Source organism: Microtus pennsylvanicus, chromosome 14, assembly GCF_037038515.1.
Source record: "Microtus pennsylvanicus isolate mMicPen1 chromosome 14, mMicPen1.hap1, whole genome shotgun sequence".
Lineage (NCBI taxonomy): Eukaryota > Metazoa > Chordata > Mammalia > Rodentia > Cricetidae > Microtus > Microtus pennsylvanicus.
In genome coordinates, this window is record NC_134592.1 from 73,602,262 (window position 1) to 73,674,350 (window position 72,089).

The following is a 72,089-nucleotide window of genomic DNA, read 5'->3' on the forward strand; positions in this document are numbered from 1 at the left end:
AAGTACTAACTGTTGAATTAGTACCCTCGACAGAAGGACCACGGGGCAGGAAAAGGCTCAACACAGACTGTCCTTTCCCGAGTAGCATTTGTGGGGCTCAGCGTCCTTTTGAGAAATAGATCAAATCATTTGTAGAGCTTGGGCATTCTCATGCGGGAACTGAAATGAAAGGCTCAAGAGCGCGGGAAACACACAAACGAGGGTAGTCTGGGTAAAACCTTCCACGGAGGGGAGACTTGCTCTAATTAGCTTCCTTCCCGTGAAGCTGGTACCCTGCTTTCTGCCTGCCCTGCCAGGGAGAGAGCGAGCCTGGGGCTGTGCTTGGCAAATTGTCTTCCCAAGTCCGTGCGTTACACACTTGGTCTTCATGATGGCGCTGTTGAGGAAGAGTGGGACCTTTGGGGGGGGGGTCCTTAAAAGAAAACTAATAGGGGAAAGGAAGGAATGGAGGGGGATCGAGTCGTTTGCAGCAGGATGTAATTTGAATTTCACGGGAATCCTGCAGAGAGAATTAGGTCTGCACCCAGTTTTCCGTTACCATCGTGACTGTCTCCACCAGGTGACTCATCTGTCGGATGGCTGACACCCGCGAGGGAGGAGGGAACCCAACCGGACTGAAAGCCCTAGCTTCCGTGAGCCCCAACTACTGCGTCTCCATAGGCGCGCAGAGCTGAGATGACCCTTCCTGTGGTCATCGATTGCAGGCTGCCCTGGAAGAGGAGGGCAGCTTAGGGGAGGCCGTCATCTTAAAGGATCACAGCCGCGTGCAGGCAAGGGCAGTGTCGGAGAAGCTGCAGCGGACAGGGTTAGGATTGGAAGCCGCTGGAGCGTGCTTAACGAAGTCTGCTGGGGGGACAACATCCATCACAGGCGCCCCGTCTTCACGGGTCCTTTTCCCAGCACTTCCTCTAGCGATGTCGGGGACTAACTGCAGCACAAGGCTACACTGGATTTCAAACAGCATCAAGAGGGAACTGGAGGGTGAGTCTCGCCGGTAGGAACCAAAACAGCGCTGCACAGGAGCAGGGAGCAGATCTGGTCTTTGCTTCCTACCTGGGGACCAAGTTCCTGACCTTAACCTATGAACCTAAGAATGGGGTTGGACCTGGCACTGTCGTTCTTCCTTCCAGCCCTAGTGCTCCCTCAGGGGCCTTCCAAAGCTCAGATTGATGTTGTTCCAAAATGGAACAAATTTATGTCGCGAGCTCACCGCTGGGAGGACTAAAAGGCTTCAAGGCCGTTTAGATTTCCATTTGGCATCTGAGAGTTGCGCACATCGCTGTCTCCTGGGTGTTACTGGAGTCCAGGAGCAGAGCCACACTGGGCATTGTCTATACACGTGTGTGTGTGCCTGCTTCTCTTTTCCCAGCACCCAGATGGCCAGGCGGGGACCAGCACGCTCCATTTCACCACTGTCCTGCATGCACTGGAGCAGAGAAGGAAGAAAGAAAAGGGCCAGAGGAACCAGGAACTAGACAAACATGAGGGTCCAGAGCTCCCTTTGTAGCACAGTGCACAATGCTGGAGTTAGGACTGGCGTGGCTCTGTACAAGGTGGGCAGACAGACTCCAGATATCAGCCACAGTTTTCTCAGGGCTACGGAGAAGTTCCGGAGATGGATACAGATGCCAGTTGCACAGCAATGATTATATTTAGTGTCCTGCAGAGTGCCTTGAAAAGTGGGTCACATGGGTAAATTTGATGTCACGTAGGGGCAGAATGACAATGAAGATTAGGAAGGTGTGCTCATTTCTCTCCAAGGCATAACCAGAAGGGACACACCCCATTTCCACCATAGTCCATTGGCTATATCCGTGCAGTGAAGGAGACTTGGAGAAGTAAACCCCAGCGGGGAAGGTACCACAAGGGTTGGCATATTAAAGGCGGGGGATGGACACTGTTGGAAGACCAGCCATTCACACACCAGTCACATTTGCTTTTCTGTACTCTACAACTTGAGGCTGATAGAAAGAGTGGGATTAACGCAACGCCCTCCCCCACCACGGAAGCTCATTTTCTCATCGGTTTAGTCAAGAAATATACTTACTCGCTCTGCATTATGAACCGCTGAAATCATTGTAAATCCAACAGGCTACAAAGCAGATGAGGTCCCCCCACACTGTGAAACTGCACTTTTTAAGGCTAAAACTTCATATTGTATAATTAAACAAGCTGTATAGGTAACACCTTAAGCAAAATTAGAAAAAGATGTGCACTATAAGGACAATAACCTTAAATTTGTATCAATATACAAAACCCTTTCAACAAGAATGGAAGCATATTTACAGTGTAACAAAATTAACTTTACATTTGTATCATTATACCAAAATCCATACCAATGCAAAGTATCTGAGATTAGTAGTTGTCTTTTCTCCTATATTCCTGTATTCTTCTAAACATAACAAACATCCAGAACCCACCAAATAACCACAGATCATGCATACCTTCCCCCTAACTCATGGGAATGCAGACATTGTTTTCTCCAAACTTCTTCCTGCTCTCTGTGGATGAAGTATCTTTAGGGTACCTGATAAAATTTTGAGATGATGACCAAGTCTTGGGAAGACCAGTGGTAACCTTTGCTGATAGATATTACCTGTCAAGTTTCAGGAGGTCTCCCTTGATCAAAGCTGGTCCATCGTAACCTGGAACAAATCCATAGCCTCTTGCTTCCTGTGGAAACAAAAGCAAAACCACTTCTCCAAAGCAATGCATCTTCTTAGTTCCATCTTATAAATATATCTTTGGCGATGTTTTAAAGCTAAAGCTTCTATAAACATTTAGGTTGTTACATTGTATCAGTCTCTCTTTCAGTCCCAGCTGTCTCTTGGTCATCAGCCATCGAACAATTCAAAATCAACATAATACTCTACAGGATCCAGATTCTCTGTGTATTTTCCATCTTTATATGGCTTTTTCATTTTATACTATTTTTACTGTCTCTTTAAAGATTTTGTTTTATTTTTTAAAACTATTTTATTCTTTCTTTAACAGCCTATACTCATTTTCTTAAGCCCTGCTTGGCTTTTCAACAAGGCGGAGGTAGCTACAAACATCACACTTAACTGCCCTGCAGCCAGCCCACAAACTTTTCATGTCTGTACAAACAAAACAGAAACCTGCCACACAGTGCGTGGCTGATTAGCCTGTACTGAGGGCTCTGTGAGACTATGGAAAACTGCCGTTCTACTTAGCTCAGGGCAGCTGGTGGCAGCTCCATCTTGTAGGCAGCAGTTGGGGTATGCATCTCTGCGCTGCTGCCGGCATGAGGCTGTAAGACTAGGAAACCCAGTGCATGTCCATTTTTGTGCATTTAGAACCTTTTTTAAGTTTAAAGGGTGCTCTTATCTCCCAGTTCTGGAGGCTGGGAATTCCAGAGGAAAGCCTCTCCTGGAGTCTCGGGGGAGTCTTGTCCCTGCACATCCTCTCTGCCTTCCGTGTTTGCTGGTAGTCATTGACACTCTCCCCAGGTTTATAAATACATTACACCATTCACGTAAAAACTAACAAGCAAGGGCACTAGTCATGTTGGCGCAGGGCGGACCTAATGAGGCTCCCCTTTATTACCTTTCTGAGGCTCTTTCTCTAAATGAGGTCACACTCCGAAGCTTCTTAGGAGATAGAACCTCCTCCTGTTTTTCCAGGGAACATAACTTCAACCCGCACTGCCAGGACATTGCTTGACAGAGTCTATTTATGCATGGGAAATGTGGAAGGAAGGGACTAAGTAGGTCTGTGACTTTTTTCAATTACTTGGTAACATTCTCTTTATTTCTTTTTTTTTTTTTTAAAAAACTCTGTTGGGACCATTTGGAGTCCTGGCCTCCAGCTGCTCTTCCCTGCTAGAGATCTTTACTTTCCTTCTGATTTGAGTTACTGAAAGCTGTGTCAAAGTTGTTTACCGGCTCTGCTTCATGAGCAGTGTTGCCTTGCCTTAAGGATTGGAGGATAAGGTTTTCACCTGTTGGCCCACCTGACTGTTGGGTATATAAGCCTCTGTGGTGCTATGAATAAAGGGCTTTTTACCAATGACTTAGAGGTCCGTGTCTCTGTCTCTCTGTCTGTGTGTGTCTTTGTGTGTTTCAACGTCCAGCCCCTTGCCTGAAGCTGGCAAACTGTATGGTAGTGCATAGTGCACAGACAGGCATTGTTTTTCTGTCTTGTTTTTAAAGATTTATTTGCTTATTTTACGTGTATGAGTGCTCTATTGCATGTATGCCTTTATGCCAGAAGAGGACATCAGGTCTCATTACAGATGGCTGTGAGCCACCATGTGGTTGCTGGACATTGAACTCAGGATCTCTGGAAAAGCAACCAGTGCTCTTAACCACTGAGCCATCTCCTCAGCCCCGACATTCTCTTATTTATTGTAGTTCTTGGTTGGCTCTATCAGGTGTCTAAGGTTTGAGACATGGTGTCCGTGACGATGACCTTTCTAAGGAAATGTGACAGGTCCTTCGTTTCCTTGCTGGCTTTTTCTGTGTCTTCTTTTGTGTCTGCACGGGTTCGTATGTACCATTACTCCACTCCTGTCAGCCTCCCTGCTTGGTCTTGGAAACCAGACATTTTGGGTTGGTACTCTCTGGCTCATCTGCACGATGTCACACTGAGGTTTTCAAGGCTTTACTCATTTATTTATTTATTTTCTATTTCCATTTTCCAAGGATTTAGAGACTTTGGCTCTGGAAGAGGACCAGGGTGTTTTCTAACTCCCAGTGGCTTGCTGCCTTTCAGGATGACCATCTATCTCTTCCTGCCATTCACATTTTTGTTCCATTTTCCTGTCTTGCCACTGTCTGCTCTTTGAATCCATTCCATTGAAGCCCAGATGTGTGGTAACACTGGAAACGGATTTCTCTGGCTCCACTAGCTAACTAGCCCATCAGCTTCCAGGTCTGTAAGTAACTGGTTAAGGCAACATGTGTGTGTGCGTGTGTGCTGGATAGTTTTGTGTCAACTTGACACAGGCTAAAGTCATCTGAGAGGAAGGAACCTCAAGTAAGAAAGTGCTTCATTAAGACTGGACTATAGACAAGCCTGCAGGTCCTTTTCTTAGTGATTGATGCTCCTGGCGGGGGTGGAGGGCTGGGGGTTAGGGCCCAGCCTATTGGGGTGGTCCCACCCTTGCCTGGTGGTCCTGGGGTATATAACAAAGAAAGCTGAGGAAGCCAGAGGAAGCAAGCCAGTAAGCAGCACCCTCCGTGGCCTCTGCATCAGCTCCTGCCTCCAGGTTCCTGCCCTGCTTGAGTTCCTGTCCCAACTTCCCTCAGTGATGGACTACAACATGAAACCCTTTCCTCACCCACTTCTTTTTAGTCATGGTGTTTCATCCCAGCAACAGAAAACGAAACCAAGACAGGACTACAAGGTAGCCTTTTAATATCAGGGCCCACTTCCTTGGATTGAGTTAAACTGTGTCTCAAGCACCCATCTCTCGGTTACTAGCTTGTTTTGAGTTTCAGTTAGTGATGCACAGAACAAGGACTGCATTTCTTGCCCTCTGTTCCTCATAGGACAGCTAGCACAAATGGGATGGTAGCTCGTCCCCTGTTCTGCTGCTCATAGTGAGGGCCCTGGAAGGAGGCCTTCTTTCTAGACCCAGTTAAGTCAGAAAATGAACAAGCCAAGACAGAACTTTTACAAGTCACCCCGGGAGTTCAGCAAGAGATGGGCATCAGACTGCGTGGGGAACCTGGAAGGGCCACTCAAACAGTTCTGGTCCTAATCTGTGGTCCGTGTCCTGATTTTCGCTAGTGTTTAGGGCTGCTTGGAACTCAGCCAAGCTCAGCCCTTGGGCGATCAGAGGGAGGCAGAATACGGACTGTCTCGGAATAAATGGTGCAGAACACATAGCTACCTTGTGATCGTGTCCCTCGGCCAAATGAAGAGCTTGCTTCATTCTGACTTAAAGTTTAAGGGAAAAATAGGAAAGATTCCATTTGTAAATCAGTGTGAGCAAAGAAAATGTGCGGGTCTGTTCCCTCCTGGCTGAGTGCACGTCTGTCTCCAGTGTCCACAGAGAAACCCCAGGTGGAGTCGGGTAGGAACTGGGACGGCTGTGAGGCCGGAGGCTCCTCAGCAGCACCCCGCTGAGTGTGTCCCTTCTGTCCCTAGCGTGTGTAAGGTGAGTTTCTGGCCTTCCTGGACCTCTCATCTGCTCTGATCTAAGATGAGTTTGGTGGCCTCTTCAGCAGCTTTAGAGCAAGGACAGGAGGCTGTTTCAAGGACGCGGGACGCACATGTGTGAGTGTTTTGAGGAGCCTGTGCAGGCACGCGGGACGCACATGTGTGAGTGTTTTGAGGAGCCTGTGCAGGCACGTGGGACGCACATGTGTGAGTGTTTTGAGGAGCCTGTGCAGGCATGTGGGACGCACATGTGAGCAGAGTTGGCATTGTTCCATAATGGTTTGCCCTGTGTTTTATCTGACTCAGATTTTCGTTCACACTCCTATTAAGATAAAGGTACAGTGTCTCTGATAGTATCTGAGACACTTACATGAAGGGCATGGCAGTCCTTGCTACTTTTTGATTTTTCTCTGACTTGGGTAGAAAAGGTCAACAAGATTTCCCCAGGTCTTTGCTACCACCAGATGTAAGCATCAAAAAATAATGCGTAGATTTGGTCAGGCCATCCGGTGATGGCTGGAATGTGTTTAGAGATCAGAGCAAAGGGATTCTGAAGCTTTGCTCAGAATAAGCAAACATATATGTATGCCTCTTGAGACAGTCTTATTCTGTAGCCCGGGCTGATCTCACTCTTGGTCTGTTTGCTTCTCTCCCGAGGGCTGGGAGTACAGGAGAGCATCACAGACACGTTACGGTTAAAAGGCCAAGCTTCCAGCTCAGAAGCCCTTTCTGAGGATTGTCCTGCAGCTGCTCAAACTCCAGTTTTGTAACAGATGCACTGGTGATTGTGACAGGTTCCTTCTACAGTAGTGACAGCAGCCCTTGTGACTCAGCCATTACCAGTGCCAGCCGGTTAAACATGTGGTAAGCTTTGTTAGCGTTAACCCCAACATCTCTAGGTTTCACCTATATGCCAAATGTTGAATTTACTTAGTGTAATGTCTTCTTACTGAGCAGGCTGGCCTCTGCCTCCCAAATGCTGGGATTAAACGTATGTGCCACCACAGCCCGGCTACTTAGTGTAACTTTCAATTAGTCTAAATTTGTATTTAAACATTGTAACTAAAATAGTCTCTTGCTTATAGGCCAAGACATTTCTCTTACACACCTTGCTCAGTTTTTGTTTCTTTTCTTAGTCTTTAATCCTCTAGAAATCCTTTTGTTAACCACAGATCTGTACTAATATTTACAGCAGTTTTAATAGGGGACTGGGGAGGGGTCGGAATATCAGACACAAGTCCAAGCAAAAAAATGGATTTATTGCCTCCTGTAGTGACAAAGTCCAAGGACACAGATGAACCAGCTGAACTCAGATGTCATTGATCGTCAATTTCCTTCATTGTCTGAGGCTCCCTTTCTCCTGGTGTAAAGAGATTTACTCATATGGCTGAGAGAAATGGGCACCTGATGGGTCCGGATTCACAAACTCACAGCTATGTAACTCCCACAGAAGGGCCTCACCCTGAGTCCGAGCGCCAGCTTCAGACCCAGCCCCACTCTCCCCTGCTCACCCTGCACCAGCTTCAGACCTGGGCCCACTCTCCCCTGCTCACCCTGCACCAGCTTCAGACCCAGCCCCACTCTCCCCTGCTCACCCTGAGTCCGAGCGCCAGCTTCAGGCCCAGCCCCACTCTCCCCTGCTCACCCTGCACCAGCTTCAGACCTGGCCCCACTCTCCCCTGCTCACCCTGCACCAGCTTCAGACCTGGCCCCACTCTCCCCTGCTCACCCTGCACCAGGTTCAGACCCGGTCCCACTCTCCCCTGCTCACCCTGCACCAGCTTCAGACCTGGGCCCACTCTCCCCTGCTCACCCTGCACCAGGTTCAGACCCGGTCCCACTCTCCCCTGCTCACCCTGCACCAGGTTCAGACCCGGGCCCACTCTCCCCTGCTCACCCTGCACCAGCTTCAGACCTGGGCCCACTCTCCCCTGGTCACCCTGCACCAGCTTCAGACCTGGGCCCACTCTCCCCTGCTCACCCTGCACCAGCTTCAGACCTGGGCCCACTCTCCCCTGCTCACCCTGCACCAGGTTCAGACCCGGTCCCACTCTCCCCTGCTCACCCTGCACCAGCTTCAGACCCAGCCCCACTCTCCCCTGCTCACCCTGAGTCCGAGCGCCAGCTTCAGGCCCAGCCCCACTCTCCCCTGCTCACCCTGCACCAGCTTCAGGCCTGGCCCCACTCTCCCCTGCTCACCCTGCACCAGCTTCAGGCCTGTCCCCACTCTCCCCTGCTCACCCTGCACCAGCTTCAGGCCTGGCCCCACTCTCCCCTGCTCACCCTGCACCAGGTTCAGACCTGGGCCCACTCTCCCCTGCTCACCCTGCACCAGCTTCAGGCCTGGGCCCACTCTCCCCTGCTCACCCTGCACCAGGTTCAGACCCGGTCCCACTCTCCCCTGCTCACCCTGCACCAGCTTCAGGCCTGGGCCCACTCTCCCCTGCTCACCCTGCACCAGCTTCAGGCCTGGCCCCACTCTCCCCTGCTCACCCTGCACCAGCTTCAGACCTGGCCCCACTCTCCCCTGCTCACCCTGCACCAGGTTCAGACCTGGGCCCACTCTCCCCTGCTCACCCTGCACCAGCTTCAGACCTGGGCCCACTCTCCCCTGCTCACCCTGCACCAGGTTCAGACCCGGTCCCACTCTCCCCTGCTCACCCTGCACCAGCTTCAGGCCTGGCCCCACTCTCCCCTGCTCACCCTGCACCAGCTTCAGACCCAGCCCCACTCTCCCCTGCTCACCCTGAGTCCGAGCGCCAGCTTCAGGCCCAGCCCCACTCTCCCCTGCTCACCGTCAGCTTCAGACCCGGCCTCACTCTCCCCTGCTCACCGCCAGCTTCAGGCCTGGGCCCACTCACCCCTGCTCACCGCCAGCTTCAGGCCCGGCCCCACTCTCCCCTGCTCACCGCCAGCTTCAGACCTGGGCCCACTCTCCCCTGCTCACCGCCAGCTTCAGACCTGGGCCCATTCTCCCCTGCTCACCCTGCACCAGCTTCAGACCCGGCCCCACTCTCCCCTGCTCACCCCGCACCAGCTTCAGGCCCGGCCCCATTCACCCCTGCTCACCAGGACTTTCAGCTTTGCATTTGCTTAGGAAATCATTTCCGCTCTTTCACTTTAAGTGAATTTTGTAGGCAGCATTTTTTTTTTTAATAGGAGGTTCTTACTATATAGTCCAAGCTTTACTGGCTCCTGACATCCTCCTCTATCAGCCTGAGTGCTGGGACCATGGTCAGGTGCAACCACGCCCAGCTTTAGTCTAACTTTTTAACCAATTCAGCGAGCCTCTGTCTTTTAGAATAAAGACCAGTTACGTTCCAAGTTATCAATGAAAGATATGGACTTGTATCAATCATGGTCATCTTGTTGATTTCCTTTAGCTGCTTTTGTTAGCCTTGTCATTCATCTTGGTAGCTGATGGTTTATTATATTGAGATTTGATGATTTTTCTGTTTTTTTTGTTTTTGTTTTTCGAGACTGGGTTTCTCTGTGTATCTCTGGCTGTCCTGGAACTCATTCTGTAGACCAGGCTGGCCTTGAACTCACAGAGATCGCTTGTCTCTGCCTCCTCGGTGCTGGGATTAAAGGCCTGTGCCGCCACCACCTGGCTGATCTTCCTGTTTTTCATTTGTCTAACTTCAAGTGGGCTCTAACTCTTGCATGCTATCAGGATGGTCACTCTTTTGTTCCCGAAGGACTGTTATCCCCTTTTATAAGGAGGATCCAGTGGCCACTGATCATCTTTGCTATTCCCAGAAGCCTCTGGTTCTCCTTAAATACTGGAATCATTGTGATGTGTCTCGTCTTTTAGGACTGGACACAGCCTTTCACGCTCTCTGGCCTGAGGGTTCATGCTGGGAAGTCTCCTGCTGCTCCAGTGAGTTTACTCATAAAGTGTGAATTGGCACTTTCACAGATTTAAAAACTGTGTTGGACAATTTGGCTATACTATGCTGTGTCTGGGTCTTTCTTGGTCACATCTGTTTGGGGTTTTATAGGGATCCTGGATGCCCATGGTCTTCTCCAAGCTTAGGAAAGCTTTCTTCTGCTGTTCCTTTGAGTGGATTTTCCTTCTCCTGTCCTTTATCCTCACCGCTCTTTAGGGTATTGTGCTGGGTAGAGTCTTTTGCTGTGGTTTTGTTTTTGTTTCTCAACTTGATAGACACTGGAGTCTTCTGGCAAGAAAACACCTTAACTGAAAGCTTGCCTCCATCAGATGAACCTGTAGGCAATTCTGTAGGGCATCCTCCATGAGATGAACCTGTAGAAAATTCCGTAGGGCATGTTCTTGATTAATGGTGGTGTGGGGGGCCCAGCTCATTGTGGGTGTTGCCACCTTGGGTGGATGATCCTTGGCTGTGGAAATGCTCAGGCCGAGCAAGCCTGTAAGGAGCATTCCTCACAACCTCAGCTTCAGTTCCTGCCTCCTGGCTGTAGCCTGATGGTCCTTCCCTGACTTCCTCGGGTGATGGAGAACAAGCTATGAGATGCAATGATCCCTTCCTCCCCGAGTTGTCTTTGGTCCTGGTGTTTATCACAGCAGCAGGAAGCAAACAGAGAGAGGTAAGCTGGTGATGACCTAGATTTAAATGTGTCCTTGCTTGCTTTGGAGACAGGGTCTCACTGTGTAGTCCTGACTAGCCCGGAACTCATAGGCACCCACTTACTTCTGTCTCTGGGGTGCTGGTATTAAAGGAATGTGCCACCATGCCTGGCCTTGACACTTGATCTTTTAAAGGTGTCTCAGGGTCTTGTATGCTTTCTTCAATCTTTTTCTTTCTTTATGCTGTAATGTGGTGTTTCTAAAGACCTTCATTGGGCTGGAGAGATGGATCAGTGCCTAAGAGGTCAGGGATGGAGGGGGCGTAGGTTAAGCCAGGTGAACATCCTCTCAGGAGAGAGCAGGGAGCACGCACAGCTGGTGCTAGCAGCTGCTCTACAGCCGTCTGCATCAGCGAATTTTCTGTGGCTGTGAGAAGACAGCACGGCTAAGGCGTCTAAGAGAAGATTCTAGAGGAGTAAGACCCCAGCACGGCTGCAGGCACAGGCACGGCAGCTGGAGTAGGGTGCCACTGGCTCACACCTTGAGCTGTGAGAGCCAAGAGGAAAGAGTGAGCTGAAAATGACACACAGTCTTAAAACTCTCAACACCGGTCTCCAGAGGCAGACATCCTCTGAAAGGCCACCCCTTCTAAAGCTCCCCCAGACAGGTGCCCAGTTAGGGACCAGATGTTCAAGCATCTTCGCCTATAGGACAAAAGAATCCTGCCATCTGAGTCTTTACAGTATTCTCAGAATGTGTGCCTGGAGGGTTTTTTCTCTCTGTAATTTGTAATCCACTACAGATGGGAAAACTCTTCTTAGCTGCAGTATCTCCCAGAGCAAGGGAGAGTAGCAAACAGCAGTCTCTGGACAAAACTTATTCTGTACCTGGAAGTTGTGCACCCTCAGAGGTCAATAATAGGGACCATAGAGGCGCACCGCTCAGTTTACTCTCTGCTTTGTTAGTGGCCATTGCCTGTGTGGCACCGGGAGAGTCGTGGAAGGAAACATGCACACTACCCAGGAAAACCACGCATGGCTTAGCCATTCCACCAGACCAGAGACAGCTGCCTGATTCCTGGTTCTTACGGATGGCATTCTACTGCCCTCTGCACCGTAACACCTGCCCTGGCCTGTGTAGTCACTCTGTTCAGCCAACCCTGGCCAGTGTATTCTGTGGGGACCCAGAAAGAGCAACGTGTTGTCTGAATTCTCAAGATCACCCTTTAGGATGACACGTGGCTACAGCAACCAGAGGGTGGCTGGGAGATGCGTGGATTCCTTCTCTAAAGCTAGATGCCTGGTCAGATTCAGGCATCTGAGGAGCTTAAGGCCATGAACCTCTCTCATAGCTAGGGTTGCCTGTATTGGTGCTGACAGCTCTGGTACTTTTACCTACACCCTTCACCCTCAATATGGAGCAAGAATTTTGTTTCTCTTGCTGTGCTGATTGATGTCTCCGGTCTCTACATTTTCACAGTTTCTGTTTCTGTCCTGTGGAAGTCTAGGGTTCTCCTGTACTCACTGACTAGACTATAGCCATATTCTTGTTTCTCTGGTTCTTTTTGTAGAGGAGCAGAGGAGGGCCAAGTCCCTCTTTGCAGACATATTACCTTATCCAACAAGGTAAATTAGATGGTGTCAAATATCTTGTTTGAAACGATACAAGATAAAGGATGTTAAATAAACTCAATGACGTTGATTTCTCCAAGGTAAGTAAAAATAAAATATTTTAAAATATTAGTATAAAGTCATGGTACATTTTAAGAATTAAAACTTCCAGGGCCTCAACTTCTGGAATGGCAAAGAACAGTGACACTGGTCTCAAGTCAAAATTATTGTGTGAAGCTATGTATAGAATCTTACCTTCACATAATGATCACTTGATCTCTTTTCTTGTTTGGATCATCCTGATTCCCTTCACTTGCCTTACTGCTCCAGCTAAGGCTTCAGACTATGTCGCAGAGGCAAGGAAGGCGTGGGTATCCACAACTGGTCCCCGGTTCTAGTGGGGATGCTTTGTCTTCCTAGTTTAGCGGGACGCTAACAGTGAGCTTGCGGTATACTGCCTTTACTATGTTGAGATGTCTCTCCTGTATCGCTAGGTTTTCCAGGCGTTTGTTTATGTGGTGGATGACATTTATTGGTTCATGGACAATGAGTCATCATTGCACTACTGGCGTGAAGCTGATTTGATCACGTGAATGAGCTTTTCTGATGAATTTGGGGATTCAATTTGCAAGAAACTTTTGAGAATATCTGTCTATTTTATCAGAGATACCAGCCTATATTTTTCTATCTTGTTTGTTGGGTCTTTGTCTGGTTTTGGTATCAGGGAAATATTGGCTTTATAAAGAAATCTGGAAATGTTTCAAGACAGTAACAGACTTGCTGTAAGGTTAGAAGATTCTCACAGCCTCAGGAGTCAGGAGAGGTACGCAGGATTTTACAGGCAGCGATTGCTGGTTGAGTTGGCAGTGGGAGTCTAGGATCCCAACCTATAGAGGGGTGGCCAGAGGATGGGCGCAGGGACAGGTGAAGTTGGTGATGTTTGAGTCTCTGTTTGAAGAAGTGGAACTGGAGAGAGATGCTGATGGGAGGGTGGGACCTCAGACAGGTTTTGAGGGGTTGAGGTGGTGGTGTGAACCTAGTGTCCCTGCCTAAAGAACAGCAGTTAAAGGGGTTCCAGAAGGCAGGTGAGAGATGTGTGATCCACAGACATGTTCAGTGGAGTGCCTAAACATTAATTTTTAATCAAGCTCTTGAGTTATCACTTTATACAGAGAACACTTAAGGCCATGGTCATTTAAACAACCATGGTGAGATGATCAACATGCTCAAGATTGTGAGAATGTTCCCAAGATAAGAGAGACCGTTCATTTGCCAGAGTGAATGCAGCAGCAGAGGAACAAAAGAGACCCCATGTGCTAAAACAGACTCAAGAGACATGTAAGCCCATTGCAATTTATGATCTCATTTGAATGCTGATTTGAGGAGTTTCTCTTCTCTCCCCAAGAAAAGCAAAAAACAAAAGGAAATGTTTAGTTGTCTACTGCTGTAATAAAACACAACAACCAAGCCAACTTATAAAGGAAAATATTTACTTGAGCTTATGGTTCCAGAGGTTAGTGTTCATGATGGCAGAACAAAGGCCTAGAGGCAGGAACAGCTGAGAGCTCATGTCCTGATCCACAAGCAGGAGGCAGAAACAGCGAACTTGTAATGGCACACATCTTTGGAGACTTCAAAACGTACCTCTGTGACATACTTCCTCCAACAAGGCCACACCCCCTAAATCCTCTCCAAAGAGCCATCAACTAGGTATCAAATATGCAAATGCCAGACACTCCTGGGAGACGTCTCATTCCAACCTCCACAGAAAATAAGGGAAATCTGTGCACAAATCAGATATTTGACATTAAATTACGGCCTCTGATATGACAATGACACTGAGGTTTCATGTAGAATAGGGTTATATCTTACTGCAGGAATCAGTGTTGCAAAATAGAAACCTTGTCTGGCACAGTGGCACTCGCCTTTAATCCCAGCACTTGGGAGGCAGAGACAGGTGGATCTCTGAGTTAGAGGCCAGCCTGGTCTACAGAATGAGTTTCAGGTCAGCCAGGGCTACGTGAAGAAACCCTGTCTCAGAAAGCAAAACAAAATAACAATAACAACAAAAACCTTGAGATCGTTCTCACCAATCTTCCTGAAGAAATGTGCTAACAGACAGTGGGTGACTGAAATGTCAAAGACTTTTGAAAAGATCTCCAGATCTGTGAAAAAGCCAGGGGAGTAAAATACAACACAAGAACACAACAACAAAAAATACTATACAACACAAGAACACAACAACAAAAAGTACTATTCAGGAGACACTTCGATATCTACCTTCTTCATATTCTAATTATTTTTTTAAATTATTTAATTTACTTATTATGTATACAATATTCTGTGTATATGCCTGCAGGCCAGAAGAGGGCACCAGACCCCACTACAGATGGTTGTGAGCTACCATGTGGTTGCTGGGAATTGAACTCAGGACCTTTTTAAGAGCAGGCAATGCTCTTAACCTCTGAGCCCATCTCTCCAGCCCCTGGTTCTAATTCTTTTAGTTTTCTTACACCGAGACAAAAGTACTTGTTCAAATGCTGAGATAAGACATTTGTTCCTCCTGGCTAGCATGCCTTTGAGCAAATGTATGAACTCATACAAGGGAGACTAAAAGGCAGCTCTTTTTGAAAGAAACTCTCAAGCATAACCTCTCCATCTTTCCCAGACATGCTCATCTCTCTCTATTCTTCTACAGATCTTTAGATCAGTCCGTATAAAACACTCTCCAAAGGGAAACTGGATCAGATGCGGGGCTGACCTGATAGCTGAGAAACGGTTACGTGCAGCCTCAGAGGGCACAGTCCAATGAGGAGTGAGCCTGTGAGGGAGTGAGCATGGTAGCTTCCCCAGGTTCATGTCTGAGTGGGTCCTGTTTTCTGCAATGCTCAACCACCAGAGAAAGCTCCCGAGGGAGGGAAGCGTGACTGGCTCTTCTCAGCAGATGGCTTTGCTTCAGAGTCGGGGGGCAGACTGGCTGAGAGGCCCTTTCCTCCCATGCGAGGTCCTTTGCTGCCTTCTTCCTATAAGCTCAAAGGGCCAAGGGACAGTCTGGTCCATGGTGTATTCTTTGTCCATTTGACTAGTTCATCCTATAGACGTGTTTTCTGCCCTTGCTCCAAAGCTGTGGCCATCAACTGTCTGAGATGTGGTTTTAGCGAGACCAATCAAGCTTTCCTATTGCCTCCTCCCAGAACAGTCCAAGTTAGCAATCCAGGAAACTAAAAATAGCTGGAAATGCTTTGCTGGTCTGTCTCCAGGGAGTGGGTCAGCTGAGGCTCCAGAAAAAGGAAACTCGGAGCCTGACAAACAAGAAATGTAATTGCCTGTTTCCTGCAAGCTGTGTGTGACGTCAGCAGAAGAGCAATAGGCACGCGCCCATCTGCACGTCTGTGTCTGTGTGAAAATATGCAGACACTGTGCATAGTGGCCAGGTGTTGCACACTAGGGCAGAGCCAAAGTGATGTGTGCCGACAGGTTCACAAAGATGTGACAAGAAAACCAGTGAGATTCTCTAAGTGGACAGACACAGTGAGGAGGAAGCGGTTTGGACATGATTGGTGAATAGAGTCAGGACCACGAGAAGCAGGCTAGGGGCCAAACAACGCCCCCTGCACAGGCTCTTCTAGAAACAAAAGGAGAAATGGTTGGTCTAAAATTTCCCACAAGATGCAGAGGACTCTGAAGGGCTGACCAGTTGCTACTGATTAATACTTTTCATCTTAAAAAGCACCAGTTTTGGCTTGATGAAATGAGGACTTGGGGTGCACTGAGCGGGAGTGGACAGAGAAAGAATCATGGCTTGAAGGCGCGCTGTGAGTCAGAGTTCTAGATGTGAGCCTTCCTGGGTTCGGGGTGCAGCGGCTGAGTGTGCTCTGGAGCCCAGCCTCACTGAGACCCTAGGGCAATGCTCTAATCTAATGGGCAGAACCAGCAAGGGCTTACCAAAGAAACCGTTCCAGCCAATGGGTTAAAAGTCTCAGCAAGTTATTGTCACTTGGGTTAATGGCCCCGAAATCTTCAAATATTCACGGTGTCTCAGTGTATATATAGTTTCCCACAATTTTGTGTGTTTTTTTTCCTGTCCTTAATTTCAAAACTACTGAAGAGGAGAGGGATTAGCCTACACTCTCTTTCCCTCCCTGCTCCTGCATTCTCATACATACAAATGCTACGTTCAGTGGCTGTTTAGCTCGCTGCCCCCTCTCTGCCCCGGGGAATAGAAAGCTCTGCAGCAGCAGCAATCAGAGACACCTCATCCCAAGATGCCTCAGTCTGGCACAACCAGCACTTGCAATGGTGTAATATTGTTTTCCTTGCCTGGCAATAAAAGCAGCTCTTTTATATATGATATAAAATAAAAGGAACTCAGAGAAACTTGGAATTTCTTATGCATGTAAATTTTATATGACCTCCTTAGGGCTACTGTGTGCAAAAGGCAGGAACAGATGTGTTTGGACAGGTCAGGAGATTTGCAATCTGGATGAGGTATGAGGTGTCTTTGTCAGCTAGGTTATCTGCTCTTTACTTCCTGTAGGAAAAACACGGTGACCTTCTCATCCCCGGCAGGTTAGGGTGCCGAGCCTTGATCCCTAAGTAGGAGTAAGAACACTACTAATGCAGGGTAGATGGCGGTAACGCATGGTCCCAGGGGTAAGGTCTCGCACCAGTGCTTGGGAAGTGGTTTATGCAGAACAGTGGTTCTCAAGCAGAGATAATGGGAGGGTATCTACACAAGCCTCTCCCACGATCAGATTCTGGCATTTATCATATTTTAGGGGAGTACATGTGTGTGCTTTAGAAAAACCCACAGGTAGTCTGATCATTATCCACCCCCCCACAATCAATGAAAGGATAACTCACCAGAACAAGTGGAGAAAGGGATGTGTCAGAGACATCAGAAGCCCTAGACTCGGGGGGGGGGGGGCGACCAGGAGCGGCAGTTTCTCAGAACGCATCTTCCCCTGCACTGACTACCCAATGTTTCCAAACACGGCTCATCTGAGAAGAGTTTCATCCGAAGCTCTGCTTTCCCCAGGGCTCGGTAAGTAAGCCACAGCCTGGTGCTGGAATGCTCCGTTCTTTCTTGGTGCCACACTTTGCTCACACACTGTTCTGGGGACCGGTGACGTCAGAAGCCCTGAACACACGACTCATCTTGTTACAAGGAAAACTGCAGCTACGACGCCCCATCAATTGTTCCTTTAGACACCTCCAACCTTGCTTTAGAGGTGACTTTTTGTAAAAGTGGCAGGTAGATCAAGTTTCTATCTCTTGAATTTGTGTTAGGATATGTATGGCTCACTGTATGTACATACAGCTCAAGATTAATTTTGCTTATTTTGCTAAATGTTCCACCTGCTTTTTTCATTTATTTCAAAAACCATATACATATTGGACCTTTTCCTGTTAGTCTGAAAGCAATATGCTTACTTCCATGTTGATTTGTTCATGTCTATCTTTGGTCTTAAATTGACCAGTAGCGCTAGCCACTCTCCCGATTCAGAATCTTTCCAATTCTGCTCCTGTATGTGCTTTTGTGGTGTGAATCCTGCTTACTTTAAATCCTGGACACATAACTCTCCACTACTGTTTCATGGAGTCTGCATCTGCTGAGTTTAGTGTCTGCCCCTCCCTTATCCCTTAGATAAACTTTCTGAAATGGTGGCATGCAAGTTTCAGTTTTTGGTATCATACAGAACTGTTTATCCTTTCTCTCAAACTTGTTTTAGCGGGAACACGTTGTCTCGGCGCTGACTTTCCTTTTGGACACTGGAGTCCCCTGGTGCTGTTGAGGCAATGCTCATCCTTCCTTGGGACATCACGGCTTGTTCTGGCTTTCCTCCATATTTCTATTAGTGCGTGTATGAAACAGTGGGCTTACACATTTTTACGTATGCTAATAATTGCTTTGCTCAGATCTGTACTTGCTCAGCCTGTGTCCTCTGCTATCTCAGGCTCGCGGCTTCACCCACCTGTCTGGATGTGGATTTATTTTGTTAAGGATTCACTGAGATTTGACTGATAGAGGTTGCTTTCCCCAGTCCGGGTGAATCCCAAGGCCATATGGAAAACGAGCATTTATTAGTTGTACAAAATAAGGACTTTCAAGACAGGGCCTCACTTCGTATCCCACGGTGGTGCAATCTGTGTCCTTCTACCTTGGCCTTCGTTAAGACATTTCCACAGATGTATGCATGTACTCTGATCCTGTGCAACCGTTATTATCCACCTCCTGCTGGCCCCTCCTCTGCACTCACACCTTAAGAAAGATTCTGTAAGCGATAACTTTCACTGTCTGTCCTAGCCTGAGTAAGTACCTTACTTTACATGATGGTCTTCAGTCACTTCCATTTCCCTCAGAGGATGTTTGTTGTTCTTTATGGCTGAATCAAAGTTACTGTGGAAATATACCCCATTTGCTGTTGAGGGACACCCACGATAGTTCCATAACTGGGCTATTGTAAACAAAGCAATAGACTTGAGTGTGCCCTTCTGTAGACAACTTGGTATTTTCCAGTAACTATCCACTCTCACGTAAACATCGCCAAGTCCCATGAACCTGGCGCCCCGCCCCTCACTCTTAATAAATGATCCTGCCACCCAGAGCTGCTGAAGGTAGAAAACAGAAGCATCCTCCACACCCTCCTTTCATCCTCTCTCTGGAGCAATACCTAGAAGAGGCAGGTCTGGAAATGGCATTTATCTGACACACACAGCCAAATTTAACATTTCACTAACAGAACTAAACTTTATTTCCATGTTTATTACATGTTATCTTTGATGTTGAGTACATATTAGAATTGACTTAACATACAACTTGGGAGGAAGTTTGATATTCTCCACCAAATGGGTTAAAAAGGAATGTAAAGCTACAAAATACTAGTTTACGTGACTTCTAAGTTCCGGTAAACACAACAAAGAATGCCTTGCTATTCTAATTTTCTAAGATGGATTTAACTATAAAAGCTCTCTTCATAACAGTTTATTCAAAGGAAGGGCTACCCATAAAAACGGTTTACTTTAAATATCGTGTACAAATAACACTTAACACAAAATCCTCAAGTTATGAATTGGGGCGGGGCTACTATCAACTGCAAATCTAGTGTCTTAAATCTGCATATGTTATCTGCTTTGTCAGGAAGGGTTAGGCCAATCCAAGGGTGACACACAGCACAATCCTATTTGACATTTCTGTCAGCCATTTGGTACTTAGAAGGGCGATGGCCAAATGCTGCTTAGTGGCAGAAATTCAAATTTCATCAGTTTCAAGGGGACCGGAGCCAAGAGAAACTGCTCATTCCACTCCTGGGCCCATGAGCACAAATGCAGACTTCTAGTTTTTACTAAACATTTTAAGATAAAACTGGTGTGTGGAGCTGCTTGGTTTCATAGAACACGAGGCGCCGCTCAGTACCACACCAACGACAGGTTCGTGCAGTTCTCTGAAAGCCTTGCAGCATTCTGTGTCGTCTTGGGCAAAGACAAGGGTCTACACGGCTCAGGCTGGCTCTTCTGTGTATGCCTCTCAGGTACTGGGATTACCACTGCCTACACAAAGCCTACCTAGGACAAGTCTTTTTAGTACTACTAACCTTAAGTACACTTTAATTTTCTTAGGGATGAAGAGGCTAGCCTGGAATCTGCTATGTAGTGGAAGCAGGCAGACCAGGCTAGCCTGGAATCTGTTATGTAGTGGAAGCAGGCAGCCGAGGCTAGCCTGGAATCTGCTATGTAGTGGAAGCAAGCAGCCAAGGCTAGCCTGAAGTTTGCTATGTAGTAGACACAGGCAGCCCAGGCTAGCCTGGAATCTGTTATGTAGTAGATGCAGGTAGCCGAGGATAGGCCTGGAATCTGCTATGTAGTGGACACAGGTAGCCGAGGCTAGCCTGGAATCTGCTATGTAGTGGACACAGGTAGCCGAGGCTAGCCTGGAATCTGCTATGTAGTGAACACAGGTAGCCGAGGCTAGCCTGGAATCTGCTGTGTAGCCAAGGATGATGTTGATTTCTGATCCTTCCGTCTCCACTTCGGTTCAGGGATTTCAGGTACACACATGCCCAGGCTGATTAAATTACATTTTATTTCTTTTAAAGTCAGTTTAAGATTTTTTTTTTAAACCATGTATTGTAGGATAAGGATTACTAAAAGTAAGTAATGCTTTCTATTCTGTTAAGTTTTAGGATCACCTGCAAAAACCCAAACTTACTTCATTAGATCATAGGTATGCTCTCAGGTAACATTCATGACTTATGGCTTTTAAAACTTCATATTAAGGGCAAGCTAAATCGGGCTTCTAGTATCAGATAGTTAAATGAGAAAGAACAAGAGAAACTCCATAAAATCCAGCTTCTTCCTTCCCAGAAAAACCAACATCTCTCAAAATGCAAAGGCATGCTCCTTTTCTCAGAACACAGGCTAGTGAGCTTTCTGGGTCTGTGTTTAGTGAACAAAGCGTGAATTCCAGACTTGTGGACTGTGTGGTCTCTATTGTGGCTACTCCATTTCTGCCACGGAAGTGGGAGGCAGTCCTAGTACGTAATCAAAGAGGAGCCAAGGTGGCCTGCAGGGCCCTAGCGCTGACCCAGTGTCAGGCGTCACCCCGAAGAAGCCAGTTTCCTGTTTGTAGGGGCCGAATCAGGGTCTAGCAGTAAATCACGATCAATATTTTGACCTGGATATTTTAAATTTAGCTACATCTCTGGTTAAGGAAGATTTCCATTGGGGATAACATCAAGAACTTGCTTAAGTATTAGTTACTGAGGATTTAATTTAAAATTAATAAATGATGTCCATACAGTTTAATATCCAATTTAATTTTTTAAAAACTTAATGAAAATATAACAGAATCAAAACATTTAAAATAAGTACACTCACTACTACCCACTCCAGCAATTTATTTAAGTCATACCAACTATAGAATATGAAAAATAAATTCAGAAGTGTAATTACTTTAAAATACACTACTTCCACTTTCAATATTTTACATTTATGTATATATTCTATAGTGGAAGCAGAAATTCTCTCTAAAAACATTATCTTCTTAAAATCTTGAGGTGCATATTAGAGCCACAGGCAATATCTGACATATAAAATTGCAGAACAGGCCTTTCGAATTTGGCATTTCATTGGTACAATACAATGACCAAGGCATAGGACTGTACAATGCCTAGACATTCGAGTAAGAACCATAATTCTCTTTGATGTAGAATGACTGATGCATAATCTACAAGGGCAGTGAGTTAGTAATTCTGTTGGGTATATGTCCTGACATAATTTCCAAATGTACAACAACACAAACAACTTTGTTAAGGCCATGTTTTATTTGCTGATTAATGGACAAAAGGCAATGTAATTTATTTTCAAGTATTTTCTTGAAAGTCTGTGCTCATAAAAATCATGAAAAGTTGGAAACAGACTGTTAAATCACTGAAACTTTAAATATATCTTACACAATCTCGTTTGTACAAAAATACAAGTTAAATATAAACATAAAGCAGTCATGGTAATTTATGCAAATCTGTTTGATGTGATCTGCAGTTATATATAAAAGTTTCTTGGTTCTGTGACTTGTGAAAAGGTCAACACAGACCGAGTTACTATCTCTAAGCAAAGGGCCCTAAAAAGCTCGCTTTAGCATTCATCTTGTACATGGTTACACGTGTTTCCTAATTTGAGATCTTCTAAACATTGTGGGAAAAATAAAAGGGCAGTATGTCCATAAACCAACAAATAATCTGGCTGTAGTATATCATAAACACAAACGCACGCATCTGTACACTGGACATGTCCTCACATACACACAGGCACACACACAGTGCACGTATGTGTACACATACCCGCACAAACACCCAGGCCTAGTGAGGGGCCACGTCCTGCTCGATATTCAGCTGCGCGTTTTTTCTGACTTCATCAAATGAATAGCTTTTTGTCACCTTTCCATTCTTGAAAACTGTATGGAGAAGATCCTGCAGAATGTAAATTAGGATCATCATTAAAAAGACCATTAAATATCTGAATTGTGCTTTGACCCATTTACCTAAGAGGTCAAACACAGAGCTGCTGAGAGCGGCCACTAGCACAGTGAGATTATGATAAACATTCTCAGGCCAGTTTCCTCGAAGGGAGCAAAACACCAGATGCCCCGCATACCTTTGTACCTCGGAAGAGACGTTTGCTTGGAAAACCTACCACTGTCCCTGCTAAATTCTTCCTCAATGCTGCTTAGATCAGTCAATCTAGACATTCAATAAATTTGTTAGCCATTAAATTTTGGCCTTAAAAAAAGGATAAAATCCAAAAACCAAAGCCAAGACAGAAACATAGAAAAATAGAAACTTTTTGTTCTTATTTATGGTGACAGAGACACAAAGATTGTAACTGCAAAGTCATGGATAAACATCAACAGAAGATGAGGACTGAGTTAGTTTCTATATAAAAATCCACTGAAACTCATCTTTCTTCCTTACAGTACATGTGACATTCACTGGCATCTAATGTGCTCTAAATTGTACCTATATGCAGCACTTTCTTTTGTGAGTTTCAATATAAACCACCAGGGAGTGCTGGTGTTTAAAAGCCTCCACGACCACAGAGGTCACCACCATCATACTGACTGGACAGATGCTCAGGTACTTCTCAAATCCGTGTTGCCTCTGACTTAGTCTCAACTGGCTTTGCTTCACTTGAGATGACCCAATTCAGCAGAACCCTGGTAGCTTCAGTTGTTATGTGAAATCTACTCAAAGAATTGCTGGTGGGCTACATAAAAAGATTTAATTCTAAAAACCTGATCTACAAGTTCACATCATTTTCACATAAAGATGGATTATTTTATTAATTCCAGCCTCAAACCTTAAAAGACAAGGAAATAAACTGTTGTAGGCCGTCATATTTGCACAGTGTCCTCACAGCACCAGCTGGGCGCTCACGTTGAAGAACATAAACACGCAAACTGCAGCCCCCTCCATCAGTGGCTCGGAGATCGGCAATCTTTCCACACTGAGTACACTAATGTGTACTTACGCTGAAGACCACAGATCACGTGCTATACGTTCCTTCCAGTCTGGTTACTAGATCAGAAAACTCAGTGATGGCTCTTCCTTGCTAGTTAGATAATATGAATCAGCCCACTCTCGTTCTATGTTACTAAGACAATTTGCTTTTCTTTTTTGTTTTAAGCTCATAATTCTATGAGAATTGAAAAAGACCAGAGAAAACCATCGAAATGGTTATTAAGTTCTAAAGAAACAATTCCTTTCAAAGGGGTTTGGAAATAGTCCATTTCAAAGTTCTATTTTACTTTAACACAGTCACATGAAGTCAAAGAACAACATTTAAAAAGTCCTATTTGCTATGCTGCTTTAAAAACCATTCACTGATAGCTGACAGTAGGGTTACGACCAAATATAAAAGTCTGTAAAAGCTATCAACGTCTATCACGTTTGCCACTATGTGAAAAAAATTATTTCAATGTCACAAAACTGTGAAAGAATAATAGAAAAACCCCTCTTTCCCTTTGAAAAGGCAGTTCACTGCCATGTTAACAGGTACTCACATGGCCATATTCCTCAAGGTCTCCTTTTCCTTCTTCAAGTGTGACGAAGTTCCCTGCTGGTGTCCTGTGTAAAGATAATCGGCCCTTTTTTGACCTTTTGTTGGGGTCAGCAACTGGGTCCTTAAAGACATTAACCTGAAATCGAAATCGAGAGAAATGATGAACCATCATCTAAACGTCTCTAAAAACACGTATCCCTTTGGCTGCCAGAGCTCTCACCTGCAGGCTGGCGGGATCCCTGGCTAGAACTGGTTTTTATTTTATTTACTTATCTATAGTGTCACAAGTATAACATCATTCCACAACTGACCCATTAACTAGCCTGTTTTCCTTCAAGATAGTCATGGTATAGAAACCCAAATCATAACTATCTTTTACAGAAGGATTTGGAGAAATTTACCATGTGGCCCTTATATTATAGATGATAAACACATATCTTTATACACTTTATAACAGAGAACTAGAGTATTTAAGACACGCTGTACCACCTTTCCCTTTCGTTACTTCCTTTACTGCAGTTAAAAGGTAGGAGATACAATCAAGGCGGGGAGGGGATGCTGGCCTGATGCTCGCACTAAGAGGCAGCAGCTGGAGAACCTACTGAGCTTGGTGGCATATCCCTGTAGGCCCAGCCCTGGGGAGCACAGACAGGGCCACACCGCAAGACCCTGACTCAGAACAGTGACAACAAGGAAGGACTTCTAGACTGAGGACAGTGCACTGTAACAGACACACACATACAGATCCAGAGAGGGGGGAGGCAAAGCACTAACAGATGGCAGAGGCACGGGAGAGCAACAGAGAAGACAGCTCTGGGTTCTCCAAAGAAAGGTGGAAGACGGTACACAGGCTTTCTACCTATTTATATTTTCTTTTAAAAATTTATTTTAAATTTTAATTCATACCACATACCAACAACAGCCCCCCCCCACACTCCTTGCTACCTACCCACCGCACCCACTCCTCAGAGAAGGTGAGGCCTCTCATGGGGAGTCAATAAAGCCTGGCATATCAAGTTGAGGCAGGACGAAGCCACCCCCCGCATTCTCATATCAGGTTGAGCAAGGTCTCCCACCACACCAAGCTACAGAGCTGTCACCCACAACCAAGGGCCTAGTTCTGTTCTATGCAGGCTCCCCGGCCATCGGTCCAGAGTTCATGAGCTCCCACTAGCTCGGGTCAGCTGTCTCTATGGGTATCCCAGCTATACTATGGTTACTGAACGATTCCGGTATTAAAATCAGAAGCTCAAACCCCACCCTGATAACAGAATCTTGACAGTGATTACTGCGGACTTGATTGACAGGAGAAGAAAAGCAGAAGGACGTACCCCAAGGCCGTTGGTTACAACATAGCTGCACTTGAAGGAGCAGTTCAAGAGGTCTCTTGTTAACTTCTGTAGCAAAGCTCCGCCAGAACCAAAGGAGACGTTTTCAATACTCCACTTTTTTTGTTTCATTCCCTCTACGATCTAGAAGATAAAAAACAAGCAAATGAATGATCTGGAAGACAATGGAAGTTACCTTCCAAGGGCGACACTGTGAGACCCCTACAGCTGTCTGTACCAGTCAGTACTTAGAGAAGCCTCGGCAGGTAACAGCACACACTAGCTTCTTAAAGACCCACGCGGGTTGCAGTGGATGTGTGGAAGGAGGGTTCACTTGTAGATTTTCAGTGTGGTCAATGCAGTCAGGCCGAGAGTGAAGGAGCAAGAATACTGGCTATATGTATACCTAAGGCTTCCTGAGCCCTCCCAGTCACCCCAAAGCTACTGCCCAATGCCGGCAACAAAAGCTGCAACACTTGCCCCAGATGGCTAGACTCTAGGGTTTCCACCCATCACAATACATCAGGGTGCACGGCGTTAGTACATGTAACAGTTACTGTATGTAAGGCACAGGTCAGTGGTTATGCATAGGAGCCCATAATATCCGCTTGTACCTAACAACGACACTGATGACTCACTTCAAATGCCTCGTGCGCCAGTGCATACACAAAATTATGCATGATACTTTCGATGTTATGATTTATGACTGGGTCACTGCAAAGGAATGATTATCTACAAGCCGGCTGGAGAGACAGCATGGCACACAGTTCTTCCGAGGGATTCAAGATTTAAAACTCCAGTGAAGCCGTGGTATCAGCGCATCTGTGTTTCTCTGCGTGGGGCTTATTTACCAACCATGTACCTCTAACTTACAAGCAAATCCCATCACTTTCATAATGAAACGGGAAGTGAAATTTATTAACCATTTTCTGAATTTCATGAAAAGCCATGTTCTGTTTAAAAGTCCAATTTAAAAAGAATTTTCAAAGTGATTAAGGCAGAGGCCAGTTATGGCTTTAAAACGAATCATTTACATGTTCTCCCTGTACACTAAGTCTCAAATCGATCTTTGGATTTTCAACACTAAAAAGAAACAAACCCCAAACACCATCATGTGTTAATAATCCAACCTTGAGAAATGCAATCATTTTAAAACTTAAAATTCTATCCATCTCTTTGTGTGTCTATGTGTATTTATTCTTTTCTTTTTAAACCAAAGTATGTTTTTCAATGGGAAGAATTGAGGTAAAGACCACAGCTTACTTCAAAGCGATTCCTTTAGGTTTTATACAAATCTTGGTTTGTGCCTGAGAAAGGCATGGAGATTCTTGTGATCACACATGAGGACCAGGGGAACCAGGAATTAAACATACAGGATTGTCTCTTCAAACAGAGATACAGAACCTGGCCGGGACCAAAGCTTGCCAACCTACAGAACCTGTTTTTATGGAAGATGTCACATGTAGTTAATCTATAGACCCCAACTTTCTGGAAGATGTCACAGGTTCTTTATAAAGAGTATCTTATTAAGCTTTATTGTACACACAGGATTGAGTTTTTATCATCAGAAAAAAATTTCTCCAAATTGTGATGTTGCTTAAATACACCTAAAATAAAGTGCTTGGGGCCAGAGTGTTGAAGTCTGAGTCAGCACTGGCTACTTAGTTGTGTTGAACCAGCTACCTTTCTGCCCCCGTGGTGGTCACTTCCCAGGACAGTTTCACACCATGGCTGCCAGCTCAGTGTTCTCCACTCTGCAACATGCCAAAGTCGTTCACAAACAACCCAAAGGGAAAAATCAAGGTGGAAGTAAACGGACAAACTATCACTCTTACTACATAATCTGTTTTCGTATTTCATGCAGAAGTATTTAAGTTAGCTGAGGAGCCCTTAGGATTTAATTATCTGTTACTATCACCAACATGAATTGTGCTCCAGTGAGCAAGTGCTTTTCATGTATTATGTATTTATGTGGGTCAAAGAGCAATTTGTTCTTAACATTTACATCAATCAGTGTCTTCTAGCAAGCTTCTGATCAAAGTTGTAATTCATGGAAGAAACATGAGAGATGCAGACAAAAGGGCTTCAAGACAAGGGTGTAGGGCAGCTGACAGGAAGGAAAAGCTACCCTGGCCTGTTCGTAAGATTTTAAGAAAGGACAACTTGAGAATAAAAACTCTGGAAATCTGTTAGACTGCAAGGAAATCCTCTTTTTGTTAGATGAAGTAGTCCCCCACTGCCAAAGTTAGGAACACTAATTAACACATACAGAGGAAACTATTAAGAATAATTCCTTTTCCTATTTCTAAAACTACATATGACTAACTTCCAACATGAAAAATCAAGTACTGTCCTCTGGGTATGATGGGTTTCATATATGTCCCCAAACTGCTTTGCTTTGAGAACCAGTGTAAGATATTCTCCCTGTACCCGAGTGTCCAAAGAACGACTTGTCACATATGGTCAGCTTCAGCTGCCAGTCTGACACAGGTCTAGAGACACAGGGAGAGAAAGGCAGCAGAGTGTGGGGTCTGGAACCATTAGCCCCCCCACCCTGATCTAGATAATCCTTCACTGAGACTTTGTTCCCAAGTGACCCCAGATTGTGTCATGGTGACAACTCTTATACATATTCTGGGCTCATCAAATAAAAAGGCTTTATTCTGTTTCTCTTCAGAATCACAACAAAAGGTGGCTACTGAGGCCTGGAGAAGTATGCGTTGGCTGCCATTTCTGTATTTTAAGCTACTATTATTTCTAAACACCAAAGGTTTTTACCATCTTAAATATTAAAAATAAGTTCACAATTGCATTTAAATTTGAATGGGCTACTTATGAATCAAAATAGCTGTGTCAAGATCATTCAAGTGGATCACACTACCTCTTGCAAGGTGTTGATATCCACGCCATCTCCCTGAATGACTCTCAGGTACGGGGGCAGCAGCTTGTAGCCCTTTGAGTTCTCAGTGACAGGAAACTTCTTACCTAAAATATCTAAGACCTGCATGAAAAAACAGAACACAAGTAACTAAGAGAGGGAGGGAGGCTTCCCAAGCTAGGAATTATTTTTCTTTATTACACAATTTTGAGAATATAAAAGTTCAATGACTTAAACAATCTTAAACCACATATAAACCTTTATAAAATTTGGTTGCAATGACTTTTAACCACATTAGAAAAAGGTGTGAGCTTTCCTATTTCGTCAATTTGTATCATTAAATTAGCGCAACACAGGTTTTTCTTCACATCTTTCAAATTATACAGATTCAAGCAAGAAAATCTGTAATATTGAAACAATATTACAATGTATATATATAAAGGAAGCATGGAAGGTATAGCACAACAAACCCCTAGTTATGCCTCTGATTTGGACTCGCTCTGCTTGTGGCCAACGGTTGCTTGGTTTACATTTGTCTGACGCTGAGCCACAGAGCTGAGAATCAGACGGACAAAGCGTATACAATGTGCAGTTTGTCCATAGCTCTTCGCTCTAGGAAAACTGGCCTGCGTGATATGTGAGCTACTCCAAGCCATTCAGCATTTTATCACAGCGCAAACCCTTAAACACAGATTTGAAATTGATCAGGAAAACTTGGTCAGGGCCGGAGAAGACCTATCGGCTACACCCCTTCCACACAGCCCCTGCCTTTCTTGACATAAACTGCTAATAAGAGATCCTAAGTAATGGCTTTCTTATCATAACCGCCACGATGGAAATAAAAAAGCTGTTTAGTTGTCCAAAGTGAAACACTTCAGGCTAAGACACTGAGACTAGCTGTTTACAGAATTAAAAAAGGTTTCATTAATCTATGCTCCCACTTCCTATGAGAGAGAGAGAGAGAAGCCATCTGCTCACTAGTCGAGAACAGTTGTACAGGAAGGCTCCAGACAGAAGGCCTACACTGTTTCCACGTTTCTCAACCTTGGTGGGTCATTTTCTCCTTACAACAGAGATGGTCAGAGCCAGCAGTGGGTTGTTTTTTTTTTGATGAGATTAAAGGAAACTAACTTTCTGGAGTCAAGCACCCACAGGAGTTCTCTGTAGAAGGTATCAGTCAACTCCTGCTGGGATGGACACTTTGTAAGACAGGTGAATCAAGCCCGACACTAACAGGCAGGTCTGCTCAGAGACAGTCCTAGTTCTAGTCGAGCAGCTCTGAATTATTTGTGTTCTTCATTACCACGAACAGCCGCCTTCTGTACTAACAACAGGTTGTAACAACAATTTCTAATATAATAAACCACAAATGATCCACAAAGACATTGATTAAAGCACAACCAGATTAAGATTAATCCTGAGGCACATAAGGAAGTATTCACTGGCCCTCAATCATCTACTTGACGATATGTAAATAAACTAACTTGTAGGTGAAGACTGTCGTTTCCCGGACGCCCAGAGCCGAATAATCACACAGAAACTATATTAATCACAACACTGGTTTGTCAATGGCTTATGCGTATTCCTAGCTAGTGCTTATATCTTAAATCAACCCATTTCTTTATTCTATGTATCACCACAAGGTTGGGGCTTACCAGGTAAAGTTCTGGCATCAGTCTCCTTCAGCAGCTACACAGCATCTCAACACCACCTACCCTTTCCACATCTCTGTTCGGATTTCCTGCCTGGCTTTACTCTGTTAAGCCAGTGGCCAAAACAGCTTTATTCATCAACCAATAAAAGCAACACATCTAAAGAAGGGCATCCCACCTCCTTTCACTGCAATAACGTGACCTCGGGCAAATCTACTGCTGTCTGTCTGAATTACAACTCAGTGAAGGAGCCGGTGCACAGGCTTCTCAACAACGCACATCACGACTTACCTTCAGTACAGTGTCCAGTGGGTTCCCGGAATCAGGTCTGATGATGAGTGGCGCCTCTGTACTTCTCGATACTATCAAATGTCTGAGGTCTTCACCCCATATTTTCTCACAAGCATTATAAATGTCATAGCTGTCGCTGACCACTGACACGGGCACTGATGAGAACTGTGTTACTATGTGTTCAAAAGCATCTTTCTCATGGTCTTTCCCCCACGCTGTTATGGTACTGGAAAACAAGTGAAAAATGCAGGTTAACTCAGGCAGACATGGGACGGATTTCTGAGGCATCATTAACCACCGTCTCCACTGTACCAGCCCTTCAGTGTCACAGAGAAGGGTTCAGTTAGTAAGTGATTGTCGGAAGGCAAATGCAGGATCTGCGCTAAACCACCCCTGTCCAGTTTGCTTCCAGCACTACAAGTTAACAATACTCATCTTAGTAGTTACTGTCACTTAGCTCTAGGATCAACAATTAACCAATTATAAACCGGTTTGTTTCAGCCTCCTTCAACCTAATCAAAGTCAGCGAGCATACACAGCCTCCCACCTTCATGGCAGAATACTGGAAAGGGTGAATACATACTCCCATTTTCCCAGCAGTGTAAGCACTTGGTTCTTTTTGAAAATGCCTAATTAATAGTAAGTTACAGCTGAATAAATAATCACAGCACTTGGGAAATGGAGGCAGTGTAAGTTCAAAGCCAGCTTGCACTGCATGAGGCGCTGTTAAAAATCAAACAAGCCAGCATGGTGTGCAACCTTCATCCACCTTTTCAATCCACTTTTCATACATATCTATTTTAGTCTTTACTCCCCTAAAGCATGTATACATGTTATCATAATGTTTGGCAGATAGTAAAATATGAAAAAGTACTAGTCAAAAATGCTCAATCAAATTTGATTATTTCCTTAAGAAGTCAAGATCTCACATACTGTCTCTATAAAAGCTTTTCCAACCCTGTCAATGGATATGAACCTTCCTCGTTTGAGACTACTGTGAACACCTTAATTGTGCCTCTTTAAATAAAAGTTCTTAGCAGAGTAGACAGTTCCTCGTGACTATTTTTTCTTGAGGGGTCAGCTATGCACTGTTCTGTCCTTGCTGATCCGACGGTGATGAGTTAATGTGCACCAGATGACAAAGTTCAGCTTACTCTACACTGAAACACACAGGACTTTAGGCATTTTCCAATGACTGTATTAAATGAGGTTAAGAACCAGAAGCAAAGTTTGACATATACTTACTACATATTGTTCACTTTCTTTTCTTCTTTCTTTTTGTTTTTTGAGACACTGTTTCTCTTTGTAACAGCCCCAGCTGTCCTGGAATTCCCCTCCCTCTGTAGACCAGGCTGGCCTTGAACTCAGAGATCCACCTGCCTCTGCCTCCCAAGTGCTGGGATTAAAGGCGTGCGCCACCACTGCCAGGTTACACTGTTTACCTTCAATAAGGGGAACTCTAGAACCAGAGGGGCTGAAACCTGGGTTATAATTTCCTAGTGTTCCTTGAGATAACACTAAGAGTAAGAAAGTAAACACAAGAGAATCGTGACACCTTCCTCCCCATTAAAATGGCTTACTTATCTAGAATTGAAAACACTGGTCCAGATGACAATTTCCTGGTCAAAGGTAGGGGAGATCACACAGAAAAGTGGGGAAAGAAATCAGTACTTTAACAGTGTTTCCAGATTTCAGCTAATAAAGAACATTGTATCTGCATATACAATGTAGCAAATATAAAAACCATTCCTTAAATGCACTTCAATCTGTTTACTAGAGTGGTTCAAAATCCCAGGCCTGCCGGATCCTCTCTCTATAAAAGTGAGTACTCATTTTTTTCTGTTTATTCCATGGAAGTTTATTTAGCGTCTGGCTCTGTTGTCAAATCAGGTGTTGCTGAGTCACACATAATAAATTCAAACCAAGCATTAGAAAGCAATTAGTTTACAGGGCCAGAGATAGGACCAGGGGCCTTGTGCATGCAAGGCAAGTGTTCAAATATTCAACACGAGAACAGACTCAATTTTACCTGTGCTCTGCCGCTGGAACAGAATAGCCCGGCACAGGATCTTTTGTTCCGTAGTATTTTTTAATCAGAGCGATTCCTGCCACTGTATCTGTTCCTTTGAAGTTGACCAAATGAGCAGAAGCCCCTATGCCAGCAGTCTGAAGATCAACCACAAACGAAAATTCAAAACAGGAGTTAACACCCATCAGCCTCGTCCCACTTCCCACCGCAATGTCTCTTCCCCATGCTTGTGCTCTGCACAGTGTTCACTGCGCCTGTCTGTCCCCCTCCACCTAATGTGCGAAGAGCTGACCATGTATTTAGAGGTATGCTCTGTGTACTGAGACCCTCCACCTAATGTGTGAAGAGCTGACCATGTATTTAGAGGTATGCTCTGTGTACTGAGACCCTCCACCTAATGTGTGAAGAGCTGACCATGTATTTAGAGGTATGTTCTGTGTACTGAGACCCTCCACCTAATGTGCGAAGAGCTGACCATGTATTTAGAGGTATGCTCTGTGTACTGAGACCCTCCACCTAATGTGTGAAGAGCTGACCATGTATTTAGAGGTATGTTCTGTGTACTGAGACCCTCCACCTAATGTGCGAAGAGCTGACCATGTATTTAGAGGTATGCTCTGTGTACTGAGACCCTCCACCTAATGTGTGAAGAGCTGACCATGTATTTAGAGGTATGTTCTGTGTACTGAGACCCTCCACCTAATGTGTGAAGAGCTGACCATGTATTTAGAGGTATGTTCTGTGTACTGAGACCCTCCACCTAATGTGTGAAGAGCTGACCATGTATTTAGAGGTATGTTCTATGTACTGAGACGACACACAGTAGTTAGTTATCTGTTGACTAAGCCTCCGGAGTTGCAAGAAATGGCCTACTTAAAGCAAGTTCATCCTCAGTTGATGGAGGAAGGTCATTGGTTAAAATAAAAGAAGCTGCTTGGCTCTCTTTGGTTAGGAGATAGGTGGGAGGAGTAAACAGAACAAAACGCTGGGAGGAAGAGGAAGTGAGGTCAGACTCCGCAGCTCTCCTCTCCAGAGCAGAGGCAGGAGAGACGCCATGCTACCTGCTCCAGGGAAGACGCACGCTATGAAGCTCCGACCCAGGATGGACTTAGGCTAGAATCTTCCCGGTAAGACCGGTGCTATATAGATAAGAAATGGGCTAGTCCAGGTGGGAGAGTTAGCCTAGAAGATGCTAGGTAGATGAGCCAAGCAGTGTTTAAATGAATACAGTGTCCGTGTAATTATTTCGGGGCATAAGCTAGCCGGGCAAGCGGCTGGGGGTTGGGGACGCAGCCCCGCCGCCGTTCATATTACAACACCCAGTGACATTCTGAGAAGCTGGCAGAGGCCTCTCATTTTGGTTTGGGTGAGAATACTCCCTACACATAGGCTCAGATATCTGAACACCTGGTCGCCAGCGGGTGGTGTTGTTTTGCGAGGCTTCAAGAGCTGAAAGCCCCAGGACACTTCCAGTTTTCTCTCTGCTTCAGGCTTGTATTGGAAACTGTGAGCTCTCGGGTTCGGGTTCCTCCTGCTGCACCTCTGCCTCCCCACCATGAGCTCTCATAAACTTTCTGACATCTACTGCTTCTGGTAATGATGTTTTCTCGCAGCAACAGGAGTAGCTAATATAGTACTGACAACTCACACTGAATTCCCTGAGACCCGTTTTGGTTTCTTACCTCTTGTGAAGAGACTCCTCTGTAACCAAAATCATGTAACTTGTATTCCAGACCATCTAAGTTACCAGAAGTTTCTAACAAGTATTTGGCCAGTATTTTCTTCTGCTCTCTTGAATTTGTGGCCACTGTAATTGGATACCAGGACTGAACGAGAATAGTCTGTAACAACAAAATTAACCACATTATTAATATAAAATACTGGGTTCCTTCTGGGGAAATCACGGCTTACTTCTGGCCTTAGGAAGCCATCAGCTCCCAGGAAAAGCACCGTCGCTGCAGATGCAGCCACTGCTCGACTGCTGTAGCAGCAGAGAGAAGTGAGCACTCTAAGCCTCAAGTAACTCCAAAGAAAAGTTTTGATTCAAATTGCAATTTGCCATGGACGGGCAGATTAACACTCAATGCCGAGCAAGGTCACACCGTCCTAAGTTCCTCAGCGTATTCTTGATTCCTTGACTTGTGTGGGCCAGCACCCGATGGGCCCGTGACTGATGTAGAGTCTAGGAAGCACCCATTTAATAAAGCAGTCAGGTCTCAGTCCTGTAAACTGACTCGGTCCTAGCAGTGCTGTGAGGTTAGAGACCCACGCCTGACACCCTTAGTCAGAAGGAAGCCATGGCAGGCGTTCTCGTGGACGTGTGAGAACTGCTGGTCTTACTCTACAAGAGCTACTCTTCAGTCTCACTGTTTTCTGGGCTGCCGGAAAACTCCAAATTCAGGCTGCTGCATAGCCCTGGAATCACACTAATTTTTTGTCTTGAACTTACTATTTTATTCTAGGATGATAAATTTCCATTTACTTTCTAAACCTGATAGTATATTACCAGAAACAGCTTCCAATCTACTGCAGAAAACGCTAAGACAGCATTACAAAACTGGTAGTGGTATCTGAGCTGGACCAAAAGGGAGTTCATTTCTGAAATAAATTTTATAAACTTACCAAACAGAAGCTAAGTGATCAGTAAATGAAACCAATGGAAAGAGATTACTGGATCTCAGACAAACAACTCATCTAAAAGGCAAACTTCTGTGGCTTTAGGTTCCTGTGGCTGAATCAATATGGTGCTCAAAGCGCCTCTCCTCATTGGAAGCTCTAGTCCTCATCCCTTGATTCTGGACTATTCTGTGATCAATCGTGTCTCTTTGGCTCTCTCTCTTTTACCAAAACATAGTAGCAGTCAGATCATGGGACTTCCTATTTCAGGACTCATTACCCACCTTGGGGACACCCACCTAGTCACAAGGAGGCAGGACTCAATGATGGACCACTCAGTCGTAAACTAAAAGTGACCAGTGAGCTTCCTGCTTGAGGCTTTGAAGAGAAAACGCTGTCTGAATGTACTGACAGACAGTGTGGTTAAGAACCATCTGCTACAAGGAGGAGGATATAGCTCAGCCAACAAGTGCGAGTTCAGCTCGTACAAGGCCCTGTGCCCTGGGTTCCATCTCCGGCACCACCAAAACAAAATCCTCCACACCCTTTACCGTTGTGCTTTTATATTATCCTTCCAATATCAAAATCTGCCAATCCAAAACTAAGATTTGTTGTCATTTACTTCAAGTTCACAGATAATTCCAAGTTTTACAATACAGTACAGACCAATTAAAATTTACATTTTAGCCGACTGTACCTTCTTTCCTGGGCCTGTTTCAAGCCTCCTCTTAGTTGATTGCACTCAAAAGTCCAACAGCATTTTAAATTCTGTCACCTTAGTAAAAGGTTTTCAAACATATTCTTGAGTCTTATTTTTCCAAAATCTTACTTTATGCAGTGTAATAATAAATTATTTTCGTCACTACTGAAATGCTGATGTTAGCCACATAAACAGCACCCAGCGACTTGGTCCCTTCCTCCACAGATGACCAGTGCAGCTTCCACCAGGAAGCTTGAGATTACATCATCATCATCAAAATTACTGGCACTGTGACAACATGGAGCCACTCAAGAGATACACGTAAGGAAACCCCAAATACCTACTACATATGTGCCCTTCTTTTAGATTTAGAAATCAAACAGTAAGAACATAGAATTCTGTTTTTAGATTAGAAGCTGAAAAATTCATTGAAAGATCAGTGAATGAACTGGAACAGAATGTCTACCAGAAGTCTGCATGGTTAAAACAGAACCGAGCAACTTTTGCTCTAAGCTAGTATACACGGAGACTGCCAATGGGTCAGCTGGCCTGGGGCAGCAGCTGTTTGGGAGGCCAAGGCAGGAGGACAGCCACTTCCAGACCTGTCTGGACAACTCGGTGAGACTTCGCCGCAAGGATTTTCTTGAAAAAAGGGCTGGAGGTGTAATGTAGTGGAAGGGTTGTCTAGTGTGCACTATGCCCTGGATTCTGGTCCCAGCAGTGCCAAAAGAAACAAAAGGAATTATAAGACCGATGTCAACGGAGCTCAGTCACTTGATTTATAGCCTCTCGTAAGATCACACTTCATCAGAAGGACAGATAGTAAAGACACTGTGTTCAAATATCACTCACTGATGAGGAAGCTGAGACAGGAGTGAGTGCAGATTACACAGCCTTACCAGTGACAGCAAGCTTCCAGGACCCAGTGGTCTTTAGGCTCAATCACCACTTAAACAATGTTTGATTCTGAATAAAAAGCCAAACCCACTCACCTCAATCCAGTTGGTGAGCCAGTAGCACTCAGGGTCTGTGTTCTCCACAGTGAACAGCACATTCCCTCTGGGAATGACAGAGCCCTCAGGAACAGCCTTTACTTCAATTGGGAGATGACCATCGTATTTCTGGCAGGAGGCAACAGCAACAATATTCACTCATTCAACAGTTGCCTGTTATGCCAGTTTTTTTTTTTTTACATTTTATGGAAGCTAAATTTTTACCACTGCAGAAAGTATAGACGTCGTTAAATCATTAGCAACAATCTAGTTAGTCAGAGTATCCCACAGCTTCTAAAGTGAGTCAGAATGAGTAACTTAGGCACCAATCCAGCTCCTAAGTTCATGTTGTTACTGCTATGAACACCTACCACTTTGATCAACACTGATCAAAACAGCATTTCCCTGACTTGTTCAGAAAAAGAGAAATTTCATTCTACCATACTGTCTTACAACTTGTTCCACACAGGTCATTTTCGTACATGAAAAAGAAAGAAAGATTAAAGGCTAGTGTGCAAGAACACACAAAGAAAAGGAGATCACTACAGAGGAATTTTAAGTAAGACTTATCTTTTTCCTGGCAAGTAGACATTTAAAGCCACGAAGACCCCGACATTCAGTGACCAAGTCTAAGTCACTGCCCTGATAACCTCACGTGAACACTTGGTTCTCAGATGCTGGGACTGCTAGGGAATTTGTATGCTCAGTACACGATAGTAGAGTGAAAAGCAAGGCTGAACTCACTCAAGGAGCTGCACCACACTATTCTACTTGCCGAGAGGAGGATCCCAGAATTATGTTGTGATAAACTCATAGCATCTACTTTCAACCTGAGGAAGTTAGAAATAACTTACGAAACTGCCAAGTAAAGCTATCCTTTAAAAATTATTAGTGTCTCTCCATTTTAAGGTATATTTTCCAGAAATGTATTAAATTACCTCTCAAAAAGTGAGTTCAATTCTAAGTCACTTACTAGCATATTACTCAGGATCACTATAAACTCTGTTAGTTTATTTTAGATTCTGTCGCCTTAGTAAAAGGTTTCAAAACATATTCTTGGGTCTTAGTTTTTTCTAAAATCTTACTTTATGCAGTGTAACAAATTATTTTCATCAACGCTGAAATGCTGATGTTATCTATGTAAATGGCACCCGGTGACCTGCTGTTTTATTGCTGCTTGTTAGTGATTGACACTACAGAGGAAAAGCAAATGTTATCTAGTTTTTGTAAGAATATCTTTAAAAATAACTATTATATTCAGATCATCAAAAAAAGCTTTATAGTTGAATTTTCTATTCAAATTCCACGGCAAGAAATTTTGATTTAAACAAAAACCAAAACAGGTAAGAAGTGACAGCCATTTGTACCTCAAGAATGTAGTTCCATCCCCTTTCATTAAAGACATCATCTTGGAAATGTTCTTTGTACACTTCTTTGGCCTCCTGGATTTTCTCTTTGGTCACTACCTTACCTGGAAGGACACACAGGTCTTGTTTACATTCTGTGACTTGCTGAGTCACCACAGCAATGCTGTCAGCTCTCTCATCCCTTATGATAGGAAAGCAGAGAGGATGAACGAGATTCACCCGTCAAGAGCAGATTCAGAAAGGAAACCTGTACTTCCAAGAGCTCACCCTCACCATAATTTCTCATTATTTTACAAGCACAGGAGCAGCTAAACACAGCGGCTCACACTCATAAATCAAGGACTCGGGGAGCCAAAGCAGTCTGAATTACATGGTGAGGCTCTGTCTTCAAAAAGTAAAACAAGCAAGCAGCTAGAATAGAAAATCACTTGCACACCATCAAAACAGACAAAATCAAATGGCAGTGCTCTTTAGATAGTCTTTAAATCTCTTCTTCTCTGTAAAATGAGGATAAGGGTACAGAACCTAGTTACAGGACGACACACAGCTATTTAGAAAACACGGCCTAGAGCAGTTTTGTAAACTACTGATAAGAACATATAATTTAGTGGGGTGGTTTTATAAAATTTTGGCAACAGTAAAAACTTCTGAATCTACAAGAGCCACAAGTTAATTCAAAACCAAACAGGCAATGAATTCAAGGTTTGTTTTATTTTTTATTTTTGGCAGTGTTCACCTGTATTGGATCATGCAACTTCATCCATCTGGGTCTGAACACACACATGTGCACTTTGCACTGTACACGGCATCACCATGTCAAGTCAACAAATGCTCTAAGTACTATAAAGTTATTTTTTTAAGTCAGAAAATGTTTGTATATCTATTTTTATATACTTATATACTCAGAATTGTGCAAAAAATCCCTCAAGAAGGGATTGCCAATGGCAATGGTTTAAGAAGCCACACACCCCTATAATAACTTACAAAGTTACAGAAATAAATATTCTCTACGTTTAGAAACCAGTATCAACTGCTGTATTTAAGACCCTGTGCACTCTCCTTCCATACAGCAGGACCTTTACACCTCACTGGGTTTTCAGTAATGCAGCAAGTCTGCTCTATGTGACCTTAAAATAGCTATCATTTGCGTAAAATTAAGCTTAACCTGTACTCAACTGAAATTGTTTTTGCTTTAAAAATTAAAAATTTCCAGAAGTGTAAGGTCTTTGGAACTGGTTTCCTGCTTAGAAACTTCATTACAAAATATACTATAAATGATCTCAGCAAACAGCCAATCCACCCCTGAAAATTACTGGGAGGATTTTCGTGTTTAAAATGCATTTTAAAATTAAACCCACTAATGTAAACAGTTTTGAAAAATAAAACTGTCAGATATATCTAAAGCAATATAAAAATATTCTAGTTAAATCTACCATAATTCAAAATGATTTTCCAGATCAAAAACAAACCTCTTGCCCTGGGTCAATGGCTCAGTCTATCAGTAAATGAGAATGGCTTCTGAACATTACTGCCCTAAACTTTCTTTGGAAAATTATCAGTTTCAGAAAACCTTTCTTTAACTTAAAACATCCAACGTAAACACAATCTAAGTCTTAGTGCATTCACAGAAACAGGTCATAATTTTTTTTTTCTTTTGATTTTTGAGACAGGGTTTCTCTGTAGCTTTTTGGTTCCTGTCCTGGAACTAGCTCTTGTAGAGCAGGCTGGCCTCGAACTCACAGAGATCCGCCTGCCTCTGCTTCCCGAGTGCTGGGATTAAAGGCGTGCACCACCACCACCCAGCATAATTTTTATAAAAGGCAGCATAGTGGTAGTTCAACAATTATAAACACTTGGGAGGTTGGGGCAGAACTGCCATGATTTTGAGGACAGCCTGAGCAACTCCTTGTGTTTAAGGCCAGCCTAGGCTACAAAGTAAGGCCGTGTCTCAAACAAAAGAAAACAACTCCTAAAGTGGTGATCAAATATAATGAAATATCAAAATTAGGTTACCTGAAAATTACTTCAAAGAACAGAACATAATACAGAAAAAAATAGGAAGTCACATGAAAGCAGTGTTTTAAATGTACGAGGAAAAGCAATACCTTTTAAGTACTTATTAAGAATGTACTGCAACCCATAAAACACTGTTTCCTCGTATTTCACCTTCCTTACTTTGGAGTTTTCTATCTTCTTTTCACGGCATTCAAAGTAGGAATAAACTTTGCTTGTGTTGGGAGGGTATTGTTTATAGTGAGTAACCTACAGAAAGAAAGACACCTTCATTAGGAAACACTAAGAGATTAAAGCACAACAGACAAGTCTTCAGTTTATCTCCAATCAGAGGGTTTCTTACTTGCTATTGATCAACCTACCCACCCTGGCCACACAGAACAAGAGACTATGATCCTGCTAATAATTCCTTATCTTACCATCAAAACAAAAGTGACCGAAGAGATTAGACCTAAGTATGTTCAAAGCCATAGGGTTGAGCGGATCTCACTTGATCTTGGGGTGCAGCCCTTTGCAGTCTGAGACATACACCTTACCGAACAAACCAAGGAAACAATTCAGGCAGGCTGTGTACGTACTTGTTTTTGCTTTGTGAAAGGTTTGAGACTGGTGGTTTTAGAGTACGTGGCTGTATTTGTATTTTGGGGCCAGGACCTGTCTACCTGAGAGAAATACTTGCACCTTTTTTGTGTGTTTGTGTGGTCTGTGTGTATGTGCATGCATGCATATGGAGGCCAGAGGTGGATTTCAGTTCTGCCTTCGTCATATCCGTTTTATTTTTGAGACAGGATCTCTCATCAAACCCAGAGTGCACCAGTTTGGCTAGACCAGCTGGCCAGCAGGCCGGGGTCTTTGCAGCACTGCACTGTAAGCACGTGCCAACATGGTTGCTTTTCACGTCAGGTGCTACAGATCAAGCTCAGGTCCTCGGGCCTGTGTAGCGGGCACTTTACTGACTGGGCCATCTAGAATTCTGGCCCAGATTCTGACTGTGACCGGGTTTTGGAATTTTGCCCCTGTGACACCCATGCTCAAGAAGTCCTAATTTTGGATCAGGAATGCTCAGTCTATTCCACAGCTATCTAATGTGCAAAGCGTGGCCAGTCAACGTCTTCTCAGAAGCCGCTTCTTTAGGTAACTATGAGGGTGAGCTCGGCTGCCATGGTGTCTACAGAAACCTGGACGAAAGCACAGCAGCAGCAAGTGAAACAGCAAACAGAAAGCCTGTTTTAGGTGCTGGGATGGTTGACCTGAGATCAACCCTGGGACACACATGGTAGGCGAGGACAGATTCCTCCAGGTCACTGACCTCCACAGGAGCACCATGTACACATCCCTACACACAGATACAAAATGTAGTGAGACATTTAAAAACATAAACGGAACCTCCTGTTTCGTTATTTCTCAAACTGCCTCCTGACTGAATAGTATGAGTTTAAAAACATGAAATTTTTATGTTTTTAAATTCGGCCTGAGGAACGTTCAGCATCCACTAGAGCTTCAGTTTTACTCTAGTGTTTTTGTCACTCTAAGGCGATTGTATAATTAAGACATTTATTTTAAAATTTACAAATTTATTTATAAATAAACAACCAGGAGTAGTGTGTGTCTGTACAGTGTTAAGGACAGGAAACGTTCAAATGTAAGGTACAGGGTAAATGACAGCCATGGTGCCCAAGTGTCACAGGTGTCGGGGTCCACGCCGTGTCTCCTCATTTCAAGTTTAGGAAAGCCAGTGTTTCTCTGGCTGTAGAACGTCGATCTCAGAGAACTTGACTCCATCTACAGAATCTTTGTAGCTTAGCATTAGCATTCTAAAATAAATGCATGTCCACTGCCACTTCTGTATGACCATTCTCTGTGTGTCGTTCCCAGCAAAGCAGGCTTGGAGCTCCCCTTCTGCAGAACACAGGCAAACGTGTGTGTGTGTGTGTGTGTGTAAACCTCTAGAGTAACGTGGGCTTTGAGGGCCTCAGTCCTGCAGAGGGCTGCAGCTTCTTGTTAGGCACAGATAAAAACAACAACAAAAACAAACCCTCTACAATAAAAGGCAAAAGGCATCCTGAGCGAAACGCACACACCCTGAACTTTAAAGGTCGGAGCCCAGGGACTGACTCATCACTGTCAGTTTAAGGAACACCACAAAAAAACAAGGGAGAAAGCTAATACAGAACCCACAGTAATTAAAGCTATTAATCCACCACAATGCAAAAAAAAAAAAAAAAGAAAAAAAAAGAAAAAAAAGCACTGAAGTTAGGTATATTTATAAATATTTCAGTAATAGTTAAGCTTGCTAGGAAAAAAAAAAGATAACCGAACTTAAAATATATCCAAGATATATGTAAAAACAATAGCATCAGACTTACAACGTAGGGATTCCAATTCTTTTAGAGAAACCTAGGCATTGAGGTGGGAGAAAAGTAAAACTGCACACAGGACTGGATGACACAGTGCAAAGTCCCTAAATCCAGGGTCACAGCTGTTTCTCACAGCACCCACCCAGACTCGAGTCAGTTCTGACCCACAGTTCACGTACTTCAGTATCTTCTACCAGAATGGACAAGTCCGTAGGCTTTGGATGGGTCAGTGGATACACACTTGCTGCATAAGCCTGAGGAGCACTGGACCCCCAGCACCCACCAAGTGCAGGCAGGTGTGGTGGCCCAACCGCAGCCCAGCACTGGGAGGTGCAGACAGGGTCCACAGAACACACAGCTTGCTCGGACTAGCCAAGTTGTTGAGCTCTCTGTACAGGGGAGACCCAACCTCAATGTGCTATTCTGTAGAACAACTGAGGAAAATATCAGACATTAATATCTGGCCTACAAACAATACCTTACGAACAGAAAGCCCAGAAGCATGCGCGCACACACACACACACACTGCACGCACACACGCACACACACACACACACACACACACACACACACCGCACACACACCATAGGCATTTAACGACTGAAGCTTTTGTTTAGGATGCATCTCTAAAATGGTGCTTTAAAACCCACTTTTGCCTACATATACATAAAATACTACATACAGGAATGGTTCCTATGTTAAAAAAGATACAATTTAAAACATGAAGTCTCACAGGCTGCTGAATTAGAAATGAACCATATTCTACAATTTTAAGAGAAATTTTAAAATTATTTTAGAGAATACAGGTAAATAACTTAAACCGTCTATACAAATTCAAATTTGCAGGTAATTAATCATGGAAGAGAACACATCCAATATGTTGTTTGTGGACTAATACATCAGTGTTCAGACTTAGAATATACATAGTGGTCAAGGGCACTATTTTTTAATTAATTAATTTTTTCGAGACAAGTTTTCTCTGTAGCTTTTGGAGCTTGTCCTGGAACGAGCTCTTGTAGATCAGGCTGACCTCGACCTCACAGAGATCCACCTGCTTCTGCCTCCCAAGTGCTGAGATCAAAGGCTTGCACTACCACTGCCAGGCAAGGGTACTATTTTTAAACATTTTCTTAGTAAATGTTACTCTAAGAACACAGTCCACAGGCACGAACTCCAGCTTTACCAGTTTATTTTCTGCTCCAGTGGCCATTGGCCCTTCACAAGGGCTATGACATAACTCCAGTCAGCTGACTCACAGACACATAACCTGTTTGTGCCATGTGCCAGGCTTACTGCTTCAGATGGTGAGGGGAGGAGTAGACCAGGCTGATGTGGCCCCACTTCTTGTAGGGCTAACGAGAAAGTTAAGAGAAAACATACTCAGACAAGGTAATGTCAGATTAAGATGGACAGAAAGAAGCGGGCAAGTGTCTTTAAAAGGAACTGGGGAGATGTGGCTGGGCTGCGACATGTGAATGGAGTCAAATGAAAAGACAGGAAGCTCTTTGACACGAGGGACGGAACAGAATAATGGCCAATGTAGTTGGTCCTTGGACCTGGCAAGGCTGGAACAGGTAGAATCATACGTAGGCACAGGTGCTGAGAGGAGCTCTCCCTGTGTTAAGTGCAGTGGGAAGCCATCAGGTTTTAAGTTGGGGTAAATATAACCTGATTTGCAATTTTTTTTTTTTGGTGCTGGGAACTGAATATAGGCTCTTACAAATGGTAAGTAGATGTTCTAACCCCGAGCAGCCTTTCTCACAACCTTAGGTGGAAGGGTGTGCCACATACACAAAATAATAAACAATTTGGCACAATAGGAACCTGCATTCCAGGGTGCTCAGAGCAGAGCCAGGAAGTTCTGAACACAACTAAGCCAGATGAGCAGACACCTACCTAGCACTTGTGGAGGTAAAGGAGAATTAGAATTGGATGCGGAGGAATGAGACGTTACAGACACCTCCTGGAGTCCGGCTCGAGCACCCTGGGTTATCAATGGCACCATTTAAGCCAGGAATAGTGAGTGGCACACACCTGTGATCACAGCACTCAGGCAAGGTAGGAAGACTGCCTTGGACCAAAGGCCAGCCTGGGCTACCTAGAGAATACCAGGCCAACCACAGGTACGCAGCAAACCCTATCTCAGCTCCTCCTCAAAGAAAGGGTTCTACTTACTGAATCAATGAAGACTATGGGAGGAATGAGTAGGTAAAAGCAAGAGTTCAGTGTGCAGCGTCAAGCAACACTAGTAAGTTTCATATGCTCAGAATTAAGTGTATGAAAAGGAAGTTCTTGAATCCTGTTAATTTCTGCACTTTGATTTCTACTGCTAGAGAAAATGATACACAATCCTTCACATTCCTAGACAACTGATCTCTGGACCGGCAGGGCCCTCCTTGGCTAAGAGAGCCCTGTGAGGTTCACAGGAGCCCATGAACAGGCTTTAACAGAACTTCATTCCACTAGCCTTCCTGGAAAACAGAGAAGGCTCGGCGGTCATAAGCACTGGAGTTTGGTTTCCAGCACCCACATGGCAGTGTACAACTGTCTGTAGCTCCAGTTCCCGGGGATCCAAAGGCACCTGGCACACATGTGGTAGAGACACGCATGGAGACAACATATCCACATACATGAAAAAGCTTACAGGCTTCTAAAATGATTAGGTGCTAGACAGTAACTTCCAGTGCCTGGAACAGAAAGACTCTAGCCCCATGTTTTACGAGAATGTTTGTCAAACAACCGATCGATACATTCCACTTTCAAGGATCCTCCCTCAACCTACTACGACAGTGGGGCCGGGATGGAGGCGTATTTAAGGTAAGCAGAATCCTCCTGCGGGAAATCAGGTATAATTTTCTCTAGATTAGGTTGGTCTGATGGCTTCTCAAGATCTTGCCACCCAAACTGGTATCACATTGCCAAAGGCAACTGGGACCTGTCTACTTTTCCAGGCACACGTGTACAAGTGACACTATCTGCGATACCTACAGCACAAGAGGAGCCACTAGCCCCAATCATCCTGCCCTCTGCCTCACTACAGCAGGCACTATCTGCGATACCTACAGCACAAGAGAAGGAGCCACTAGCCCCAATCATCCTGCCCTCTGCCTCACTACAGCAGGCACTATCTGCGATACCTACAGCACAAGAGAAGGATCCACTAGCCCCAATCATCCTGCCCTCTGCCTCACTACAGCAGGCACTATCTGCGATACCTACAGCACAAGAGAAGGATCCACTAGCCCCAATCATCCTGCCCTCTGCCTCACTACAGCAGGCACTATCTGCGATACCTACAGCACAAGAGAAGGATCCACTAGCCCCAATCATCCTGCCCTCTGCCTCACTACAGCAGGCACTACCTGCGATACCTACAGCACAAGAGAAGGAGCCACTAGCCCCAATCATCCTGACCTCTGCCTCATTACAGCAAAAATTGAATCAGTTCTTCTGCTTTTCAGGAGTCTTTAATGTGTGTGACGCTCTGGGAATTTGCTGCCACAGAAAATAACTTGTTGCTATTTAGCCCTGGAGCCTAAAGTACTCCATCAATCCTTGCAGGCGTTGGGTTCTCTCTTTCCACCATGTGGATGCCCGGCTAATGTAAGCCACCAGGCTTGGTAGCAAGCATCCTTCTTTATCTGTGGCTGCCAGCCGCACTGTTTTATTTCCATTGCTCAAATTTCCCCCACAATTTATAAAGCTTACTTGAAAACATACATACAAATGTCACCCTCTTGTTTGAGACAAGGTCTCATGTAGCCCAGGCTGGTCCAGAATTGCTGTGTAGCCCAGGCTGGCCTCCCACCCCTTCTTTCTCAGTGCTAAGATCACAGAGATATGTCACTATGACTGACACATACATGTCTTTAAGGACACACCAGAAAAAGAATACAGAACCCCTCCTCCTTGACAAGCTCGGGGGCCATGGGTCCACGTTCCTCATCCGTTAGTGCTCTCTCGGAAGCACTCGAGAGGCAAGTACAAAAGGTGGCGAGTCAGCGAGAGGGAAATACTGCAAGTTCCAGGCAGAACTCACTTCGTCATAGGATGCTCACTCTCCAAACCTCTTCTGCAATAATGCTCAACTTCCTGTGTTCATCACCATTGAAGAACACAAGAACTGACTGCTTCATTGCTACAAGGAAGTCAAGCAGTTCTCTGAAGAGCCAGTAAAGATAACCCTTCTCCACCCGGGACTGTAAGATGCTGTTGCTGTGCCTCCACTATGTGTTGATGTGTGATTGATAAAGTGCTGGGTTCTAGACAGGCCAAGAAGGCCCCCAAGGGGGTAGCCAGGACCTGAACATCACTGAAGGACTGCTTTTGTGCATCCCGTCTTTTCCAGACACAGCACAAATGACAATGTCTTCTGCTAATCTGCTGGAGACAAAATGTTGAAAAATGTTACAACTGTTCTCTGCCGTAGGCGCTTACAAACAAAATGTGTACAGTTTTGTGGAATTTCTGTGTGGGACAGAAGAAAGGCATCTTTTAACTGCTTCCTGGCTATTTGGAAACTGACCATCCTAGCAGTACGCTAAAAAAGAAAAGGCATGCCTCTCTGACAGGAAAGCCCTGGATGCAACCTAACTACTGACTAGATGGGCTCACATCCATCTTCCCGAGCTGGGTCAGTAAATGTCACTAGAGCTTAAGCTACTCTGAAAACACACGATTAAAGATGGAAGAGAGCTGCACCGCCTGTGCTCTCCGCTCCTTACTGCACACGATGAAACACGAGATCACAGAAATGGAAGTGTGCTCCAGACCCGCCTCCACCGGCCCCGAGTGTTCTGTGCTTTCCTAAAGACACCCTGAAAATGGATCCCACATGTTGCTATAAGCTTGGCCACCACCTTATCTACTTTGTGTGGCTTAGGAAATGATTTTCCTTTTAGTTTTTAGAAAAAAATCTCTTCATCAACATCCAGCCACTCTCCTCTAAACAGTCGAGAATTTTTAAGAACTGACAAGAACTTGTGATCTCCAAATCAAAGAATTTTCATTACCTGTAATCAAGTATTTTTTGCTACCTTTCTATCTAAGATAAAAAGGCAAAAAGGGGGGGGGGATGCCCAGTAAGAATGGGCAGAAATAAAAATTATACGCAAATTGTAATCATGCAGATAAGCATGACTTGCTAGGAGGTTAGAAAGCTTTTAGATTTTTCATTAAGTAAAAGCAGCTCCAAAACACCACAAAAAACTGCTGCTAAGCAGGGTTGCATCACTGGTATTTATACACCGCTCTTTTTGAGACATTATGTAGCTCTGGACATTTACTGTTCACTGGGTAAGCAGGCTAACCTGGAACTCAAGAAGCCTGCCTCTTGAAGACATGCTCTCCCAAGCCTGGCCCTTTAAAAGTTCACACTATCTGTTTATACTTCCCATTAGATTCAGTCATTTCATCCAGAACTAGTTAAAATACCTGAAAATTATTTTGGGCTATTTCCTTAAATTTTACAAAATCACTAGTGAGCCTTTCCTAAAATCACTAAGGATGCCCAAAGCACCTCCCCCAAACTAAGTCAAATAGAGTCTTCAGAGTCTTAAGTACCAGTAGAAATGGGAACGATTTTTCCACTGGAAGCCAGGCATGGTATAGCGCACATGCCTTTAATCCCTGCACTCAGAAGGCAGAGGCAGGTGGATCTCTGAGTTCCAGGCCAGCCTGGTCTACAAAGTGAGTTCCAGGACAGCCAGGGGCTTCACAGAGAAATCTGTCACGAAAAAATAAAAATTCCAATTGAAAGACCACCTGTTGATAAATCTTGTATCTATTTAAATAGATTACAAAGAAACAGACAAACTAGAATGTAAGTAAAATGGAACTCTCTGTAACATTCAGATTATAGGGTTAAAAAGTAAAAAGCGAAGAACCAAAACAAAGCCACAAGAGTACTACGTCTAATCAGTACACTCAAAACCATCACGGTGCTTGAGTAAATACTAAACTTGAAAGCTAAAATTTATTTAGTTTTAGTGGGGGTCCTAGTCTGATATTTTACCCTTAAGCGTTTTGGCTAACAAAATTTAGCTTAAGCTCACGTAATAGTGGGGTATTTCCTCCTTACTCCTCCTTTTACTAAGGTGCATTTCAAGTGGAAATATCGCAAGAGTCAATTCAAAAGGCACCGTCAAGCATTGGGCCATTTCCCTCCCCCACAAGTCCTCCAGGGTTAAAACTCCAGTTCCTCAACCTCCCGGTCTTTCACTTTCCTTTTCACAGAAATCCCGTAGTGACCCCGAAGAGCCAGAGTACACCGGCCTCTGCAACCAGGGGCCGGGCGCGTGAACGACCCCTAGAGTCTGAAATGCAGCCCAGCGGAGTGGAGGGCTGAATCAGACGCTGTTCCCCGAGCCGGGTTTGTCCTCCACGCTGGGGGCCACCGGCTGGGTGCGGGGCTCGCCGCCAGGACCTCTCCCAGCGCTCCCCCGGGCAGGGACGTACCTGCCCGGCCCGAGGCTGTTACCTAACCAGCCCGATCGTCCGTCGGGAGGTCCCATCCAGTCCACCCCGCCGGGGCGCCCAGGCCGCCGGCAGCCGCAGCCGCAGCGTGCGCCCGTCCCGCCGAGCCTCCGGCCGCGCCCCCGCCGCGGCGCAGGCCCCGCCTCCGGCCCGCGCCTCCATCCTCCAGCCACCGCGCTGCGGCGGCTCCTCCACCTGCCCCATCCCGCCGCCCGAGCCCTCGTCAGCCCCCCGGCCCCGAGGCCCACGCCGCAGCTCCACCTTGTACGAGTCGGTGGCCAGCAGGATGTTGAACTCGGCTTCTGCCGCAGCATTCATCTCGGGCCGGAGCGGAGGCGCCGAGCGCGCCACGAGCTGCCCGGCGCGGCTGAGAGCGAGGAGGAAAAAAAAAAATGCGCTTCGCTGCGCTCCGTTGCTTAAGTCACCGCTCGCTCGCCCGGGGGGAGGGGAGAAGGGGGCGGGAGAGCCGGGAACGGAGCGAGCGCGGGGAGGGGCCCGGAGGGCGGGCGGGACCGTGACGCGGCGGCGGCGGCGGAGGCTCGCGCGCTCCCCCAAGCCCAGCGCTCCCGCGGCTTCCCCGGCTGGGCTCCCGGGCCCCGCCCACCCCGGGGGACGAGGGGCGGGGCGCGGCCGCGCGTGCGCAGCGCGGGGGGCGGGGCCGCAGAGGACGTGAGGCACGCGCTCGGCCGCCGCGGCCCGCCCCCCCCTTCCCCGGCCCGAGGTCGAGGGTCAGCTCAGCGCGTGACCTGGGACCCCAGGGGCGTGGCCTGATGTGGGGGCGGGGCCAGGGCGTTCCCAACCACGCCCCTCCTGCCGGGAACCTCCGTCCCGCCCCGCCCCGCTCTGGACCGTGCTCTGCTCCTGCCCAGTGCCCGGCTCTTCCCGGGAGTCTGGTTTGAGTCACGCCACCCGGTCCCCGCACGCGCTGAATTACCTTTGTCTCCCGCTTGGAGGATGGATGGAGCCTTTGGTCCCATCTCTCTCGTCTGTCGTGATCATTTACAATCCGAGAGGCTGCGTGAGGTCTGGATTCGCATGGTTGTCTGGACTCGCTTTCCTCCCCGCTCTTTAGAGCTGTAGCTGGGCTCTTTGACCCTTTGAAAGCGGTTTGACTTTTTCTGAAGAAAATAGTTTGCGTCTAAAGGTCTAAAGGAGAAGGTTAAATTCAGCCCTCTCCGACAATGCAGGGATAGGACCAAATTGAATCTAATATTGTTGGGAAATAAAAGGCAACCGGCCAAGTCTTTGAAAGCTGACTTTTTTTTTTTTATCGTTAAATCCTGGGAAAAAGAGCTTGCAACCTCCCATAAAAGGGAAATGACGTTTGTTGACGTCATCCAACTTCCATGAAACCATCCTCTTGCTCAGTTTTCATGTACGTAGTTGCAATTTTTTTTTTGTATAAAACTAAAATTCCCTTTGTATGTTTAATAGCATTTAAGAATTCTAAGATCTGGGTGTGATTTTTAGTTTGTTTTAGTAGAAAACAAGTAACAAGAGAAACTCAGTAAAACCTAAACCCGGCAAGGGCCCTTATAGACACCATCAAGTTAGTAGCTTCCTGGAATCCTTCCATTTACAACTGACAGCTGTTCTAGGCTGTTTCATGCAGAAAAATAATTAGGATTCTGATTACAGAGTAGCATTTGTTTATGGTAGTGTTTTTTAAAAGCAAAATCTGTACTTGCAATCTTTGCGTTTTCTTATATAAAGTAAAAAGCCCAAAACGTAAGAACGCTAACATTGTATGTTACTGACATTTGCTGGTTAAGTTCAAGAATGTCTGCAGAGTATTGTGGGCTCAATCCCAGGACAATCTTTAGAGGAAAAGATGGCAATGAAGTTGTTAGGGTTTTGATCTTAAATGTCCCTCGAAGACCTGTTTGCCAGCAACTGAGTGGTAGTGGGGAGCGGAACAGCTTTAAGAGTTGGGGTCTGGCTGGAGGCACTTCTGTAACTGGGGAGATGGGAGGTTTGGAAGGTCTCATTCCCTTCTCTTTCTCTTCTGTGGGATGCACCATGCCACCACAAGTACAAAGCGACAGGGCCAAGCAACTGTGAACTGAATCTCTCTACTTTCAAAGATTTCCTCGGGTGCTTTGTGGAAGTGATGAAAGCTGACTAACAGGTTACCTATAGAACACCACCTTGCCAGAGGTGGAATTCAGCATACTCTCGTACAACTGAGTGTTTAGACCAGATCAGCTTTGAATTAATTAGGGTTTGGAACTGTGATATGAACCTACCACCAAATACAAACCAAGTTCATTTTGAAATAATATATACTGAAGGATAACTTGAAAGCAGTATTTAGTTAGCACCTTTATTTAGTAGCAATGTAAGAAATCTGACAGACTGTTTCTCATGGATTATTGCAGCACAGATAATAAATACCCAGATTCAAATAGGTCCCTTCTGCTTTTCCAAAGTCTCGGGTCATTCCTTCAGCATACAGTCAAGCACAGCAGATTGGGCATCGGGTTTTGCTGTGATCAAAATGATTCTAAGCCCCTCCAGTTCTTCAGGCAACCTCTGACACCATTTCGTATTTTAAGGTTGCTTCAGATACTCCAAACTGATGTAATTTCACCTCATTAAACAAACAAACAAACAAAAATCAAAACAGCAAACCGTGGAGAAGTAGATGTAGAACTCTCCCATCTCCAAATCCTGACAATGGCACCCTCCTCTCTCTCCATCCCCTCCAGATTCATCAGTTAGCCACAACAGTGCTATGGGACAATGGGCTGCACCCTGTCACTTGTATTTTAATATAATGCTGATTGGCTAGTAGCCAGGCAGGAAATAGAGGTGGGCAACCAGAACAGGAGAATTCTGGGAAGAGGAAAGGTCAGTCTGCGGTCATCATCCAGACGCAGAGGAAGCAAGATGAGAATGCCTCACTGATAACAGGTACCAAGCCACATTGCCTTGGTCGTGGTGTTTTGTCAGGACAATAGAAAAGTAACCAAGACAATGGGAACATAGATAGCAAAGTTAAAATGTTTAGGTTCACCGTTAAGGGAATAGTAAACATAGACATGTTACAATGTTGTGTGGGGTTCAGTCATCATCTTTACTTAGAAATTTTCCTGATAGCTACTTAAGCATCAATAGTCCAAACCAATGGCTGAAAATAAAGCTGTTAGGGTTATTAGAGGATTTTTTAAATTAATTATTTTCATAAATGAGATGTGCTTACCACTGATACTGTAGGAGATGAACTTAATGGTATTCAAAGAGGCATTCTTAATTTTAATAATTATTTTAAGGCATATTAGGAAAATGTAACCGATAGACTCTGATTTTCTTTAGGTGTTTTTACTAGGATGACTTGCAATGAAGGGTACTCAGATGTGAGACATCTTATCTTTGACCTTCTCTAGCCTGTATCTGACACATGAAGAATATTCCTGAAGAAACTGAAACGTGAAAGATTGCATCTTGTACAAATCTATATGAAATACTAGAAAAAGGCAAAAATATGGGAAAGAGAGAAGGTTAGTGGCTGCACAGACTGAAGTTAAGGGAAGCAGATTCAGTGGCCTCTACATTAATTTTGTGATTTATAAATAACTTTGATGTCCAAAACTGAACAAAGATGACCTTCCTCCTTGGAACAATTCTGACTTCTGCCTCAGCCTCTCCTGTCCTGCGTTTTTATGTTTTCATTTTCATGTCTCATAGTTTTTATCTTGTTTGTATGATTAGGCAATGGATACTATTTTACCACGATTAGGTAAAGGATATCCTTCAATGTTTATAATATCCCGGTACCAAAAGAGCGGACATTCCTGTTAGCGAGCAGCAATCAGGACAAAGAACTAATCCGAATATGATCGACCCAAGAGGAAAGCATCAGCACCCAGTGCAGACATCACATTGTACTCGAAGCACCGAGGGCTTCAAAAGCAGACTGTCTATTATCGTGACCTCTTTACCTTAGCAGCTACCAAGCAATTGGGATTGTCAGTGGAGGGAGACAGAATCGGAGGCAATTCACTGTCCCTGGTTAACTCAGCATTTGATTGCAAGATCAATATAAAATTGCAGGTAGACACAACCCTGCTCTCCAGGGACAACTTCTGAGGAACAGTTGAAGCTTGGGTGATGTTCATTTAGCTGGTTCCCATGCTCTCTGCTCTTCCAGATGGAGCACTTCCCAGCAGTGAAACCATATCCTGCAGTAGTCTGGCTTTGGATCATTAAGTCCTTGGTTTGTACCACACTTACTCCCCTCCCTGTACACTAGTTTGTTGGGACCAGCCTTGACAAAAATACCACTTGCAAGAATAGGGGCATGGGGATCAGAAGTCCCCCTGCCTCTGACTCCCAAGTGCTGGGAGTAAAGGCGTGAGTTACCACTGCCCTTTGAAGAAAGTTCACCTTTAATTTTATGCTTTATACTTGACTAGCATAAAGATCCATTAGTAAATCCTGTTTTTTAATTCAAGATTTATTTATGTATATATGCTCTGTCCTCATGTACGCCTGCAGGCCAGAAGAGGACATCAGATTCCCTTATAGATGATTGTAAACAACCATCTTACAAAGGAAAACATTTAATTAGGGTGGCTTACAGTTCAGAGGGTTAGTCCATTATAATGGTGGGACATAGCAGTATACAGACAGACATGGAGCTGCCACTGGAGACAGACGTGCTGAAACTTTGCTGGTAGGGCACAACCTCGTGGTGATGCACAGATTAATGGAGATGGATTAAATTATCTAGCCAATAAGAAGCTAGAGCTGATGGGCCAAGCAGTGATTTAAATAAAACAGATTCTTTGTGATTATTTCTGGTCTGAGCTGCCAGGTGGCCTATTACAACACTGATCCACCTAAAATCAGGTTAAGAAGATGGGAGGAATAAATATCCTCCCCAGACACCCAGCCCCCTATGTAGTGGCTGACAGAGTCACCAAGCAGCTCTGACAAGCCTGTGTTGTGGGATAATCTTTTTGTATATGGTGAAGATTTGTCTTTGCCTAAGGTGCCTGGTGATTGGTTTAATAAAGAGTTGAATGGCCAATAGTAAGACAGGAGAGGATAGGCAGGGCTTAAGGAGAGAGAGAGAGAGAGAGAGAGAGAGAGAGAGAGAGAGAGAGAGAGAGAGAGAGAACTTGGGAAGAATCTGTGGCAGAAGGGATTTACCAGCCAGATTCAGAGTTGGATGTGCAGTACGGAGAGAGGTCATGAGCCACATGGCAGAACATAGATTAATAGAAGCGAGCTGATTTAAATTATAAAAGCTATCTGGGAACAAGTCTAAGCTAAGGCCAAGTTCTCATCACTGATAAGAAGTCTTGTACCATTATTTGGGAACTGGTAGTACAAAGGAAGTCCGACTACAAGCCTGCCTGTTTTTTCTGGGTTACTCAGAAAAGCTGAACCTTTCTTTTTTTCCTCTTTTTCTAACACATGGGCTTGCTTTTCTTGATGCCCATGGGCCTTCTCACTTTTCTATGAAGCTGCCCTGCCCTTTCACTATGTGGCTGCTTACAAAGGCATGGCTCTCTCTCTTTTCTCTGTTTCCTCCAACTGCCAAGATTTACAGGTTTCCCACACTGTGGTTTTTCTCTCAAACTCTAGTAAGTTCTCTTCAAACTTCCCTTTTGATTCTTGTTTTTATTAATAAGACTAAGAATCCACAAAATGGAGTTCCAGATTCCCCAGTAACATGATTTGTCCAACGTGGGATTCCCTAAAGTTTCCGATGACAACAGCAATGATCCTATTTCTCTATCATCAAAATTTTTTGGTGTTAGTCATTCATTGTTGCAAATATATTATATAGTAAATACCTCAAGCAACTTGAGGAATGAATCATCTTGACTCATTGTTTGAGAGTTTTCAGTCCATGGTCATTTGCTCTGATCCATGTTTCTTGGCCTTTATTATGGTTAAAAGGAAAGCTTGCCTCCCCATGAAAGATAGGGAGCAGAGAGAGGCATGAGGAAAGGGTTGGGGAAAAGGTACAGAGTAGGTATTAAAAAAACTTGCTAGTGGCCACATTTCATAGTTTCCAGGACCTCCCAAAATAGTTCCAGAAGCTGGGAATCAAATCATATAAACTTATGAGCACATTTCATTCAATGCACAATACCACCTAGCTTGGACTCTATTTACTACTGGTATCACCTCTGTCTAGTTTGGCTCAAAGCCCTCCAATCTTTAGACATTTACTGTTGAGCATTTTGAAGTAGCCAGGTTATTATGCATTGTGGAATATTCCTTTACACTGTGTGAATATGTATTACTAAATAGCTGAACAGAATAAAGTTAAGAAGGAAAGCCAAACTGAGAATGCTGGGAAGGAGAAGGGTGAACTCCAGAGTAGAAGCAGATGCAGAGAGAAGCAAAATGGGCATGCTATACTAAGAAAAGGTACCAAGCCATGTGGCAAAATGTAGATTAAAGAGAAGGGTTAATTGAAAATGCAAGAGTTAGCTAGTAATAAGCCCGAGCTATTGGCTGAGCATTTATAATTAATATTAAGCCTCTGTGTGGTTATTTGGGAGCGAGCAGCTTGTGTGACAAAAACTTCCACTTACAATGCACTAATAGAGAACATGACATAATTATGAGCTAGCTGTCCATAGCAGACACATGATGTCATCTGGAACCCTCGTATTCCCTCTTCAGCTTCTTTTCCCATTTTACTTAACAGTTATTTAAAACATTTGCCTTTCTGCTCAAATCCTTGCATCCAAACTTCCCCCTTGTCTAAGAAGATGATAAAACTGCCTATGGTTTAGGTAAAACCTAGGCCATCAGGTAGGAACTCCCTAGCCAATAATAACTATAGGAGCAGAGGTATACCTTATGAACATATCTGTTCCCAAAAAGAAGTGTAGTGCTAGACACATGTTAAGGGATTAGTAAATATTTACTGAACCAACCAAGGTAGCATATGGTGCTATTCACTCAGATCTGAAGTCCCTTTTTAATTCCTGTGCTTATCCATATACACAGTCCCTCTTCTACATTCCCACTTTGCTGAGCTTAGTTTTGATCCTGTGAGTGGCCCAAGACAATGTGTGGGAGGAACATTATGAACTAGAGTGTGGTTTTCCATCTCTCTTTTCCTTGGACCACAGAGATTGTGGCATTCCAGACAGGGGCTGATGGAAACACCTAACTCCTGCCCCAGGAACAGCAAAAGATGAATTGGAGCCACTGACATTGGATATGCAGTGAAGGAAACAAGCCTTCCTTAGAAGCCATAGAGAATTCCAACAGACTCCAAACATTCCTTGTTACTCTAGGCAGAGAGAGAGAGAGAGAGAGAGAGAGAGAGAGAGAGAGAGAGAGAGAGAGAGAGAGAGAGAGGGAGAGAGATTTAGTCGCAGGTTAATCTTCTTCCTTCACTTTACCTTCTTATCACCTCTTGTTGCCTCTTGTGTTTCAAATACCCTCTTAGAGTGAACTTCTTTTATATTTATTTATTTTAATGGGGGGGATGTTGACAAAATTTTTTTGTGTAAGAGCCTTGGCTGTTCTAGAACTTACTTTGTAGGCCAGGCTGGCCTGGAACTCATAGAGATCTGCCTGCCTCTGCCTTAGTCTTATGAGTTCTAGGATTATGGGCATGAGCCACTCTGCCTGTATACCTGAATAATTCAGTTTTAATCATTAGAGCTTCTGCTCAACAAGTTTAACAAGTTTTTATTGCCATCACCTGGAAGAATTCATTATGAACTTAGTTTCATTTACTACAATACTAGCATACATGTAAACAAAGCAATGCAAAGTTTAATACTAAATATACAGATAGTAATTTATTAAAATATTAATAGTTATCACTGATGATAAGGGAGACCCATGCTTGAGCTGGGCTCACAGGGAAGGCTGCATCTCAGAAAGGTCTGCGTTCAATTACACTAGTACTTAACATACTGCCATGGGTTAGATAAGTGTCCCCAGTGAACTGTGAGCTAAAGACTCAGTACCCAGCCTGTTGTTAGGAGATGGCATAATCTTTAAGAGATAAGGCTGGTAGAGGTCTTTAGGACATTGGGAGCATGACCTTAAAGAACCCTGTCCTCTCTTCTAGCCAGGAGTGCTTCCTCTCATACACTCCTACCATGATTTCCTGCCTCACTACTGACCCACCCACAAGCCATAGACTTATTGAAATTTTGGGTTGAAATTTTTAGAACTATGAGCCAAGATAAAGCATTCTACTTTAAAAGTTTATTATCTCAAATATTTTGTTACAGTGGTCAAAGCTGACCAGTATGGCTTAAGAACTCATTGGAGCTGTACAAATGATATGGTAGACTCTATAGTTTCAACGAACACATTCTCACATGGAGAAAACATACATATTACTTTAGAAGCAATTTCCTTCCTACAAATGGTCCATGACCCTGCAGAGGTTTGGAAACACTGTTCATCTTGCTGTTCCTAGCAGTTTAGGGGACACAGGCCACACCCCCTCCCTCTGGTGAGAAGCACCATGACCACGAGATCCTTCAGAAAAGGCCAAGAAAGATGGAGTAGCCTTCTCCTTCCCTAAAGTCGCACTTCTCACCAGAGCATATCATCTCCCATAAAGTGTGTCTTTGGGTTCAACATTTTGGCTGCCACAAATCCCTTGATACAATGGCTAAAACAAAATTTAAATTAACTCATTTCTCTCAGGATAAGCCTTGCTGGGATGATGACATGGCTCAGTAATCCATGTTCTATCTGTCTTCTTGATTTGTCATTTATGACGTGTGACTTTGGTGCTGTGCCCTAAAATGAATGCTATATTAGTTAATTTTCTATGATAAAGCCCCATGACCAACAGCAATTTATGGAGGAAAAAATTTATTTTGCCTTACAACTGTAAGAGGGTTCAGAAGCCATCAGGGCAGGGTAGCTGGCCCATAAGCAGCTGGCCTAGTGGTCAGAGCAGGAAGCTGAGAGATCACATCTTTAGCAGCAAGCATGAAGCAGAGACTAAATAAGAAGCAGGATGAGAATATAAACATTCATTCCTCCAGCAAGGCTCCACCTCCTAAAGGTTTCACAGCCTTCCCAAACAATGCCACCAACTGGGAACATTTGGCTAAGCCTTTGGGGGCATTTCTCATGCAAACCACTATACAAGTTTTAAAAGTTGCTTCTCAACTTTGCATTAATGTGGTATGTGCAGAACAGAATGTAGATATAAAAGAATAGACACGGGAAACAGTTCAGTGGTCACTGTAGTCTGTGTGGGAAATGATGCAGCCTGGGCAAGGTGGCGCAATTTGGAAACAGTGAAATGGGTGTCAGAGATAATCGGAATGGCACTTTGAGAGGGAAGATGTGTGTGGTGGAGGAATGGGAAATGCGTGAAGGGTGTTAGAGATATTCGGAACGGCACGTTGAGAAGGAAGATGTTATGTGTGGTGGAGGAACAGGAAATGCGTGAAGGGTGTTAGAGATATTCAGAACGGCACGTTGAGAAGGAAGATGTGTGTGGTGGAGGAACGGGAAATGTGTGAAGGGTGTCTGGAGAGAGGAAATGACTTTCAGGCTCTGGCTTTAAATATTGGGTGGTTCCCTTGGGAGAGTTATGGGCAACAGTACTGAGGAGTTAATCAGGAGTTTGATTTGTGCAATGTAAGCTTAAAGTTTCTATTAGACAGTAGTGAGATTGCCTCCTGGCTTACTTGTTTTGGATTATTATCTGGATTTTGTAATTCTCTGCCTGATGTCTATATTGATAATTAGTAATAAATCTGTATTTCTTTCATTCTTCAGGTTCATTTCATAAATTGCACGGTCATTTGTTTTTTTTTTTTTTAGTAGCATTTCTAACATTTGATTTCTCAAGCTCTTTTCTGTCTGTTGCTAACAACATGGTAGTTCCTTTCCATCCCAACCCACAGCTCTATGTTTCTGGAATCACAGGATGCCTTGGGACCTATACAAGTTCCAAGTCTATACAAATCAAGCTTTGGGGGACAGACCAATGAACTTCTTTCAGATGAATGACTATTTGGGGAAATTTGTCTCATGTAACTTTCTTTTTTTGCTATTGTACATTTATAGAAGAATTATGCACAGAAATAAAAAAATTTTGAAAATGACAAAACACTTAAGTAAATATTAAGCTAAATAGGACATATATGACTGTGTTTTTCTATGCTGAAAATAGGGTAAGGATGTAGGTTAGTTTGTAGGGTACTTGCCTAGCATGTATAAAACCTTGAAATATAATCCCAGCACTACACAAGTGGTACATAGTGCTGCATGCCTGTAACCCCAGAATTTGGGAGCCAGAAGCAGGGGTATCAGGAATTCAGGGCCATGCTTGGCTTCCTATAGAGTTCCAGGGCATCCTGGGATATACAAAACCCTGCCCAGAAAAGAGATGGAGGAGGAGGAGAAAGAGGAGGAAGAAGAAGAGAGAAAAAAATAATACATATGGGAAACAAAGACAGAAACCAAAGAGAAAAACCTGCTCTATTGTTCTTTATGTGAAGATAGTTCAAGAACATTTATGGTCTTATGGCCAATCCTCAGCATATCAAATCCAGAAATGATTCCATCAGGTCCCTCAAAATTGGTCTGGCTATGGAGGATTGAGAATCTCTATAAACAGACAATCAGCTGATTTAGTCTGTCTAACAGAAGACATAGTAAAATAACAGTGTGAAGTAAGCCCAAACTTGACGATGAGATACTGATATCTGCATAGCAGGTTTCATCCACAACAAGTCTATAGGTCCCAGATTTGCTTCACAGGTGCAAAATAAGCCTTACCACATGAGATGTCCTACAAAGATATCTTTGTGAAGGCAAATCCGGGAAATCGGTTTTCTGTACTCCAGATAAGTTTCTGTCAAGGTTAGCCCCGTTGGTCTTCTAGAATCAAAGATGCCTCCTCTGCACACACCAGATAAACCCTGATGAATTCCAGAGATGCTGTTTCTGTGAATCACACAGTTGCAAAGCAATTAAATGGGAGGCTTTTCTTTAAGTGACATTTGACCCCTATCTTCTCTACACAAGTGTTGGGCAAGTCCCTACTGAACCAATGAATTTGTTAACTGTCTCTTCAATGTTTTTGTGCAATGATCATATTCATTCTGTTTTCACTCCCAGCAGATAATCTAGAATAGGCCAACAATTTCCCATGCCAACAATATTCAAGTTTCAAGAATGGTTTTAACCCTTCAAGTTATGTACCAGAACCCTTAAATCTATAGAGAATCTTCAGCTTTTTCACAGTGAAATTATTCAAACTAATTAGAAAAGAAGCCACACTTAAAGGAGGAGACAGTAGTAACTTCCTACTAGACTACATCTCTTCAAGGTCCATGGCCCCAACATTTCCATTATGTGGATGGAGCCTTTACTAGGAAGGACAAATATTTGATATCTATGACAGCACTACTCTTACTTCCTGAATTTCCCAGTACACTGCTTGCTTCCTCAAAGCCAGCAAAGGCATTTCTGTCAAAATTGGTGGCTATCAATGTAATATAAGAAAATGCGTGTCCTCGTTGCCATTTCACAACTATTTTTTGTGTGTGTGTGTGCACATGTGCTCATGTACTTGGGGTCCTCTAGTAATTTGAGAGCATTGACTCTCTCCTTCCACACGTGGGTCCTGAGGACTGAGCTTGGGTCAAAAGGCTGGGCAGCAAGGACCTTCACCAGCTGTGCCATCGTCATGGCCCCTTATTCTATTGATCAGAAGCAAATCCTGGTTCCCCTTCACTAAGCGATCAGATCATGCAAGGACACTTTGGTTTTCCTTCAATTCCTGGAACACATCAGGTTCTTCTCTTATTTAGGGCATTGACACAAATAAGTTTTCCCTATTTGCCCCTTGCTTCACCTTGATGTTTTCTGGTTAATTCCTGTTCCTTCACTAAGGAGCATCTTCAGGGAAGCAGTCGGGTCTGCCAGCTCAAGCTTCAGCTACTTTCAGCTGTGATTGTACCACTTGTGTCTTTTACTCACACTGCTTGCTCTGGCCTGCAGTTCAACAACGGATGGATTTCCATTTCCTTCTAGATGCTCCCCCTGCGACACAGCATCCCCATCACACCTACTGTGGCACTTGACACACATCAAATGCTGAATAAATAATAAGTCTGTGATGGTTTTACTGTCCGAGGAGACCCACAGAAGTGAAGGGTAGTATTTATTCGGTGTCTCAGTCAGTAAGTATAAAGGGGCTCAGAGACAGAAAAAAAATCAATAAGAATAAAATGTCTAGTGATGTATTTATGAACATTTTAGGAACTAGACCAAAAGGTGTTTTGATTCTGTGCTGGATCCTCTGTGTTGTCAGTTCCCCAAACACAAAATTCCAGGAAAATGCATACAGCAGAGAGAGTCCAGGAAAACTGGGGGGAACAGAATAAAAAACACAGGGTCCACTAGTACAAAACAATATAATACTTTAGATTAAATTGTTAGGCCTCATTAAGGAGATTTTCTAGGTTCCCAATTCAAACACTTAGAAAAATGTATGAAAATAATGAAGCATAACAGAAAAAAACCCATGTTTGAGCAGACGGAGAACAGAAAGTGGAAAACCATGACTTGTGACATGAACAAGAAAATCTACCTTAATCATACAAACAACTTCAAAGACAGCTTACGCTTAGTGGTGCAGAACACTGTGTATTAAGGGATGTGTAGTAAGTCTGTAGCTGGGGTTGACGCTGAACTTCTGATCCTCTCGCTTGTGTATCAGCTATGTGCCATACTGGAAGAGTTTCAGAGACTTCTAATGAGATGAAGTGGAGTTCTTGAGTTAGATATCTGCTCTTGTGGTAATTGGATGTCTCAAAGGATGTAATTTACAACTAGATTGAAAGGGTTAAGCCAAGTTTCAAAAGCACGTAAGGAAATGTGAGCTTGCTTACTTGTTTCTTTTAAAGAGTTTCCTTAAGTAAATGAAAGGTCTTTAGGTATTCAAGAAGGTGCATTTTTGAGGGTTCCAAAGGAGGAGAGAGGTAAACTCAAGATCACACACACATCTTGGCCCTAAGCATGGTTCATTTGCTGTTTTAACACTCTTGTAATCTCTCACAAAGGGAGATTATCATCTCCATACCAGCCATTTCAATTCTATCAGTTGTGTTGAAATTCTTGACCATCTGCCAGAAAAGCACAAAACAGTTCCCCATGGGCAGGGAACTCTGACTTTTTCCCATGGCTCTGCTGTTTTCCTATCAGTTCTTCATGGACAGGAAACTCCTCTTTCTTCCAATGGATGCTTCCTCCCAATCTTCAGGTTGGGTCTTCAGCTTCAGACTGGGTTGCAGGAAGCCCTACACCCTTAAAATGAAGAAATGTTCCAAACTTTTTTTTTTTTCCTTCACAAGCTTGGCTGAATGCTGAATTCTCATTTAACAAGACTTTCCTGTGCTGTTGTCTTCCGATGTGCTGTGCAGCAGGCGAAGCTCCCTGGCATTCCGACGCTCACTCTCCTCTAAGTATTCTATCCCATTGCTCCGAAACTTTTAGGATTTTCTTCGAATCTTCAGAAGAAATCAAAAGGCCAACAAGAAAGAATAGTAAGTGAGAATCATGAAAGGAAAATGCCAGGATGTGAGCCAATAATATGAATGAATAGGGTCCATCTTAGAAAGCGAGTTTTACAAAAGAATGCCTTTTATACTAGACATACCTGAATCAAAATGATCAGATAAATTCAAGTGAAGTTTTGGAAGATACCCAGGATAAATTCTAATAGAAAGAAAGTAAATATGACATAAATTTCACTTGTGATAAGATTCAAAATGATAAATCATTGACTATAATATTGATGAAAGAAGCAATCTTTGAAAAAGGATTAAGAGAGGAGTTAGGAATAATTCTTAAGATGAGCCTCTCCACTGATGCAAATAATTCCAATCAGACCAAATAAGACTGAATAAAAGATGCCCACACTTAATGCAGCACTCCCGGGTGGCCCAGGAGCATGGCGAGGGGAAGAGAGAGGGGAGACCACATGTTCCTTTTTTGGGGGGCAGCCTAAATAGGCTGTAGGAGTGGTCCCAACCCTCCCTGTGGAGGGCTCAGCACTTGGTGGGCTTTCCGGGAGGTGGAATTTGGACCAAGGCAACTCTTAGGAGAGGGAGCTTGAAATGGAGCTTTCTGCTCCATTCCTGCTCCAAGGATGGGTGCCAGGGGCTGGGGTGGCACTTTAAGCCAAACAAGAGGTGCCAGAAAGATGGTTCAGCAGTTAAAAGCACTGGCTGCTCTTCCAGAAGACCCAGGTTCCAATCCCAGTGCCCACATGACAGCTTACAACTGTCTATAATACCAGTTCCAGGGGATCCAATTACCTCTCTGGCTATCAAGGGCACCATACACACAAGTGCAGAACATACATACAGGTAAAACACACATATACATAAAATAAAAATGAAATAAATTTAAAAATGAAACAAAATAGTTAAAACAACTTTCACTTAAAGTATAACATCTAAAATACGAAGCTGAAAATGTTATTAACACAAAAAGAAATGTACAGTTCTGTAAACATGTATGGAAGACTTTTACAGAGAGCTCCCAAGGCTGACAGAGCAAGCGAATGGCACTTAAGAATATAGAGAATTCAAGAGGAAGAGGTGAGTGTCTGAGCTCCTGGGTGGACAGCCCTGCTCTCTATGCCCTAAACCCTGTGGGCATATGCTCTTCTGTGACCCACAACAACCCCAGTGACCAGGCTAACAGAATGGGTAGGAAAAAAAGACCCATCATTCTGCTACATACAAGAAACACACCTCAGCCTCAAAGAAAGTTATCTCCTCAGAGTATATGGTTGGGAAGAGATTTTCCAATCAAATGAACCTAAGAAACAAGCTGGTGTAGCTATCCTAATAACTAACAAAATAGACTTTCAAACTAAAATTAATCAATTTATTAATTAAACACTTTAATTTATTAATTAAATAAATGGAGGACCTTTCATATTCATCACAGGGAAAAAAATCCATCAAGATGAAGTCTCAATTCTGAATATCTATGCCCCAAATACAAGGGCACCCTCATTTGTAAAAGAAACATTACGAAAGTTTAAATCACACATCAAACCTCACACACTAATAACTGGAGACTTCAACACCCCACTCTCACCAATGGACAGGTTTGTTAGACAGAAAATTAATGGAGAAACAAGGAAACTAGCAGATGTTATGATTTAAATGGATTTAACAGACCTATATAGAACATTGCATCTAAACACAAAAGATTATACCTTCTTCTCAGCTCCTCAAGGAACCTTCCCTAAAATTGACATACTCAGTAACAAAGCAAACCTCAATAGATTAAAAAAAATGGATTAAGTCCCTGTCTCTTATCAGATCACCATGGTTTAAAGTTAGAATTTAACAGCAACACTAATTGCAGAAAGTCTACAAACTCATGGAAACTGAACCATGCTCCACTGAACCTCCCCTGGGTCAAGGAAGAAATAAAAAAGAAATTAAAGACTTCCTAGATTTCGATGAAAATGAATGCACACCATACCCAAACCTGAACTCCACAAAACTGAAAAATTTAAAAGAAATGGACAATTTTCTGGATAGGTTCCACATACCAAAGTTAAATCAAGACCAGATAAACATTTTAGATAGACCTATATCCCCTAAGGAAATAGGTCATCAAAAGTCTCCCAACCAAAAAAAAGCCCAGAGATGGTTTCACTACAGAATTCTACCAGGATTTCAAAGAAGACCTAATATCAATACTCAAATTGTTCCACACAATAGAAACAGAAGGAACATTGCCAAATTCCTTTTACAAGGCTACAGCTACCCTAATACCCAAACCACACAAAGACATTGCTAAGAAAGAGAATTGCAGACCAATCTCCTTTATGAACATAGATGCAAAAATACTGGCAAACTGATCCCATGAACATATAAAAGTTGTAGTGATATTTCATTTGTATTTTAATAAATAAAGCTTGCCTGAAGATCAGAGAGTAAAACAGCCACACTGCTCAGCCATACAGACCAGGCAGTGGTGATACACTCCTTTAATTCCAGTAGCCACACTAGTTAGCTATAGAGGCCGGGTGGTTCTTCTAATGGGAGGGCTGTCAGTGTATAAACACCTTATTTGCAAAAAGTTGAAACACTATAACCACAGCTCACAGCTCAGCTATTTGAGCTGAAGCCAGTTCTGTTTGTACTACATGTCCTTCACCATTCACCACATATGCAGCTCCCCCACTAGAAGAACCCTCTGTAAAAATTAACATAGCATCCTTTAAGGGGTCTTTTGCTACAACTTTAGGGAAAATAAAGAGATGTAGTTGCACAGATTGCAGCAAAGGATCATCTGGAAAAAGATTATTAATTTGACCTTTAAATCGAGCCAACACAATTGCCCAATAATCACTATTTTGAAATAACCAATCAGTTTGTTGCTTAGTATAAGGAACATCGACGATAGCAGGTTCTCTGCCAGAGAATCTCCAAGATCCCATCCTGCTCTTCTGTGCTAAGCAAGCTACTGTTCAAAATAAGGGTTTAATACTTAACTGGTGAAATGGGAAGGTGTAGCCATAAACGGGCCATTTTGCCATAACACTGCTGTAGGAGTAAGTTTTGTAGGTAATATACTTGCTCTCTAAGACTGATCCTAATTAATATAATGTACTTGCTGTTTCTGTTCAGCATACTCTACCTGGGTGAATACCTGTCTAGCAGCTTCTGTAAGCTGTCCACTGGAACTTGGATCATTGCTCCCTTTGAGAATTTTACTTAGTGGCTCAAGGTCTCCTGTAGGGTATTTTAAATAAGGTTTTCACCATTGGGTATTGTATTAAAAATTTGTAAGCTCCAAGTTGCAAGTCTGCCTAGCTGACAGGCTTAACTTTCTTATTTACATTTTCACAGACACTTGACTGGTCTGAAGCGCAGTTCCCTGAGGCTACTTTTTAGCAGTTTGGCTGTCAGGCTCAGGAGCCTAGGATCTGGACTGACAGCGGAAGCTGGGCTGCACTGCTGGGCACAAGCCATGCTCTTTGCTTGGCAGTGTTCTACCAGTACTTGAGACTAGGAGGTGCCAGTCTCTCATTGCCTCCTCTGCCTGGTCACAGGTCTTGCCTTTTACATTTAGTAGTCCCAACAGAGGCCAGTGTTTACAGATTTACAGGCTCTCAAGTGTCTGTCATTGTAGAGGCTCTGAGACTGCTGCGTGAGATCACAAACTTAGGTGGGTATAGCCACGCCGATTTTTACTATCCTTGCTTTTTTATTTTACATCTTGTAATCACAAAACTGGAGAATTTCTGAATCCTCTTAGATTTATCCATTGTAGGTTCCTTGGCTCATGGGCCAAATAGCCTCCAGGCATTTCCACTAACCAACTCTGTGCACTGGCTGTGGGAGCAGAGCCCTTTAAACTCTTCTGCCTGCCTTTCCTGCTTCCAGCTGGCTACAGCGTGTACGTGTGGTAACCCAGGGCATTGCCAGGCCAAAGACTACATTCCCTTCATTCTTCCCACCCTCAGTAGCAGCAGAGCCTGTGGCTAGGTGACCAAAGCACTGCCCACTGCATGGGTGAAGGTGAGGCCTCACTGTGGCCTCTCTGAGTCTGGGGCAGCCTGAAGGCACCTGCAGGGATGCCGCCAGTGTGGGGGGTGGGAGCATAATATCCACAAACTCTAAAAATCTCTGCTTTTGTTTTTGCTCCACTTCAGCTTTTCTAACTATCAAAATACATCTAAGCGACTGTACAGATAGTTGAATACTATTTCCTTGTCCCATACTTACAAATATTTACAGTTTTACTTTCAATTTTTTGCCCTGCCTTTCTTGTTCCTTTTTTATTATCTACTATTTATTTCCGAGTGCTCATTAATTACCTCTCCACCTGTGGGTGCAATTTTTCTTGCAGTGTTCCTCACGTACTTCCTTGTACACCTGGCCACACTTCAGTGCATTTTGGGGTTCACCTTTTGCCCCACATTGGGGGCCATTTGTCAGGGACTTCCCCACATTGGGCGCCATATGTCATGGATCAACCTCAACAAAAACACTTCTTACCAGGGTGGGGGTGTTGGGAATTAGAAATATAAGTAAAGAATATGAAGAAACATGAAAATAATAAAAACAGAAACCATAGGAAGTGCGGGCATTCCAGTGAATACTTAAATCACCTGTGCTTATTTTTCCCATATGCTTTTATACCCAATACAAAAGGGAGGAGAGTGTAACACAAGACTTTATTAGAATGATACAAAAGGCAATTCAAATAGTAAATCACTTTAACACTTTGAGACATCAAATCATTTGCATTATGTTGTTTAGGCAGTGAAGCTACCCTAGACCACACATCCTTAAGGCGGCCACTCCTTGGGTGACCTCATAATTACAAAACAAGGAACAGAAGTATGCTTGCACGTCCTGACCATCTGTCAGGATGCAACGGATCTACTTGTACGAACCATCTTAATGTCAAAAGAACCAGGTAATCACATCCTGAGTTGGAATGTGCAGCTACACTTGTCAAGTATTTTGATCAACCTCCAAACTCTCTGACTGTCAGACAAGGTGGAAATAGGCTCATATTTTCGGGCCTCCACACAGTGATCCATAGACAAGCACTGGGCTGAGCTACTAGATTTCAGTTAAAGAGGGGGAGGAGGGATCATATGCACAAAGTGGATATCAAAATTGTGGGGAAAACCACAGCAATAGCTGACTCAAGCTAGTGGGAGCTCATGGACTCTGGACTGTCAGCTGGGTAACCTGAATGGGACCAAACTGGGCCCTCTGAATGAGGATGACCGTTATGTGGCTTGATCTGTTTGGGGAGTCCTGGCAATGGAATGAGGACTTATCCCAGGTGCATGAACTATCTTTTTGGAGCCCATTCCCTATGGTGGGATACCTTACTCAGCCTTGATGCAGGAAGTGGGGGCTTGGACCTGCCTTAACTTGGTATTCCAGACTTTGTTGACTCCCCAAACGAGTCCTTATCCCCTCTGAGGAGTGGACAGAGGATGGGAGAGGTTTGGATGGAGGAAGGTAGGGAGGTGGGAGAAGGGGTGTGGGAAGGGCAACTGGGATTGTTATGTAAAATGAAAAGTAAAATTTTTAAAGAAAAAAAGAAAATGGAGAATTCAAATAATATAAAGTAAAATTTAAGAATAATGTAAAATTTTGAACAATACAATTGGTAAATTTGTTCTTATAGACCTCCATTTATCTATCTATCTAGTATGTATGTATGTATGTATGTATGTATGTATGTATGTATGTGTCTATCTATCTATCGATCGATCGATCGATCGATTGATCTATCATCTATCTATCCATTTATACGTAAGTTCTCTAACCCAGGCTGGCCTCAAATTCCCTGTGTAGTCAAGGATAACTTTCAATTTCTGATCTTCTTGCCTCCACCTCTTGAGTGCTGGTATTATAGTGTTACCATTATATTCTCACATCCACGCATCGAGAGGTAAAGGGAGTCTCCACAGAGACAGGGAATCCAAAGGATTTTCTTTTCGTTTTGTGTGCTTTTCTTCTCTTTCTTTTCCTCTATTTCCCTAACCCCTTCATCCTTCTCCTTTTGATTCATCATCATCATCATCACTAATACAGGGTCTTGGTGAATAACCCAGGTTGGCCTGGAACTCACTGTGTAGCTCACGGTGGCCTCCAGCTCACCCTCTTCCAGCTCTGGCCTTGTTGTCTGAGTTTCTGTCCCTGCCTGGTTCCTGCAGTCTTTAGGTCCCAAAGAAATCACATAGAGGTCTACATTAGTTGTAAACTGATTGGCCCATTATCTCAGGCTTCTTATTAACTCTTATAACTTATTTTAGCCCATTATTCTTGTCTATGCTAGCCATATGGCTTGGTACCTTTTTCAGCAAGGCAGTCACATCTTGCTTCCTCTGTGGCAGGCTCACAACTGCTGAAAAGAGCTTCCTTCTTCCCAGAATACTCTTGTTCACATTGACCTGCCTCTACTTCCTGTCTGGTTGTCCTACCTATACTTCCTGCCTGAGTATATTACAAAACTTAGCAGAACTGATTAGAGAGCCTCACACGAGGTCCAGGTATGTGCACACCTGGACCAGAACTCTGGAGATTAGAGAGAAGGCTGAAGTGATCAGGCATTGCCTCAGTTACCTGTCTATGGCTATGATGAGATACCTTGACCATGACAGCTTGCAAAAGAAAAAGTTTATGTATGGCTCATGGTTTCAAAGTATTAGGGTACTCCCTTCCCAATGATACACCTACTACTACAATCCTTCCAAAACAGTTCCACCAACTGAAGGTCAAGTATTCAAACATATAAGCCTATGAAGGTCATTCTTACTCAGAATACCACAGGAGCTTAAAGCCAACCAGGGCTACCTGAGACCCTGTCTCACCCCTGCCCCCAAGAGTAAAGCAAAAAAAGAATGTGGGCTATACAGACTGTAGACCAACTAAGCAGAGAGGAACGTTGTAATTGCCAGGGAAGAGCAGAGTGTGTGGGCAGAGGAAGGCAAGGCCACACTTGGAGCCTTGGTTTAGGAAATGCAAAACAGTTCAGATCAGTGTCACCTGCAGGCAGAGGATACAGAACAGACTTGGGGAGCAAGAAGATTTGACATCTCTGTACTGTAGCAAGGAGGAAAGTAGCCAGAGGGACATGACGTTTGAGCTGTACTGAAGGCTCAGGCAAATCTGCAATTATGCACTGTAGTGATATCCATGTCTCTGCTCTGAGAATTTCTCTAGAAGCACTCTTGGCTCAGTGTAAGCTTTGGAAGGTGAAAGTAACCGACTATGGTCTGAGAGTCCCCTTCATTTAGTCTGTGTCTGGAAGCCCTTACAGTAAGGCTGGGTCTAGAGTGGGAACTAGTAAATATTGGTTAACTAGCTCCCTGTGATACTCTTGACACAGACCTGGTAACCTCTCTAGCTGACTCTTCATTCCTTCTTAACTTTCTCATGCTCACAATGTCATTCTACTTTATAATTTCTTCTGAAACCTCTTCCAGGAGGATATGTGTTGACCTCAGCGTTTTGTTTATTGGTTTTGGCCCAGCCAATGGAAGTGAGATGGAGCAGGAGCATTTAAGTCATTTGCTCTTGGCATTATTATACTAACATGTGCCCATGGCCCTTTTCTTTTGAAAACACATTTGTGGCATGTGCGTTTTAGGGGATGAAGATCTTTTATCAAGGACTGTTTTATATCTCCCTTAGCTCTCTTTGTGGGCTTCGGTGTTTGGCTGATGTTAGGTTCAGGTTTCAGATAAGTGCGGAAGAGGAGGTACAGGCAGTTCCCACTTTTTCGTCACTGTGACTCTCATCTGGCACTCCAGTACCCCAGTGGCTGCTGCACCGGTCCAAACGGAAGCGGGCAGCCTATCAGAGGGTGGAATCGTCCTCCTCCGAGAGAGTGTCTTCTTCGTGGTGAAGACTTGGTTTTCAGAGTCCATCTAGAGATGGATTAATGAGCTACTGGAGATTGGTTCCATATCTTCATCAGCAAATGGGACCAGCTGAGGGACTATTTCACGTTAATCACATAAGATTCCCTAGGATGAAAGTAGAAAGATTTAGTATGTTGAAAGACATCATTGCTACTTTTTAAATTTTCTCGGCGAAATATATCTTAACTAAGATAAAAGTGCCCAGGAAGAGACAATACAGAGTCAACGAGAAGACTGAAGCATACCAGTCGTGCAATCATCTACAGGAGAAAGCTCAGTGCAGCATTTGTTCAGCAGGCGTGGAAGGCGAGAAGTCCAAATTAAAACGGAGAAGTCAACATTCTTCAAGAAGAGCAACGGGATGAATCCCTTGTGATAGCCAGCACAAGGAGAGGGGCTGAAGTCCATTACAAAAATTTTGTCAACCAAAAATCAGAATCCAAATGTGCAATTTAAAACGTGTAGTAGTGTCCCTCAATGATCAGTGCCGAGTGAGAAACAGGGATGCTTTGGATCTTGACCCCAGAGCGTTTTTCGTGGCACAGGGACTGAGAAGTTCATACTACGTGGAAGAAAGTCATCTCTGGAACTCTGTTTCTGCTGTCACTTCCGGTGCTGGGGTGTCTGACCACGGTGAGTGAATGGCAGCACCTTGTTGATCTCCTTAACTCTGCGCACACATGTACAAACACTCCTTCACCAACCCCAGTCTCCTTCACCTTCTGAGAGTAGCTCCTAGTGCTCTGGATAAAGAGAAGGAGCTGATTCAGTGCCCACGGTAGGCTGGGAGGTCCCACGGGAGGCAACCGGAACATGTATCTTATCCTCTTCTGCCAGGCTCAAACCCCATGACCCTGGGCTTCTCCTGGCAGGTTCACCGTGCCAAGTAACTCTCCTGTGTTTGCACGTCTTTTAGATACAACGGATCCTGAATGTAAGCACATTGTGTTAGAGAAACATCAGTCTGTTCCAGTGGCTGCTGGATGCATTTGGAGGTGGAGAGGGGGTGAATGAAGAGCTCCTCTCCTCCATTTTGATTAGCAGGCATGCCCAATCGATCCCCACTCTGCACCAATCCGGAATCCCTGTGCTGGCAGAGCTTGCTCTCCACTCTTTCTTGGAATGGGCTTGGCTTCTGTGCATTGGAGGAAGCATTGCTTGTGTTGGTTTTGAGATTTCTTTCTCTCTCTGCACTGTGTGTGTGTGTGTGTGTGTGTGTATGTGTGTGTGTGTGTATGTGTGTGTGTGTATGTGTGTGTGTATGTGTGTGTATGTGTGTGTGTGTATGTGTGTGTGTATGTGTGTGTGTGTATGTGTGTGTGTATGTGTGTGTGTATGTGTGTGTGTATGTGTGTGTGTATGTGTGTGTGTATGTGTGTGTGTATGTGTGTGTGTGTATGTGTGTGTGTATGTGTGTGTGTATGTGTGTGTGTATGTGTGTGTGTGTATGTGTGTGTGTGTGTGTGTGTGTGTGTATGTGTGTGTGTGTGTGTGTGTATGTGTGTGTGTGTATGTGTGTGTGTGTATTCTTGGGCATCACCCCTCAGGAGTCATTAGCCTTGCTTTTTGAGATGTGGTCTCTCATTGGCCGAGAGCTCACTGATAAGGCCAGGCCAGCTGATTCCAGGGGTCCCCTTGTCTCTGCCTCCCCAGTGCTGGGATTACCAGACTGTGCCTCTGTGCTGGGCTTTTCTGTGTATGCGATCTAACGCCAGGCTAGCACGCCAGCAGGGGAGGAGCCTGCCTAGACCCTCAGGACTTTCTGAGGAATGAAATGCTTCCCACGCTAGGCAATGCTGTTCTTCTCTTCCAGTTTCTCTTTCTGCCACGTTCCCTTTCTTATCAGGTCTTGAACTGGTCTCTTTGTTCTGCTTTTCCGCTGCTTCTCAACTCTTTCTTCACTTCCTCAGAAGTAGATGATTAAAGGATTCCCCATCTCTTCCTTATTCCTGGAAACATCGAGTCTTGCCTCTCATCTAAGTGTCCATGTCTTCCTAGAGAAAGCTGCCTGTTTTCTTCTTTTCCTTCTAGCATTCTTTGTATTTCACACCATCAAATGCAGTTTTATGTGTCTTTCCCTTCCCAACTCCTAGTGTTCTCTCTGTCCTTTAATTACTTCTTCCCATTTGATGGACAAGGCAGGGTAGCCAGCCC

General features: G+C 44.2%; 1 protein-coding gene across 1 annotated transcript; it reads right to left on the reverse strand.

The window, feature by feature from the left end:
- Positions 1-21,077: 21,077 nt before the first annotated feature.
- Nampt (nicotinamide phosphoribosyltransferase) lies at positions 21,078-49,108 on the reverse strand. Its single transcript, XM_075948704.1, has 11 exons — positions 48,797-49,108; positions 39,797-39,953; positions 37,692-37,795; positions 36,325-36,453; positions 33,699-33,857; positions 32,017-32,153; positions 29,988-30,213; positions 28,048-28,167; positions 25,170-25,310; positions 23,840-23,974; positions 21,078-22,250 (listed from the first exon to the last, which is right to left on the reverse strand). The coding sequence occupies exons 1-11, from the start codon at positions 48,851-48,853 to the stop codon at positions 22,140-22,142; spliced, it is 1,476 nt and encodes a 491-aa protein (XP_075804819.1). The 5' UTR covers positions 48,854-49,108; the 3' UTR covers positions 21,078-22,139.
- Positions 49,109-72,089: the final 22,981 nt, after the last annotated feature.

What these genes read in the sequence shown, in the direction of transcription:
- Nampt (XM_075948704.1), bottom strand. Translation starts at nt 48,853, where the DNA reads ATGAATGCTGCGGCAGAAGCCGAGTTCAACATCCTGCTGGCCACCGAC. An exon ending in GGCTCACCAACTGGATTGAG is followed by an intron (nt 33,858 to 36,324) that starts GTGAGTGGGTTT and finishes TTGTTGTTACAG; the next exon opens with ACTATTCTCGTTCAGTCCTG. An exon ending in GTTCCAGCGGCAGAGCACAG is followed by an intron (nt 30,214 to 32,016) that starts GTAAAATTGAGT and finishes CTTGTTTTCCAG; the next exon opens with TACCATAACAGCGTGGGGGA.